The sequence below is a fragment of the Loxodonta africana genome, chromosome 11, assembly GCF_030014295.1.
Source record: "Loxodonta africana isolate mLoxAfr1 chromosome 11, mLoxAfr1.hap2, whole genome shotgun sequence".
Lineage (NCBI taxonomy): Eukaryota > Metazoa > Chordata > Mammalia > Proboscidea > Elephantidae > Loxodonta > Loxodonta africana.
The window spans coordinates 25948915-26021003 of record NC_087352.1 but is presented as its reverse complement, the minus strand read 5'-3'; the positions used below and the strand labels follow the sequence as shown (position 1 = coordinate 26021003).

Below are 72089 nucleotides of genomic sequence, written 5' to 3'. Positions count from 1 at the left end.
AACTTGGGCAATAGAAAAATTCTCCCTATAAATTTTTATGGCTTGGGAAGTATTCACTGAGTGAATTAGAGTCTATTATGTAGTACCTAAGGAGCCCTGGTGGTTCAGTGTTAAGTACTCAGTTGCTAACTGAAAGGTTGGCGTTTCAAACCCACCAGCCACTCTGCGGGAGAAAGATCTGACAGTCTACTTCCATAAAGATTACGGCCTTTTGGGAACATGATCTCAGCGGACATTTAGCTCAACCGGCATAACATAGTTTATAAAGACAATGTTCTACATCCTACTGTGGTGAGTAGCATCTGGGGTCTCAAAAGCTTATAAGCAGCCATCTAGGATACGTCTACTGGTCCCACCCCATCTGGGGCAAGGGAGAATGAAGAAAACCAAAAACAAAAGGGAAAGATTAGTCCAAAGGACTAATGGGCCACAACTATCACAGCCTCCACCAGACTGAGTCCAGCACAGCCAGATGGTGCCTGGGTACCACCACTGACTGCTCTGACAGGAATCACAATAGAGCGTCCTGGACAGAGCTGGAGAAAAATGTAGAACAAAATTCTAACTCACAAAAAAATACCAGACTTACTGGTCTGACAGAGGCTGGAAAAACCCTGAGAGTATGGCCCCCCAGCCCCCTTTTAACTTAGTACTGAAGTCACTCCTGAAGTTCACCCTTCAGCCAAAGATTAGACAAGCCCATAAAACAAACAATAATACGTACACATAGCTAAACCAGGTATACAAGACTAAATGGGAACACCAGTCCAGGGGCAAGGACGATAAGTCAGGACGGGACAGGAAAGCTGGACAAATGGAAATGGGAACCCAAGGTAGAGAAACGGAGAATGTTGACAAGTCAACCAATGTCACAAAACAATATGTGTATTAATTGTTTAATGAGAAACGTATTTGCACTATAAACCTTCATCTAAAGCACAATTAAAAAATACATATATATAAAAAAAGGATTACAGCCTTTGAAACCCTATGTGGTAGTTCCAGTCTGTCCTACAGGGTCACTATGAGTTGGAATCAATTCTATAGCAATGGGTTTTTTGAACAAAGTATTTATTGAGCCTCATGATGTCATGGGGATGGATGGACTTAATTACAATGAATTATAACGGATATAATTCTCCCTAATATTTCTTCCAAGGTGGTGCACCGGTTGAGCACATGGCAGCTTCACAGTTGGAACCCACCCAGCGGCTCCAAGGGAGAAAGACCTGGCGATCCACTCCTGTAAAGATTACAGCCTAGAAAACCCTATGGGGCAATTCTGCTTTGTCACATACGGTTGTTATGAGTTGGAATTGACTCAACAGGACCCAGCAACAATAACGGTATTTCTACCAGTGATCCCTAGGAAGACTTGTTCTGATAACAGGCAGAGAATGGCCACACTTAAATCTTACATCAACTTTCAGAGGTGACAATAATGATTTTTTAAATAATAATACCAAAATGATAAAACCAAAAAACCCACTGCTGTCGAGTAGATTCCAACTCATAACGACCCTATAGGACAGAGTAGAACTGCCCCCACAGAGTTTCCAAGGAGCGCCTGGCAGATTTGAACTGCCGACCTCTTGGTTAGCAACCATAGCACTTAACCACTACGCCACCAGGGTTTCCTAGATGATAATACTAATCCTTAAATAGAACTTCCTATGTGCCAGGAAGGAGCCCTGGTGGTGCAGTGGTTAAGCACTCAGCTGCTAACCAAAGGTTGGCAATTTGAATCCATCCAGAGGCTCCTCCGGAGAAAAGACCTGGCGATCTGCTCCTGTAAAGATTACAGCCTAGGAAACCTTATGGAGTAGTTCTACTCTGTCAATGGGGTCACGGTGAGTCAGAATTGACCGGACGACACCTAACAACAACATGTTCTAAGAACTTCACTGAATTACTTCTTTTGATATTCACAATGACAGCACAAAGGGTTAACACGCTCAGCTACTATCCAAAAGGTTGACAGCTCAAGTTCATGCAGAGGCAGCTCAGAAGAAAGACCTGAAAAATCAGCTGCTGAAAACCCTATGGAACACACAAAGTTCTACTCTGCACACAATGGGGTCAGAATCTACTCCGTGGCAACTAACAGTATTCCCTGTTCTAAGAAGTTTATGCAAATTAACTCATTTAATCTGCATAATAATCCTGTAGAGTAGGGTTTCTTATCATCAATCCTTCTTACAGATGAGGAAACTGAGGCTCAGCATGGTGCAATGGATAATATGGCCCTTCTAACCATAGTCTTTGTGACTCACACACAGTGATTGAGTGGGACTATTCAACCATTTCAAGACGTGGCATATGATCAGGAACCGATGGTACTGAAGCAAGAAGTCCAAGCTGCTCTGAAGGCACTGGCAAAAAACAAGGCTCCAGGAACTGATGGAATATGAAATAAGATGTTTCAACAAACAGATGCAGCGCTGGAAGTGCTCACTCTTCTATGCCAAGAAATATGGAAGACAGCTTCCTGGCCAACTGACTGGAAGAGATCCATATTTATGCCTATTCCCAAGAAAGGTGATCCAACCAAATGTGGAAATTATAGAACAATATCATTAATATCATATGCAAGCAAAATTTTGCTGAAGATCATTCAAAAACGGCTGCAGCAGTATATTGACAGGGAGCTGCCAGAAATTCAGGCTGGTTTCAGAAGAGGACGTGGAACCAGGGAGATCATTGTTGATGTCAGATGGATTCTGGCTGAAAGCAGAGAATACCAGAAGGATGTTTGCCTGTGTTTTATTGACTATGCAAAGGCATTCGACTGTGTGGATCATAACAAACTATGGATAACACTGTGAAGAATGGGAATTCCAGAACAGTTAATTGTGCTCGTGAGGAACCTTTACATAGATCAAGAGGCAGTTGTTCGGACAGAACAAGGGGATACTGCATGGTTTAAAGTCAGGAAAGGTGTGCATCAGGGTTGTATTCTTTCACCATACCTATTTAATCTGTATGCTGAACAAATAATACGAGAAGCTGGACTATGTGAAGAAGAATGGGGCATCAAGATTGGAGGAAGACTCATTAACCTGCGTTATGCAGATGACACAACCTTGCTTGCTGAAAGTGAACAGGACTTGAAGCACTTGCTAATGAAGATCAAAGACCACAGCCTTCAGTATGGATTACACTTCAACATAAAGAAAACAAAAATCCTCACAACTGGACCAATGAGCAACATCATGATAAACGGAGAAAAGACTGAAGTTGTCAAGGATTTCATTTTACTTGGATCCACAATCAACAGCCACGGAAGCAGCAGTCAAGAAATCAAAAGATGCATTGCATTGGGTAAATTTGCTGCAAAGGACCTCTTCAAAGTGTTGAAGAACAAAGATGTCACCTTGAAGACTAAGGTGCGCCTGACCCAAGCCATGGTATTTTCAATCGCATCATATGCATGTGAACGCTAGACAATGAATAAGGAAGACCGAAGAATTGATGCCTTTGAATTGTGGTGTTGGTGAAGAATACTGAATATACCATGGACTGCCAGAAGAACAAACAAATCTGTCCTGGAAGAAGTACAACCAGAATGCTCCTTAGAAGTAAGGATGGCAAGACTGCATCTTACATACTTTGGACATGTTGTCAGGAGGGATCAGTCTCTGGAGAAGGATATCATGCTTGGCAAAGTACGGGGTCAGGGGAAAAGAGGAAGAACCTCAATGAGGTGGATTGACACAGTGGCTGCAACAATGGGCTCAAGCATAACAACGATTGTAAGGATGGCGCAGGACAGGGCGGTGTTTCGTTCTGTTGTGCATAGAGTCACTATGAGTCGGAACCGACTGGACAGCACCTAACAACAACGACAACATGCAAATAAGGTACATGGAACCTGTGATGGTTGGTTTATGGGTCAACTTGGCTAGGTCATGAGTCCCAGTACTGTCTTTCATTTTGTGATCTGATATAATCATCTTAATTTTATGAGTTGTAAATCCTAACTTCTATATGTTAATGAGGCAGGATTAGTGTGGGGTGTATCTTGAGTCACAGCCTTGCAGGTGGGCATGACTCAAGTCTCACCTTTACTTAAGCCCTTCTCTGGGGTGTGGTCTGCAGCCAATGTATATATGAAGGCGCTCTGGTGGGGCTCTCTCTCACTCTGGATCTCGCCGCATCTGGTTGGTGATCCTCTAACCTCTGGTTCTTGGGACTTGAGCCAGAGACCTGCTCGCTCTCTGATCTGCCAATTCTGGGATTCCTCGGCCTCCACAGCCCCATGAGCCAGCAGCCTGTAATCTGACCTGATTCGCCAGCCTTGTGAGCCAGCAGCCTGTCATCTGATCTGCTGGGTTTGAGTTCATCAGCCCCTGCAGCTACATGGGTCAGGAGAAGCCTGTGCCTGATCCACAAATTTGGGACTTACCAGCCTCCACAACCGCTTGAGCCAGTTCCTTGATACAGTTTGTGAGTTGTGAGGCTTTGCAGCAAATTACAGAGCTCAAAGATGGGACTGGGACCACTGAGGCAAGGAGTAGTTAGTGTTACAGATGATGGAGTGATACAGCAGCTTGGAAAAGTTGGACATTTGGGATACCTTTTTTTTTTTTAACCTCCACCTAGCAGGAACCAGCTTTCTGCTGGTCCTTACAAAAGAAATTATTCATGTAACCAGGAAATTTAGACTGTGGTCCAAAGAAACACAGCTAGTTAGTGTCAGAGCTGGGATTTAAATCCAGGTAGCCTGGCTCCAGAATTCCTGCTCTCAACCAGTTCTATGAAAATCATCTTCTTATTATTGTTTTCTACATGGGGCAATTCCTCTTTTTTCTAGCATTCTCATTTTCTTCTTCCTTGTTTTGCCTTTTTTTTTTTTCATTTGTCTTCTTCTCCTCTACCCCTCCCTCTCCTCCTCCTCCTCTCTCCTCCATCCCCTTCTCTCATTACTTGTCCCCCTTCTTCCCACTCACCTGGTCCAACCCCTCTCAAAGTCCTCCTCCTCCCTCCTCTTCCCCTCAGTCCTCCCTTTCCACTGCTCTCCCCTCCAACCCTACACTCCTTCCTCTCCTCCTCCTGTCTTTTTCCCACTCCTCCCTTCTCCTAACTCGTCCCCGCCGCCCCCTCCCCTTCCCTCCCTTCTCCTTCCAACTCCCCTCTCTTCCTTACCCCTCCATCTTCTTTCCACCTCCTCCTTATTCCTGCCTCTCCCCCTCCCGTCTCCTCTTCTTTAAGCTCCCCTCCGTCCTCCTCTCTCTTCCCCAGACCCCCTCTGTCTCTTCCCACGCCTCCCTCCTCTTAGCCCCTCCCGCCTCCCCTCCCTTTCTTCCACCTCCCCTCTCGTCTCCACCCCTCCCTCTTCCTGCCTTCTCCCTTTCTCCTTCCCCCCTCCCAGCTTCTTTTCCCCCTCCCCTCTCTGCCCCGACCGGCTCAGTCTGGCCGCAGCAGAGGCGCCTGGGAGCGCGGCGTGAGCGGGCAGGTCGGAGGGGTGCGCGCAGGCGCGTACCACCTCTCACCCTTACAGACTGCGGCGTTAGCGCCGGTGCCCCGTGGCCCTCCGGTGAGTGGGCACCGCCTGCTGGGGAGGGGGCGGGGAGCATGTGGTGGGGACAGCTAGCGTTCCTCGATTTCCCCGCCGTGAGGTCTCCCCCCACGTTGGGTGGACTTGCTGGTCCGGTTTTCGTCGCGGGGGGAGGAAGGGAGGAGCCCACCCATCGCCAGATCGCGAGACCCCGGGAGGAACCCAGTAACCCAGCGGGGTCCGAAGCCCCGCGCTGTGCCTCAGTTTCCTCACCTGTAAAATGGGCTGCTGGACAGCACCTGGCTTGGCTGTAGCCTGCTGCCATTCCCAAAAACCCAAACCAGTTGTGGCGTGAACTCTGACTCATGGCGACCCCAAGTGTGTCATAGTAGAGCTGTGCTTCATAGGGTTTTAAAGGCTGTGACTTTTCAGGAACAGATCTCCAGGCGTTTCTTCCGAGGTGGCTCTTGGTGGCTTCAAACCGCCAACCTTTTGGTTAGTAGGCCAGTACTTAACGGTTTGCACCAGCCAGGGACTCTGGCCTGCTGTGCGGGCTCAGTCAGTTGAAGCTGCTCTTGTTCTTGCTGTTCAGGTAATAATACAGCAAGAACAGCGGCAGCCGCTAGCATTTGTGGAACACTTACTGTGTGTCAGGCATTGAGCTCAGTGCTTTGTCGCCATGTGTCTATCCACTCCTTGCCCCCATAAAGTGGGATCCTCCCCACAAGCAGGGTGAGCATCCCCTAGGCTTGTTAGAAGTGCAGATTCCCAGGCCGCACCCTAGAACAAGCCAGTCAGACTCTAGTGTTAGGACACAGGAGCCTGGGTCTCCACAAGTTCTCTAGGAATTCTGATGCCCTGAAGGTGGAGACCTCTTTAGAGTGTAAAGAAGCAAAGATGTCACCTTGAGGACTAAGGTGTGCCTGACCCAAGACATGGTATTTTCACTGTCCTCACATGTCTGCAAAACGGAACAATGAATAAGGAAGACCAAGAGAATTGATGCCTTTGAATTATGGTGTTGGCAAAGAATATTGAGTATACCATGGACTGCCAGAAGAGCTAACAAATCTGTCCTGGAAGTACAGCCAGAATGCTCCTTTGAAGCAAGGATGGCGAGACTTAATCTCACATACTTTGGACATGTTACTAGGAGGGACCAGTCCTGGAGATGGACATCATGCTTGGTAGAGGGTCAGCGAAAAAGAGGAAGACCCTCAACAAGATAGATTGACACAGTGGCTGCAACAATGGCCTTCAGCATAACAATGATTGTGAGGATGGTGCAGGACTGGGCAGTGTTTCATTCTGTTGTACACAGGGTTGCTGTGAGTTGAAACTGCCAGCACCTGACAATAACAACAACAAAGGTGGAGAACTGCTGTAGTATCTCATTGCTGTTGTTGTTAGCTTCTGTCAGGTCTGCCCCTGACTCGTAGCCACCCCATGCACAACAGAACAAAATGCTGCTGGATCCTGTGCCATTCCCATGATCAGCTGCAAATCAGAGCATTGTGACCAATAGAGTTTTCATTGGCTGATTATTGGAAGTAGATGGCCAGGCTTTTCTTCCTTGTCTGTCTTAGTCTGGAAACTTTGCTAAAACCTGTTCAGCATCACAGCAGCACACAACTCCCACTGACAGATGGTTAGTGGCTACACATCATGTACATTGGCCAGGAATCGAACCTGGATCTCCTGCCTGGAAGGAGAGACTTCTACCACTGAACAACTGCTACCTCTTATTATCTCATTAAACCTTTACAATAGCTTGACCAGGTAGGTACTATTATTTCCCACACTTTACAGATGAGGAAATGGAGGCACAAAAAGAAAAGGCCCCCATAGTGATGGGAGAGTTAGCACAATCCAATAACCACACTTTCGAAACCCTGAGCCGGGCACTGTTCTAAAGTCGTTATCTGATTTAATACTCACAGCAGCCCAATAAGGTGGAGGTTATTATGTCCTTAGAATCCCCGGGTGGTGCAAATGGTTAACATTCTTGGCTGCTCACTGAAAAGTTTATGTCCACCCAGAGGTGCCTCAAAAGAAAGGCCTTGGTGATTTGCTTTTGAAAAATGAGCCATTGAAAACCCTGTGGATTGCAGTTCTACCCTGCACTCTTGGGGTCGCCATGAGCTGGAGCTGACTCAACAGCAACTAGTATTTTTCTTTTAGGCCTGGGTCTGATACCCCCTGAGAGAAGTGCCCTCCCTCACCACTTCCCTGACCACCCTGGAGCGAAGTGAGTGTCTGCATAGTGTGACTTTGTGTGAGCCCATGTGGTGTGTCTTCTGTGGTCTTTGTGTTCCTGTGGATGAATCACACAGGGCAGGGGGAGGTCATGTTCACATTCTGTCTGCTGGTGTCTGTGTGTGTATGTACGTCTCAGTGGGTACCTGTGTGTTTGTGTCTATGTATCTGTGTGTGTGTTTCTACGTGTCTGTGTCTGTGTATGTCTCTGAGTGTATCACTGTCTATGTGTCTGTGTGTGTGTTTGTTTGTCTATGTCTGTTTGTCTGTGTATCCACGAGGCGGGTTGAGACCTGGGCTCTCACTGACCCTCTTTTTCTCTTCCCTTTAGCATCACAGTCCTCTGGGTTCCACAGGCCTGTCTGTCCAATCCCTGGTCACTGTGGGCAGTGGAGAGATGGCCACCCAGCTGCTGACTGATGAGACCCTGGTGAGTCACGTCGTCCCCTCACTCTCTTCCTTCTCCTCCTTGTGGGCAGCTTGGGCTGGTGGCTTCTGCCCTAGGCTGAACCCCTTCCCACTTGAGCCCCTCTCCTTGTCACCTTCTCCTGAAGGAGTTCAATGCAAAACTCCAAAATAAAAATGGGAAAGGTCTTTCGAAGGACGGCTCCAAACTCAGAAGTCCAAAGAAACTGTTGGTGAGTTTGACCCCATTTGCTTATTCTGCAGACATTTATTGAGTACCCCTGGGTGCCACTATGTCAGGGGCTCTGAGAAAGACACACCTGGCGCTCGGTGTCCTGAACTGGACATATGATTGGGGCGATGAACCACAAGTGAGTGAACAAATGTGTTATTACAGGCTGTGACAAGGGCTGTGATGGAAATAGAAATGGTGGTGGTGGTGGTGGTGGTGGTGGTGTTAGGGGCCGTCCAGTTGGTTCTGACTCATAGCGACCCTGTGCACAACAGAACGAAACACTGCCTGGTCCTGCGCCATCCTTACAATCGTTGTTATGCTTGAGCCCATTGTTGCAGCCACTGTGTCAATCCACCTCGTTGAGGTTCTTCCTCTTTTCCCCTGACCCCGTACTTTGCCAAGCATGATATCCTTCTCCAGAGACTGATCCCTCCTGACAACATGTCCAAAGTATGTAAGATGCAGTCTTGCCATCCTTACTTCTAAGGAGCATTCTGGTTGTACTTCTTCCAGGACAGATTTGTTTGTTCTTCTGGCAGTCCATGGTATATTCAATATTCTTCGCCAACACCACAATTCAAAGGCATCAATTCTTCGGTCTTCCTTATTCATTGTCCAGCGTTCACATGCATATGATGCGATTGAAAATACCATGGCTTGGGTCAGGCGCACCTTAGTCTTCAAGGTGACATCTTTGTTCTTCAATACTTTGAAGAGGTCCTTTGCAGCAGATTTACCCAATGCAATGCATCTTTTGATTTCTTGACTGCTGCTTCCATGGCTGTTGATTGTGGATCCAAGTAAAATGAAATCCTTGACAACTTCAGTCTTTTCTCCGTTTATCATGATGTTGCTCATTGGTCCAGTTGTGAGGATTTTTGTTTTCTTTATGTTGAGGTCCAATCCATACTGAAGGCTGTGGTCTTTGATCTTCATTAGCAAGTGCTTCAAGTCCTGTTCACTTTCAGCAAGCAAGGTTGTGTCATCTGCATAAGGCAGGTTGTTAATGAGTCTTCCTCCAATGTTGATGTCCCGTTCTTCTTCACATAGTCCAGCTTCTCGGATTATCTGCTCAGAATACAGATTGAATAGGTATAGTGAAAGAATACAACCCTGACGCACACCTTTCCTGACTTTAAACCATGCAGTATCCCCTTGTTCTGTCCGAACAACTGCCTCTTGATCTATGTAAAGGTTCCTTATGAGCACAGTTAAGTGTTCTGGAATTCCCATTCTTCATAATGTTATCCATAATTTGTTATGATCCACACAGTCGAATGCCTTTGCATAGTCAATAAAACACAGGTAAACATGCTTCTGGTATTCTCTGCTTTCAGCCAGGATCCATCTGACATCAGCAGTGATCTCCCTGGTTCCACGTCCTCTTCTGAAACCAGCCTGAATTTCTGGCAGCTCCCTGTCGATAATACTGCTGCAGCCGTTTTTGAATGATCTTCAGCAAAATTTTGCTTGCGTGTGATATTAATGATATTGTTCTATAATTTCCACATTTGATTGGATCACCTTTCTTGGGAATAGGCATAAATATGGATCTCTTCCAGTCAGTTGGCCAGGAAGCTGTCTTCCATATTTCTTGGCATAGAAGAGTGAGCACCTCCAGCGCTGCATCCATTTGTTGAAACATCTCAATTGATATTCCATCAATTCCTGGAGCTTTGTTTTTCGCCAATGCCTTCAGAGCAGCTTGGACTTCTTCCTTCAGTACCATCAGTCCCTGATCATATGCTACCTCTTGAAATGGTTGAACATCGACTAATTCTTTTTGGTGTAATGACTGTGTATTCCTTCCATCTTCTTTTGATGCTTCCTGCATCATTTAATATTCTCTCCATAGAATCCTTCACTACTGCAACTCGAGGCTTGTATTTTTTCTTCAGTTCTTTCAGCTTGAGAAATGCCAAGCGTGTTCTTCCCTTTCGGTTTTCCATTTCCAGCTCTTTGCACATGTCATTATAATACTTTACCTTGTTTTCTCGAGCCGCCCTTTGAAATCTTCTGTTCAGTTCTTTTACTTCCTCAATTCTTCTTTTGCTTTAGCTGCTTGACGTTTGAGAACAAGTTTCAGAGTCTACTCTGACATCCATCTTGGTCTTTTCTTTCCTTTCTGTCTTTTCAATGACTTCTTGCTTTCTTCATGGATGATGTCCTTGATGTCGTTCCACAACTCGTCTGGTCTTTGGTCACCAGTGTTCAGTGCATCAAATCTGTTCTTCAAATGATCTCTAAATTCAGGTGTGATATACTTAAGGTCATATTTTGGCTCTCATGGACTTGCTCTGATTTTCTTCAGTTTCAGCTTGAACTTGCATATGAGCAATTGGTGGTCTGTTCCACAGTCGGCCCCTGGCCTTGTTCTGACTGATGATATTGAGCTTTTCCATCATCTCTTTGCACAGATATAATCAGTTTGATTTCTGTATGTTCCATCTGGTGAGGTCCATGTGTATAGTCGCCATTTGTGTTGGTTTATGTCGAGGGCACTGGGGTTTTTTTTTACTGGGTATGTTGGTGAAAGAAGGTATTTGCAATGAAGAAGTCGTTGGTCTTGGAAAATTCGATCATTCGATCTCCAGGATTGTTTCTATCACCAAGGCCATATTTTCCAACTACTGATCCTTCTTCTTTGTTTCCAACTTTCTCATTAAAATCACCAGTAATTATCAATGCATCTTGATTGCATGTTCGATCAATTTCAGACTGCAGCAGCTGTTAAAAATCTTCTGTTTCTTCATCTTTGGTCCTAGTGGTTGGTGCCTATATTTGAATAATAGTCGTATTAACTGGTCTTCCTTGTAGGTGTATAGATATTATCCTACCACTGACAGCATTGTACTTTAGGATGGATCTTGAAATGTTCTTTTTGACAATGAATGCAACACCATTCCTCTTCAAGTTGTCATTCCCAGCATCGTAGACTATATGATTATCTGATGCAAAATGGCCAGTGCCAGTCCATTTCATAATTGGAGCCTGGAAGGTACGGAGTATGAATCCAGGAAAATTAGAAATCGTCAAAAATGAAATGGAACGCATAAACATTAATATCCTAGGCATTAGTGAACTGAAATGGACTGGTATTGGCCATTTTGAATCAGACAATCATATAGTCTACGATGCTGGGAATGACAGCTTGAAGAGGAATGGTGTTACATTCATCATCCAAAAGGAAATAGAGATGGAGAACGAGTATTCTGACAGTGGGAGCCCCTGGATAGTGCAACCACTTAACGCATTTAGCTGCTAACTGAAAGGTTGGGGGTTCAAGTCCACCCAGAGGAGCCTCAGGAGAAAGGCCTGGCAATCTGCTTCTGATAAATCAGCCACTGAAAACTCTGTGAAGCACAGCCCTACCCTTACACATGGTGGCACCATGAGTTGAGGTTCACTCAATGGCAACTAGTTTGGTTTTTGGAGTCCCTGGGTGGTCCAAACGGCTCCGCTATTAACTGAAAGGTTGGAGGTTCAAGTCCACCCAGAGACACTTGCAAGAAAGGTCTGGTAATCTACTTCCGAGAATTAGCCAGTGAAAACCCTATGGATCACAACAGAACATTGTCCTATCGATATAGTGCTGGAAGACGAGCTCTCAAGGCACTCAGAATACACAGTAGCCACAGCAATGGATTTGAGCATACCAACAATTGTGCAGATGGTGTAGGCCGGGCACAGTTTGTTATATTGTACATAGGTTGTCATTAGTTGGAGCCAATGGGACTTTAATTAATAACCATGACAAAGCTGAAGAGAGAGCCAGGGCTCAGATTATTCACAGCCTTGACGTGGTAGTGTAAGGAGCTGGAATTTCATTCCACCACAAGTGCAAGACAAGCCAGTGGTTAAATCTTTATTGGCTTACCACCACCAGGAGTGAGGGTAAGTGGCGAGATTCTGCTCAGGCACTGGGACCCCAAAGCCCATGTTCTCAGCTCCTGTACCTTTCCACACTAGGCAGACAGCTCTCACTTCTCGTCAATTTTAAAACGTTTACTTAAAATTGAAGGAAAAGGCATATATACCTAAAAGGGAAGGCAGGAACGCAAACAGAAACCTGTACACCCATGCTCACTGCAGCACTTTTCATGATAACCAAAAGTTAGAAACAATTTAGATGAATGGATATACAAAATGTGGTACATACATACAATCGAGTGTCGTTGTTGGGTGCTGTGGAGTGAATTCCAACTCATATGACCCCATGTGACAGAGTAGAACTGCCCCATAGAATTTTCTAGGCTATAATCTTTACGGGAGCATATCACCAGGTCTTTCTCCAACAGAACTGCTAGATGGGTTTGAACCGCTGACCTATCAGTTAGCAGCCAAGCGCTTAACCACTGCATCACCAGAGTATTACTCAGCCGTAAATAGAAATGAAGTCCTGATGCATGCTGCAACGTGGATGAACCTAGAAATGTTATGCCAAGCAAAATAAATCAGTTGCAAAAGGATAAATACTATATGGTATCTCTTATATGAAACTGGCAAATATATAGGAACCAAAGATTATTAATGGTTACCAGAGGTGGGAGGGAGGGGGACATGGGGAGTTTTTGCTTTGAGGGCATTGAGGTCATGTTAATGCCCTCAAATGATTGATTTGAAAAAGGTCAGCGAGATTGCACAACATGAAGAATGTAATCAACGTTACTGAATTGTACATGTGGAAATAGTTGAGATGGCATGTGTTTGGTTGTGTATATTTTCAACTACAATATGAAAAAAATCACATTTTTAATGCCAAAAAAGTTGGAAAGATAAATTTCAGGATAAAAAAAAAATGAGCATGTTTAGCTTTATTAAAAAAAAAAATTGGAGGAAGGGGCTCTTGGTGGGAGTCTTTTAACTCACAGACGTTTACTGAGAGGCAGTATAGTCTAAGCATCCCTAGTGGCACAGTGGTTAAGCACTCGGCTGCTAACTGAAAGGTTAGGAGTTCAAACTCACCCAGCAGTTCAAACCCACCCAGCAGCTATGCGGGAGAAAGACCTGACGATCTACTCCCGTAAAGATTACATCCTTATAGACCAAAAACTCTGTGGGGCAGTTCTGCTCTGTCACATAGGGCGCCTGAGTCAGCATTGACTTAAGGGCACTTAACAACCACAACAATACAGTCTAGCTTTTCAGAGCCTGGAGTGAGGAACCAGATGCCTGCATTCTGATCCCAGCACCACCACTTTCCAGTTGGGTGGTCCCAGGCAATTTAAGCAACCTCTCTGGGCCTCATCTGTATCCTAGGTCCTACCTCACAGTATCGTTGAGAAGATAAACGGCATGAACACAACTATATGTTGAGTCCTATGAGAACTCCTGAGGAGAGGAGCCCTGGTGCTGCAGTGGTTAAGCACTTGGCTGCTAACTGAAAAGTTGGCAGTTAAAACCCACCTAGTGGTGCCTCGAAAGGCAGGGCTGGTGATCTATTTCTGAAAGGTCACAGCCTTGAAAACCCTATGGAGCAGTTGTACTCTGACATACAAGGCGGCACTGTGAGTTGGAATTGACTCACCATCGACTAACAACAACAGCTATGTGCCTGGCACCTGTATTGATGCAGGAGACATTAACAGCCAGTTGCTATTGAGTCAGTTCCAACTCATGGAGACCCCATGTATGTCAGAGTAGAAATGTGCTCTGTAGGGTTTTCAGTGGCTGATTTTTCAGAAGCAGATCACCAGGCCTTTCTTCTGAGGTGCCTCTGGGTGGACTCAAACCTCCAACCTTTCAGTTAGCAGCAAAGTGCATTAACTGTTTACACTACCCAGAGACTCGACCCATTGAAGCCAGTGCCTTTTCTTCTCCTTCCCTGCACCTCTCAGCCTCATCCCTTCTTCAGGCATATGTGGGCCTGGGTGAGCAGGATCTCTTTGCTGTTGCAGGAGTTGGTGACCTTTAGAGATGTGGCTGTGGACTTCACCCAGGAAGAGTGGCAGCAGCTGGACCCCGCTCAGAGGGACCTGTACAAGGATGTGATGCTGGAGAACTTTCAAAACCTCAACTCATTGGGTAAGATGGAGGCTTCCATGTCACCCCCCATTACCCCAGGGAGCCTCCCCAGGTTGTAAAACATCAGGAGGTCTTGAATGAGTTCGGTACCGATTTCAGGAGCACCCTAAATTCCTGGGCCCACATCCAATGGGTTTCTCTTTTCTCTTCCCTGGAGAATGGCTTGTATTTTGTACAATGGGAGTGTTCAGCTCACCCAGGCAGTGCCATCCTTCCACATCCCGCGGTATGGCTTCCTTCCCGGTACCAACCCCCAGCCCTGAGTATTTTCCCCAAGGGAGCTTTTCCAAACAGATAGTTTCTCAATTGGATGTCCTTGCGTAAGCGCTGTAGGCTATTTTGAGAGCTCCACAGTATCAGGACTTCAGAGCCTTCTAGCCTGTCCCTCCACCATCCCTTGCACTTCTTCATATGGTATGATCCAAGATGGCGTGCATTACCTGGGCAACATTCCAGTGGATGTCCCATTGGCTGGAGCTGAGTCACATGAACACAGTGAGCCACAGGGCTGGCTGGGAAGTACAGTCTTTGTTCTGAGAGCCTGCATGACAGCTGCAACCCTGTAACTTTGAAAGAAGGGGACGCTACAAGCAGGATGGGGGTGTTGCTGGTCACAGCTACTACAGTGAGGAGGGCTTGCCCTGTACTCTTGTTTGTTGTTGGCTGCTATTGAGTCAGTTTCTACTCACGGTGACGCCATGTGTGTCAGAGTAAAGCTGTGCTCCATAGGGTTTTCTTGGCTGTGATCTTTATGGGAGCAGATCACCAGGCCTTTCTCCCACAGAGCTGCTGGCTAGGTTTGAACCCCCAACCTTTCGGCTAGTACTTGAGCACAAACCATTTGTTTCACCCAGTGACCTTCAGACATTGCCAAATGTCCCCTAGGGGACAAAAGCACCCCTATTGAGAACCACTGGTCTAGCACATAGTAAATGCCTCCTGTACGCTGTTGCCATCAAGTCGAATCCAACTCATAGCGACCCTATAGGACAGAGTAAAACTACCCAAGAGAATTTCCAAGGCTGTAATCCTTTTTTTTTTTTTTTGTATGGTGCTTTAGATGAAGGTTTATAGAGCAAATTAGTTTCTCTTTAAACAATTAATATTCATATTGTTTTGTGACATCGGTTGACATGTCAGTATTCTTCTCCCTTTTTCGACCTTGGGTTCCCCATTTCCATTTGTCCACTTTCCTGTCTCCTCCTGACTTCTCATCCTTGCCCCTGGGCTGGTGTGCCCATTTGGTCTCATATACCTGGTTGAGTTATGTGTATGTACTGTTGTTTGTTTTATGGGCCTGTCTAATCTTTGGCTGAAGGGTAAACCTCAGGAGTGACTTCACTACTGAGTTAAAAAGGTATCTGGGGGCCATACTCTCGGAGTTCCTCCAGTCTCTTGTCAGACCAGTAGGTCTGGTCTTTTTTGCGTGTGAGTTAGAATTTTGTTCTGCGCTTTTCTCCAGCCCTGTCCGGGACCCTCTGTTACGATCCCTGTCAGAGCAGTCAGTGGTGGTAGCCAGGCACCATCTAGTTGTGCTGGACTCATTCTGGTGGAGGCCGTGGTAGTTGTGGTTCATTAGTACTTTGGAGTAATCTTTCCCTTGTGTCTTTCATTTTCTTCATTCCCCTCCAAGGCTGTAATCTTTACAGGAGCAAGTCTTTTCTCCCGTGGTGCAACTGGTGGATTTGAACCGCCAGCCTTTTGGTTAGCAGCCAAGTGCTTAACCCCTGCTCCTCATAAGTTGGTATATATGTATGCTATGTATGTAATTTGTATACGTATTGGCAGTAATTATAATGGGTAATCATTGGCCTCCCATCATTTCCCAGGATGACTGACTTTCTTTCAGTCTGCCGCTCAGGTGCCCATTCACGGTCTCAGCCCCTAATAGATGCTCTTTTCCTCTCTGCAAACTTGTGTCCCAAGCAGCCTCCAAGCTTACAGCTCCTCTCTACTCTTTATTATTTTGTCCACTCTTTGCATGCCTTAAGGTTCCTGGGTGGTGCAAACAGTTCGCACTCAGCTACTGAAGACTCGCATCCAGACAGTTTGCACTATGGAAGGCTGGTGATTCAAACCCACCCAGTGGTGCTGCAGAATGGCCTGGTGATTTGCTCCTGTAAAGATTGTTGTTGTTCATTGCCATCAAGTGAATTCTGACTCACAGCATCCCCAGGGTAGAACTACTCCATAGGGTCTTCTAGGCTGTAATCTGAATGGAAGCAGATTACCAGGCCTTTCTTCCACAGTACTGCTGGGTGGGTTTGAACTGCCAATGTTTAGGTTAGGAGTCGAATGCAAACCATTTGTGCCATCTACAGACCTTCCGTAAAGTTTGTTGTTGTTCTTGTTTTGTGGTGTTGAGTGGATAGCCAAGAAAACCCTGTGGAGCGGTTCTACTGTGTAACACGTGGGGCTGCCATGAGTGGGAATCGACTCAATGATGCCTGGTTTGCTTTGGTTGGTTTAGGGAGCACGGGGTGGAGGGGCTTTTCTTTGGTTCCCCAGCCCCCAGCCCACCCACTGGAGCAGTTCTTTCTCCCCCAGCTCCAGAAGCAGGTGACACAGGAGATGTCTGTGCCTTCTGTTTGTTTCAGATTTGGAGTCCAGGCCTGAGAGTGGTGGTGCAGAGCGAGCTGTCCCCGCAGGGCTGTCCGTGTCTCTGGAGTTGGAAGAACTGGAGAGGGGCTATCTCTGGAGCTCTGCTTTGGGAGAAGCTGGGAGACCACACAACTCCTCAGAGAGTCTGCTGGGAGAGCCAGGGGCAGTTCTAGGGTACCCGAGACTTCTGGAAGGCAAGGGACCCTGGAAACGCAACCTGCAGGAACATAATCATTTTAATACAAATTCCGATTCAGAGGAACAGCCATGGGCCCCCGGAGGAGAGAAGGCCTCTGTGTGCAAAGAGCGTGGGGAGGCTTTCAGCCAGCGGGCCGACTTGGCCCAGCACCAGCACCAGCACATCCACACCACAGACAGGCCCTTCTCGTGCGCTGAGTGCGGCAAGTGCTTCCGGAGGAATGCCACCCTGGTCGTGCATCAGCGCATCCACACAGGCGAGAAGCCCTTCGCTTGCTGGGACTGTGGCAAGGCCTTCAGCCAGCGCACCAACCTCACGGTGCACCGGCGCACACACACAGGCGAGAAGCCCTACAAGTGCACCGAGTGCGGCAAGGCCTTTGTGCAGAACATGCAGCTCATTGGGCACCAGCGCACGCACACCGGGGAGCGGCCCTACAAGTGCGGCGACTGCGGCAAGGCGTTCACCCTCATCACCAACCTCATCGACCACCAGCGCATCCACAGTGGCGAGAAGCCCTTTGCCTGCGATGTGTGCGGCAAGCACTTCACAAAGCGCTCGTCGCTCCTCGGCCACCAGAAGGTCTACGCAGGCGAGAAGCCCCACAAGTGCAGGGTGTGTGGGAAGGCCTTCCGGAAGAAGTCAGACTTGGTCAACCACCACCGCATCCACACAGGCGAGCGGCCCTTCAAGTGCTACGAGTGCGGCAAGGCCTTCACGCAGAGCATGACACTGGTGGAGCACCAGAAGACACACACGGGCGAGAAGGCCTACCAGTGCCGCGAGTGTGGCAAGTTCTTCACCAAGTCCTCTGCCCTCATCCTGCACGAGCGCATCCACACTGGCGAGCGGCCCTTCAAGTGTGCCGAGTGCGGCAAGGCCTTCAACCAGAACATCCAGTTGGTGGTGCATCGGCGCAGCCACACAGGTGAGAAGCCGTTCCAGTGCACTGCCTGTGGGAAATCGTACAGCCAGAAGGGCTACCTCACCGTCCACCAGCGGACACACACTGGGGAGAAGCCCTTTGAGTGCAGTGAGTGCAAGAAGACCTTCAGCCAGAAGGCCCACCTGTCCATCCACCTGCGGATCCACACGGGGGAGAAGCCCTACAGCTGCAGTGAGTGTGGGAGAAGCTTCCGGAAAGTCTCATTCCTGTTCCAGCACCAGGCCATCCACAGTGATGAGAGGCCCTTCAAGTGCAGCATGTGTGGGAAGGCGTTTATCCGCAAGTCGACCCTCGTCCAGCACGGACGCATCCACACGGGGGAGAAGCCCTACCACTGTGGGCACTGTGGGAGGGCCTTCCGGCACCAGCCCACACTGACCGCCCACCGCAGGATCCACACTGGGGAGAAGCCCTATGAGTGCAAGGCATGTGGTAAAGCCTTCCGGCGCCTCGGGAACCTCACCTGCCACCAGAAGACACACACTGGCGAGACACCCCCAAGTGGGCCAGGTGAGAGGAGGCCTGCAGCCCAGATAGCTGATACCTGAGTGGCAGGTGACATGTCTGTGAGGAGTGAAACTTTGGCCTCGTGCTGCTTTGGAATGGACTTAGGGACATCCGAGACGCTGACAGGACTGTGTCCCTGTGGTGTGCCATGTCCTCAAGTTCTTAGTGAAGACCTTTTGGAGCAGAGCATAGACCAGACACTATTCTAATGGCGAGGTCAACAAGCATTAGTTACTTACAGAAGAAACAGAACAGGGTTGAGAACAGCACACATCATCAGCAGCCTAGGTTCCCTACAGTTAGGCTCCCATCCCAGATTGATGTTAGATCGCATTCAAGCACACCCCACTTTACATCTTGGGAGGGGAACACCTAAGTCCCTCTCTCCCAGGGTTAAATACTAACAACAGCCACGTCTACATGCCAAATAGCATGTACAGAGAACAGGTAGGAGAAAGGAACAGTGAAAGGTAAAAGGGGGTGTCCTAGTTACCTAGTGCTACTACAACAGAAGTATCACAAGCAGGTGGCTTTAACAAACAAATTTATTCTCTCAGCTTAGAAGGCAAGAAGTTCAAATCCAGGACACTGGATCTAGGGGAAGGACCTCTCTCTCTGTCCACTCTGGGGGAAGGGCCTGGTGGTCTTTTTTTCAGCTTGTTTCTTGGCTTGTTGGTGATCTTCATGTGACGTAGTATCTATCTTCCCCCATCTCTTCTTTCTTAATCTGCTCTTTTATATCTCAGAAGAGATTGATCTAAGATACACCCTACACAAATACTGACTCATTAACATAACAAAGAAAACCTATTCCCAAGTGGGATTATAACCACGGGTATAGGAGTTAGGATTTACAAGGTATATTTTGGGGGAACACAATTCAGTCCATAATGGGGTAATGAAAGCAGAAGGCCCCTGCAGGCAGTGGGCATTATTCATTGCCCCTGGTTAGGGTGAGTGACCATCTCCTGATCCACTGTTCTACACTTTACTGGTGTCAGGGAACAGCCCTTCCTCCTTTTCCCCACTGAGACAGCAGAGCTCTGGGTTTCTTCAGGGGCAGTCATCTCCCACTAAGACACATACAAGCAGTTTCTGGGTTACACATCTGACTTAGTACAACCCGTAGTTAGGAACCAACTCCTGTAAAGCCTGTTGTATAAAAAATTTGAGGTACGTACAATGGTTCTTAATAACAATTGGCACTACTTTGTGGTGCTTATAAAAACATTATTACTGTATTATGTTAGATGTTTTACTGTATCTGGGAGTGTTTTTTTAAATGTTTTTTATGCGTAGAAAGGTATACTAAATACATATTAAGACAAACATTTGACTGACGTCATATATACAAACCATACCTGTTCCAGCTTATGTACAAATTGGACTTAAAGACAGATTTAGGAACGGAACTCCTTCGTAATCTGGGGACTGCCTGTACTGTACTTTGTGTCCATTAGCAGCTAGGGGGACAGAGATTACAGTACACTGGGGCACTCAGCAGTCAGGATCCTGAGAATTCAGTGTAGGTGTGCGATCTGTTCAGGCACAAAGACCCTGAACAGGACCTGTGTCGAATGCCCTCCTGTCAGTGTCTTGAAATTCTTCATGATCTTTGGACAAGGGGCCTCACTTTTCATTTTGCACTAAACCTCCCCACCCCCCAAAAAACCCAAACCCATTGCCACCTAGTTGATTGCAACTCACAGTGACCTTGCAGGACCGAGTGGAACTGCGCCATTGGGTTTTCTAGACTGTAATCTTTATGGAAACAGATCACCAGGTCTTTCTCCCATGGAGCAGCTGGTGGGTTAAAACTGCCAAACTTTCATTTTGCAGAAGAGAGCTTTAACCACTGCACCACCAGGGTTCATTTGGCACTGGGCCTTGAAAGTTAAGTAGTAGTTCTAGCAGAAGAGATTAGATCAAACCAAACCTTTCACCTTCAAGTTGACTCTAGCTCAAGGTGCCCCTGCCTGTTAAGAGTAGTACTGTTCCATAGAGTTTTCTTGGCTGTAATCATTATGGAAGCAGATTGCCAGGGCTTTCTTTCACAGTTTGGTTGAGTGGGTTCAGACCACCAACTTTTAGATTAATAGTTGAGCACAAACCATTTGCCTCACCTAGGGATGGCAAACCACATCCTGAGGACCAAAGCTGGCTTTGTGGCCCGTTTTTGTACGACCTGCAAGCTAAGAACGGTGATTATGGTTTAAAAGGGTTGTTAGAGGAAAAAAATGTGCAACAGAGACCATATGTGGACTACAAAGCCTAAAATACTCTCTTTCCCTTTACAGGAGTCCTTGGGTGGTGCAAATGGTTAACATGCTTTATTGCTAACCAAAAGGTTGGAAGTTCAAGTCCACCCAGAGGCGTCTCAGAAGAAAGGCCAGGTGGTCTGCTTCTGAAAAATCAGCCATTGAAAACCCTGTGGAGCACGGTTCTATTCTGACACACATGGGGTTGCCTCAAGTCGGAGTCAGCTCAGTGGCAGCTGGTGGTGGTGGTGGCCATAGACCACAGTTACTTATGCAGAATTCCAGACTCATCTTTGCTCAAGCAGATCCTCTCTTGATCCTCATGATATTTTTGTGTGGTCCCCTCAAGGGTGGGCTCGTCTGTTCTCATTCCAGGTGGAGGGATTTGGACATGGGACATGTACTGCCCAGCTTGACCTGGCTGCCATACAGTTAAGCACCTGAATGCTCACTGAAAGGTCAGTGGTTTGAACCCACCCAGTGCCTCTATGGGAGAAAGACCTGGTGATCCACTTCTGTAAAGATTACAGCCTAGAAAACCCTATGAGGCAGTTCTACTTTGTCACATGGGACTGCTATGTGTCAAACTCAACATAGCTCCCAGCAATGATAGGCTGTATTTGTGCCTCATTTCGACCTCTGTTCCTCATTCTTTAGTTCCACCCCCCTCTGGCCACCAACATTCTGTGTCTGGCACTTTATTGAGAATTGAATAAATGTGATTTTATGTTAAATGGCTGCTTGTTTGCTGCATCGCCTGGGTGTCTTGTGCAAGGAAGCTGTGGTATGCACACACAGGTTTCTTTTGCAGCCCTAAGTGCATTACAGTGCTTGGCCTGCTCCTCTCACACTGCTCTGCTGCCACTTCTCTGCTCAGTGGACGCCAGCTTCTGCTTTCTCCCTGCTTCTGCTGCTTTTTATCCTGGTTCTGCCTTCTACTGGGTCCAGGGTTTCTGCTGGATTGGGGCTGATCTCTTCTGAAGAATTTCCAATCTCTTATTCCCTGGGAAGGAACCCCAGTGGCACAACGGTTAAGTGCTTAGCTGCTAACCAAAGGTCAGCAGTTTGAACCCTATGGGGCAGTTCTGTTCTGTCACATGGGGTCACTCTGAGTTGGAAATGACACGATGGCAACTTTTTTTAAAAAATTATACAGAGTCCCTGGGTGGCACCAGTGGTTAACCACTGTGCTGCAAACAAAAAGGATGGTAGGTCAAGTCCACCAGAGGCGCCTTGGAAGAAAGGCCTATGATCTACTTCTGTAAACATCAACTCATTGCTGTCGAGTGGATTCCGATTCATAGGAACCCTATAGGACAGAGTAGAACTGCCTCATAGGCTCCTAGCCTGAAATCTTTACAGGAACAGATTGCCAGGTCTTTTCACCCACGGAGTGGCTGTTGGGTTGGAACCTTTCTTTTAGCAGCCCAGTGCTTAACCACTGCACCACCAGGCCTTCTTTCTGTAAAGACTACAGCCAAGAAAACCCTATGGAGCAGTTCTCTAACACATGAGAGTGCCATGAGTCAGAATTGACGCGATGGAGCCCAACAACAACAACATCCCCTAGATCTCCACCTAGAGGCAGGGATTGGGTGGAAGGGGATGTTCTTCAGCATGGAGCTTCCGTGTCCTCAGGGGACATGCTTGCCCCTCCCCCAGGAGCAGAATGTTCATACATTCAACCCAGGAAGCTTCAGTTAGCCTCCATCTTCCCAGGCTTTTATTGGCCACCCACAGGCTGGCCTCCTGTGGGGAAAAGACCTGGTGATCTATTTCTTTAAAGATTACCACCTAGAATACCCTGTGAGGTAGTCCTCCTCTCACTTGGAGTCGCCATGGGTAGGAACAGACTCGATGGCACCTAACAACAGCCACACATTCAGTATGCCCGGGATCATAGAGAAATCTGCAATTTCAGAGAATCGTTCGCTCACCTTGTGTAGTTGCCTAACTTCCAGAGAAGGAATTGCCTCATGTTCATCCTGTGGATGAGGGAGGGGTCCTTCCCTAGGGCTACAGTGATGGTTGAGCATGTGACAGCTGACACTGGACAGATGAGATCGACAATAGTTTATTAAGAATGTATACTCATAGCTCAAGGAGTCCCGGGGAGGGGGGTGGGGGACAAACAGTTAAGTGTTCAACTAGTAACTGAAAGGTTGGCCATTCGAACCCACCCAGAGGTGCCTTGGAAGCAAGGCCTGGCAATCTGCTTCTGAAAGGTCACAGCCTATGGAGCAGTTCTATTTTGCACACCTGGGGTTGCCATAAGTCAGAATCCACTCGACAGCAACTAACAACTCATAGCCCAGGGAGGAGGGCACCATACGCCACACGGATTGTACTCTGGAGCAGAGTAAACCAGCAGGGACTGTGACAGGCAGGCTTGGTAGTAATAAGAGGATGAGATTGGCTTGTTTGAATAAATTTACAGGCTGCATGGAGTTGAATCCTGCTACTCAGGAAGCCTACTACTCAGGGATAGGAAACCCTGGTGGTATAGTGGTTAAGAGCGACGGCTGCTAACCAAAAAGGTCAGCAGTTCAAATCCACCAGGCGCTCCTTGGAAACCCTATGGGGCAATTCTGCTCTGTCCTATAGGGTTGCTATGAGTCAGAATCAACTCAATGGCAGGGGGTTTGGTTTTGGTTGTTACTCCGGGAGAACGGTTGCTGGGTGGCACAAATGGCTTGTGCTCAACTACTAGCCAAAAGGATGGCAGTTCGAATGCACCCAGGGGCGCTACTGAAGGAAGACCTGGTGGGTGATGTGCTTCTGTAAAGATCACAGCCAAGAAAACCCTATGGAGTAGTTCTACTCTGTAACACATGGGGGGTGGGGGCGGATTGCCATGAGTCAGAATCAACTTGATGGCAAATAACAATACTTAGGGATAAAGATCCCTGGGTGGGTTTGTGTTCAACTACTAGCTGAAAGGTTAGTGGGTCAAACTCACCCAGCAGCACCACAGACGGGTTGGCGATCTGCTTCTATAAAGATTGTTATTGGTATGTGCCATCAACTTGATTTCGATTCACTGCGACCCCACATGACAGAGCAGAACTGCCCCATAGGGTTTTTTAGTCCGTAATCTTTACCGGAGCAGATCGCCAGGTCTTTCTCCTGTGGAACCCCTGGGGGGTTCGAACCTCCAACCTTTTGATTAGCAGCCAAGTGTTTAACCATTTGTGACACTAGGGCTCCTTGCTCCTATGATAGGGACTACTTACTACCCCCCTCCATCTATTCTACCCTTCTTCCCCCTCCTCTCCACCCAAGTTGTAACAGAGAACATGACCCCCCAGCTACAGACTTTATTTCCCAGACTCCCTTGCCGCTAAGTGTGGCCCCATGGCTACGTTTGAGCCAATGGCACATAAAAGATCATGTATGCAGCTTCTGAATCAAAAACTGCAACCTAAGGTCATCACGTTTCTTTCCCTTTAAGATGGAATTTCTAGGAGGTGCTGGCAAGTCAGCGTCAACCATATGGACAAGATCAATACCTATGGGAGGGTGGAGCAACTAGAGAGAGGGAGACAACAAAGAAATGCAGAGAGAGAGAGAAAAGGAGAAAAGAGAAACCCAGAGAGGGAGAGAAGGAAGAACAGAAACCCATAGAGGAAGAAGAGAAACCCCGTGAAAGGGAGAAAGGGAGAACAGAAACTCAGAGGGCAAGCAGGCAAGAGAATGGAGAAATGCAGAGAGGGAGACAGAAACAAAATAAGAAAAAGAGAAACTCAGGAGGAGAAGGGAGAACAGAAACCGAGAAAGACTTTGTTCTTTAAGTCTCTGTTGTTGGCTCCACTTGTTATGGCAGCTTGACCTTCCCCTGACTGATCCATCAATCAACTCTGGAGTCTCATTGTTCCCATTTTTAAAGTAAGGAAACTGCAGCACAGAGGCGTTAAGTAAGACTACTCAGGCTTACACAACCGGGGCTCCAAATTCTCTTCCTCTTCACTCACCTTCTGTCCAGCCATTTTCAACAACTTTGACAAGGTCGTCTGCCCTCCCAAATTCCCCCAGATACCGTTGGTGACTGTTGCTAGTTTTGTCATTGTTTTCCAGCAGGAATACGAGGGTGCGGATAAGGCATACTAGCCATGCAGGTACAAGCTGATGTGAGTTTGAGCTTCTTGACCATTCTGGTCACTCTCTGGTCCTACTCCCAGGGAGCCATCACCCCCTCCAACCTGACCCTTGACTGAGGATCCAAGCTTTCCTGCCCCCATCTCTTAGAATGACTAAGGGTCCTCCTGGTAACCATGACGATGAGAGGACTTCCCAAAGAAAATGGTATCTGTGACGAGACCTCACTTTCATGAAGAAAACCAAAGCAGCCATTGACTATAAACCATGTTAAACCTCTTTGGAATGACGGGGGTGGATGTTGGGGTCACCTTCCCTGTATCATAATTCCCCCTATATTGTGATTTGAGTGGGATTAATTTCACCCCCAGATCATGGGTGGGTAGTGGGTTCAGGCCAATCTTGGCTATCAATCTCATGCCCTTTGCAACCACTACTATTTTAGGCATGAGAACAAGATCCAGACCAAAGCCAATCAGTACATGATATTTCTCTGGCCACAGTTCACAGGTGAGTCCAACAGAATGAAGCTTAGGGATTGTTTTCAATGACTAGGACAAGTCTCTCTCCTGGATGTAACTTAGAAAACACACAGTCAGGAGCTGCTGGAAACCACTATAATACCACAAGAGAAGCTAGCTCGGGGAAGAAGCCAGGGAATCACAGAGAACAAGGGCTATGGCTCTGAGGACGAGTGCTTTGATCAAACCTACCCTGATGCCCACCCAACAGATAGACAAAGAACTGTCATTTTACATGCCTGAGTGGCTGTTTTTACTACACAAAATGTGCTTACTGATACAGATGATAAAAAATGAATTATTTATTCTTCGTGTACACCAGTGTCAGGAAGTGTGGAACATTCTGAAACAGCAAGACAGATTAACAACAAGTAGCATCAAATGTAAGGAGCCCTGGTTGCACAATGGTTAAGCACTCAACTTCGGATCAGAAGGTTAGCGGTTCTAACCCACCCAGCAGCTTTGCAGGAGAAAAGACCTGGTGATCTGCTCCCCTAAATATTACGGCATAGGAAACTCTATGGGGTAGTTATACTCTGTCACGTGGCGTCACTATGAGTTGGTATCAGCTCAATGGCACCTAACAACAGCATCAAATGTTAAAATAGTGGCATAAAAGTCCCCAGAGGAAGTAGACTTTGGGGAAAAACTACACGTGTAAACAGAGCGGCAGGCAACCTCTTCTTCAAGTCAGCTTTGGGGAGCTAACTTTAAATGACCTTCGAGTTACTCTAACTATAAAAATAACTAAAAAACAGACAGCAGGATCCGTACTTGATGTGTATACTCATTCAATCCATTACCAAAACCAGTTGCCGTCGATTCCGATGCATGGTGGCCCCACGTGTGCAGAGCAGAATGGTGCAACATAGGGTTTTGAAGGCCGTGACCTTTTGGAAACAGATTACCAGGCCTTTCTTCTGAGGCACCTCTGGGTGGGGTCAAACTGCCAAACTTTAGGTGAGTAGACAAGCACTTAACTGTTTGCGCCACCCAGGGACTCTTCATTAAATCCAATACATACTTAAACCTCAATATCAAACCTGTTGGTATTTGTTTTCCCTCCTCTGCCCCACAATCCTTGAAAAGGAGTTTGACGGGACAATAAGTATCAGTTTCTCTCACACCTACAGCCTACTTCAGTGACTTCTTGTTGTGTGCCATCAAGCTGAGTCTGACTCAGTGACAGATCAGAGCTGCCCTGTAGGGTTTCCTAGACTGTAATCTTTATGGAAGCAGATCACCAGGTGTTTTCTCCCACAGAGCTGATGGGTGAGTTCAACCACTGACCTTTCAGCAGCCAAGCACTTAACTACTGCGCCACCTGGGCTCCTCTTTATGACATGGTCTCCCTTAATTAAAAGTTTTATTTAAAAAAAATTAACAGCACTATAAGAAACTTTGGCATTTGAGGCAGTTATTGTTATTTGCTAACTCCAAAAAATATTTTTTTCCACACAAGACTCAAACACTTGCAGCGCCTGGTAGCTTGGTAGCCTCCACAGTGTGTTGTAGGAGCATGTAAGGGGGCTGAGAGGTGGGGAGGACTGAAGCCCCTCTAGCTCTTAACCCATCAAGGAAATTCACAGATGGTGACAAATGGGACATCTGGACTCTAGGGTGCAGATGATAAAGGGAAAAATGTCCCAGTGTTCATGTGTTGAGCGCATTCCCCTTTCCTTTTACTACAGAGGGAACTGAGACTCGAAAACACGAAGTGATTTGTCCAAGCTCATATAACAATTTATTCAGAGAGCTGGATTTGGAACTCAGATACCCTAAGTTCCTATTGTGAAACTCCTGTTACCACCTTCCAAAACCAAACTCATTGCTGTCAAGTCGATTCTGACTCATGGTGACCCCATGTACTACAGAGTAGAACTGCACTCCATAGGGTTTTCTTGATTGTAATCTTTATGGAGGCAGATTGCCAGGTATTTCTTCCATGGGGCCACTGGGTGGGTTCGAACTGCCAACCTTTAGGTTGTTAATTGCCACTGAGTCAATTCCAACTCATAGTTGAGCAAACAGTTAAGCACTTGACTATTAGCGAAAAGGTTGGCAGTAAGAACCCACCCACAGGCACCTTGGAAGAAAGGTCTGGTGATCTGCTTCCAAAAGGTCACAGCCTTGAAAACCCTATGGAGCAGTTCTACTCTGCACACGTAAAGTCACAATGAGTTAGGCTAATAGTCAAGAACAAACTGCTTGCTCCATCCATTACCACCTACCAACCCAACCGAGTGCCGTCGAGTTGATTCTGACTCATAACGACCCTAGAGGACAGCGTAGAACTGCTCCATGGAGTTTCCAAGGAGTGGCTGGCGGATTCAAACTGCTGACCCTTTGGTTAGCAGCCATAGCACTTAACCACTACGCCACCAGGGTTTCCTTACCACCTACAGTTAACCTTAAAATGTTCCTAAATATGCCAGACCTCCAGGGGTTTGCTCTACTGTGGATCTTCTGACTCTCTGTAAGAAAAGGAGCATCATGGACTGAAGGACTTTCCCACATTCATAAGACTCCATTGGGGTGTGACTTCTCAAATACTGAGTTACCTGTGTGCACCAATGGAAGGACTTCTCACACTAATGATATTAATTTGAGAACCCTAGGTCCCTGGGTGGCACAAGTGGTTTGTGCTCGGCTGCTAACCTAATGGTTGCTGGTTCAAACCCACTTAGCAGTGCCATAGAAGAAGGGCCTGGTGATCTATTTCTATTAAGATCACAACCACTGAAAACTCTATGGAGCAGTCCTACTCTGACAAAATCTTGAATCAAAATCAACTTGATGGCAGCTAACAACAGAGTAAATTCTGAAGCTCCATGAAGCAAAACCCCAGGCAGAAATGCTCCCCACACTTCTCCTAGGTGTGAATCCTCAGATGCCGAGTAAGGTTTGTGTTCCGGCTGAAGGTTTTCCCACATTCACTGCACTTATAAGGTTTCTCTCCTGTGTGAATTCTCTGGTGGACCGTAAGTGAAGAGTTCTTGATGAAGGACCGCCCACACTCATTGCACTTGTAGGGCTTCTCTCCGGTGTGGATCCTCTGGTGTTCAATGAGGTATGCACTCTGGCTGAAGGATTTCCCACACTCGTTGCACTTGTAGGGTTTCTCTCCGGTGTGGACGATCTGATGCACGATGAGAGATGAGCGTCCCGTGAAGTGCTTCTTGCAAATGTAGCACTCGTAGGGTTTCTCTCCTGTGTGAATTCTCTGATGCTGAGTGAGAGATGAGTTCTTGCTGAATGCTTTCCCACACTCATTACATTCAAAGGGTTTCACCCCAATATGAAACCTTTGGTGCTGGATGAGGTATGAACTCTGGCTGAAGGCTTTCCCACACTCGTTGCACACATAGGGTTTCTCTCCAGTATGGTTTCTCTGATGGAGAGTGAGGGATGAGCTCTTATTGAAGGCTTTCCCACATTCCTTACACTCATAGGGTTTCTCTCCAGTGTGAGTCCTCTGATGTTCAGTCAGGTGCATGTTTTGGCTGAAGGCCCGCCCACACTCACTACACACATAGGGTTTCTCCCCAGTATGTGTCCTCTGGTGTACAATGAGGTGCATGTTCTGGCTGAAGGCTTTCCCACAGTCCCCACACGTGTAGGGTTTCTCTCCCGTGTGGATTCTCTCATGCTGAGTGAGGGATGAGGTCTTCCGGAAGGCTTTGCCACACACGTTGCATACATACGGCTTCTCTCCAGTGTGAGTCCTCTGATGCACAATGAGGTTCATCCTCTGGCTGAAGGCTTTCCCACAGTCGTTACATTCGTAGGGCTTCTCTCCAGTGTGAACTCTCTGATGAATGGTGAGGGATGAGCGTTCAATGAAGTGCTTTCCACAGATGTCACACTCAAAGGGTTTCTCTCCCGTATGAATCCGTTGGTGCTTTACCAGGGATGAGCTTCGGCTGAAAGCCTTGCCACACACACTACAGTCATAGGATTTCTTCTCTACATAGAGTTTAGAGGGTTTATTTAAGTCTGAGTTACTTGAGAAGTGCTTTCCATGCATTACAAAAGCATGGCTCCCTTTTTCTGTTGGATCTTCCAACCTTGGCAGAATGAGGGTCGAGTTTGGGTTAAAAAATGCCTTAAATTCATTACATTCAGGGTGTAACTGCTCAGTGAGCTTGTTCTCTTGAGAAATTTCCAATGGCTCCAAACAGGTTTCTGCACTTCCCTGCTGTCTCTCCAGCCATTCACCCTGTTTCCATGCTCCTTCTAAGGTAGAACACCAGCCACCATTCCTTGTAGGTACCTCTGTGACCACCCCAAAGGATGGTTTGTCCTCTGAAATGTCCTCCTTTGGATCTGACTCTTTCATTTCAGGTCTAGTCTCCCAGTCTGGAAAGAAGCAACAAAGAGAAAAGCAGAAGATGTAAATATATCTAGGTAAAAATCTGTTGAGTAAGGGACTTGTGAAGTGGGAACGGAGAGATGAAACCAAAGATACGATAAGCAAGGCACAGATACAGTTGGCAAATAACAACCTCTCAACTGGAAAAGGAGGAAGGAGTGAACCCATGAAATGAAGATAAATGTTGGTTTACGGAGGCAGAATCAACATACGAGGTGAGCAAAGAGAACAAGAAATATTCCTTCAGGAAAGGGATGAAAAAGGCAGCCAGCAGACAGGAGGTAGAAAAAAGACACCTAAAGAGAAACAACAGGAGGTAAGCAGAGATTAGAGAGTCCACACTGGAAGATTCTCACAAACTTGTTACTGTTGTTAGCTGCCATCGAGTCAGACCTCAACTCATAGAGTCCCCATGCACAACAGAAAAAATGGCACCAGAATGATCAGTTGCAGATCAGACTGTTGTGATCCATAATTTTCATTGGTTGATTTTTAGAAGTAGATTACCAGGCCTTTCTTCCTAGTCTTAGTCTGGAAGCTCCACTGTCCATTTAACTGTTTATAATCTACCTCCCCCAGTGGGAGGTGAAATCCATGAGAGCAAGGACCTTGCCCACTCCCAGCTCCTACAACAGTTCCTGGCACAAAAGGCACAGAGAAACATTTACTGAGCATTTACGACGCACTCAGCACAATGCTAAGCAGTTTGCACAGATCTTCTCATGCAGTCGTCACAACCATACATGAGTTAGGGACAGTCATGTTGTTATGTGATGTTGAGTCAATTTTTTGCTCACAGTGACACCATGTAACAGAGTAGAGCTGCCCCATAGGGTTTTCTAGGCTGTGATCTTTATGGGAATAGATTGCCAGGTCTTTCTCCCACAGAGCCACTGGATGGGTCTGAACCGCCAACCTTTCAGAAGACAGGCCTGGTGATCTACTTCCGAAAGGTCACAGCCTTGAAAACCTCCATGGAGCAGTTCTACCTGGCACACATATAGAGTCTCCATGAGTGGCATCAACTTGATGGCAACTAACAACAAAAACATACACAGAAGCAAGCAAGCAGATGCAGGGGAAAGACAGACACTATCTGAACAGAATAGAGGCAGACGAGTCTACAAGCCCAGGAATGCCAAGGATCGCTGGCTACTAGAAGTTGAAATGGACAAGAAGACCTCTCCTTACAGCCAGTGCCCTGAATTTGGACTTCTAGCCTCCTGAACTGTGAAAAATAAACTTCTGTTTATTAAAGCTACCCACTTGTGGTATTTCTGTTAACAGCAGCAGTAGGAGACTAAGACAGAGCCAACAAGGTCTGACATATGGTCTGGGCTGTAAACTGGTAAGTGGGTGCAGAGACAGGAGGGGACGAAAGGTCTAGGTTGTGACTATCAGTGGGAGTCTTTTAGAGCAAATATTAACTCTAGAGGTAAGGAGAGCTGGAGGCAGGATGCCAAGGAAATATGTGTTTAAGGGGCAAGGAGAAAGGGTACAGTATCCCTGTCTTAGTTACCTAGTGCTGCTGTAACAGAAATAACAAATTAGGTGGTTTTAAAGAACAGAAATGTTCAGGAGGCTACAAGTCCGAATTCAGGTCACCTGTTCTAGGGGACAGGGAGCCCTGGTGGCACAAGAATTAAGTGTTTGGCTGCTAACCAAAAGGTCAGTGGTTTAAACCCACCAGCCGCTCTGCAGAAGAAAAGACCTAGTGATCTCCTCCAGTAAAGATTACAGCCTACAAAACCCTATGGGGAAGTTCTGCTCTGTCATATAAGGTCGCTATGAGTAGGAATCAAATTGACAGCACACAGCAAACTCTAAGGGCGAAGGCTCTCTCATCGGCTCTGAGGGAAAATGTCTTTCAGTTTCTGCATACCTGGCGTTCCTTGATTCTTTGGCGAGCCCCATGTGGCATGTACCACCCGCTGTGTTTGTGCTTCCTTGCTTCTGTTCTAATCTGCTCTTCTTATATCTCAAAAGTGTGTAGGCTTACAATACACCCTACATTAATAGAACAAAGAAAACCCTACTCCCAAACAAGATTACATCCAGAGACATAGGGGTTAGGACACCAACATACATATTGGGGGGACACAATTCAATCCAAAACACTCCCATTCATGGATTATGAAAAAGCAAATACACAGCTCTTAAACATGAAAATCTGTGAAAACCACAGCTCAATGTTGGCCAAATTCAAACTACCCTGCCACACCCATCGTATCAGCAAAGAGCAAATGTTTGATAGCACACTTGGTTGATGACACTGCCTAGAAAGGGCATTCTTGCTCACAGTCAAGGGAAATGTTAAACGGCCAACTTCTGTGGAGGGCATTTTGGGAAGCACTATTAACATGCAAAATGCTACTCATTCCTTTTGATCCAAATGTAGGTGTATATTTTTTTCACTGTACCAGATTTCTTGTCCCTTCATAGCTTCTTTTTCCATTTCGTATATTTCTATATAACTGGGTTTATATTTCTATAATTGTTTCTTATTACAAAGTAATTCACACTTGTTATAAACACATGGAGTCATCATGAGTTGGAATTGACTCAACAGCAACTGGTTTGGTTGTTTTATAAAAATATCAAACAAAAAAAAAACATAAAATGGAAGTCTCCTATGATTACACTTATCAGAGTTAACAGTTTGGTTTATATATTTAGGACTTTTTTCCCCATATGCATGTTGTTGTTGGATTCCGACTCATAGCAACCCCATGTGACAAGAGTACAATTTGCCCCATAGGATTTTCTGGGCTGTAATCTTTATGGGAGCAGATCACCAGGTCTTTCTCCTGAAGAGCTGATGGGTGGGTCTGAATCATTGACCTTTAGTTAGCAGGTGAGCGCTTAACTATTGTGCCACCAGGGCTCCTCCTCATATGTGTACCTTTCAAAAAATATACTACACACACATATTTTTCCCCCCCAAAATGGGGCTTCTGGCCAAGATTGAGTATCAGAAACAAGATTTTCCTCCAGCCTAAAACAACAGGAAAAAATAAAAAGGATAATAATACATAAAACAACAATTTTCAAGACACCGAGCATGCGGCAATGAAGATCAGTGACCCCTGAGAGATGGGAATCAAATGAACCAAGCCCTACGATTGTCCCAGCTCACTGCCTGGAACATTCCCAGGCTATGGCACAGGGAAGGGAAACAGGTGAAGCTTGCAGACTGAGTTTTAGGAGATGGAGCTAGAGTCTGCAGGGCAGAGTACTGAAGAGGAGAGAGCTACACAGAGAGAATGTTTTGGAGATTTGTGAAGGTCTCCCAACAGTGCATGTATATAAGGAAACTACACAGGTTGAAGGAGCCCTGCTAACCAAAACGTTGGCAGTTCAAACCCATCCAGCAGCTCCATGAAAGAAAGACTTAGTGATCTGCTTCTGTAAAGACTGCAGCCAAGAAAACCCTATAGGGCAGTTCTATTCCGTCATATGGGGTTGCTATGAGTCAGAATGGCTCGATGGCACCCAACACCACCACCTTAGATTGGGGAAAACTACCCTAAAGGATTTGAGAACAGTGCCCAGAACTCATACAGGGGTGGGAATGGTGCCTCTTTCCATTGGCCAGACCAGAAAACCTCATAATTCATGGAGCACTGGGTAAAATATTAGGAAGGGTCTTACCTCAATTGTGCAGAGTAATTAGTGCTAGACTATGTACAAGTCATAAAAGCAAAATCTGAAAGGTTCCAACTACTTGGTAATGGTGTCAAGATGGACAAATACATAGACAGAACAGAATAGAGTCCAGAATTACCATGCGTTGTTGAGTTGACTCCAATTCATGGTGACCTTATGTGTGTCAGGGTAGAACTGTTCCAAAGGGCTTTCAGTAGCTAATTTTTTTGAAATAGATGACCAGGCCTTTCTTCCAAGGTGCCTCTGGATGGATTCAAACTGCCAGCCGTTACGGTTGGCCACCCCATACTTAACAGTTTACACGTATAATAAAAAAAAAAAAATTTTTTTTTTTTTTTTAAATAGGGACAACTAATTTTTGACAAAGGCTCAAGGGCGTTTCAGTGGAGAAAGAACAGTCTTTTCAACAAATCGCATTGGAAAACTGGATATCCATATGCAAAAAAAAAAAAAATGAACTTCAATACTTCCCATCACGTACAAAAATTAATTCTAAAGAGATCATAGAACCTGATGCCAATTCGATTCATAGCAACCCTATAGGACAGAGTAGAAATGCCCCATAGGGTTTCCTAGGCTGTAATATTTATGGAAACAGACTGCCACGTCTTTCTCCCACAGAGCGGCTGGTGGGTTTGAACCCCTTACCTTTCAGTTAGCAGCAGAGCGCTTAACCACTGTGCCACCAAGGCTCCTCAGAGATCATAGAAGAAGATGTAAAACCTAAAACTATACAACTGAAAGAAGAAAACAGAGGAGAAAATCTTTGTGGCCTTGAGATAGGCAAAGATTTCTTAGATATGACATCAAAAGCATGACTGATAGAAGGAAAAAAACGGATAATTGGACCTTATCAAATTAAAAACTTCTGCTCTTCAACAAGTAGTACTAGGGCAACTGGATATCCACATACAAGAGCGTGAAGTTGGACCCTTCCCTTATGCCATTCACAAAAATTAACTCAAAATTTATCATAGAACTAAATGAAGAGCTAAAACTATAAAACTCTTAAACATAGGAGCATGTCATCGTGACCTTGGGTTGGGCAATAGTTTCTTCAATATGACACCAAAAACACAAGCAACAACAAAAAAAGATAAATTGGACTACATCAAAATTAAAAAAAACTCTTGTGTTCAAATGATACCATCAAGAAAGTGAAAAGACAACTCAGACTGAGAGAAAAGTTCTCCAAAGCATCTATATAACAAAGGACTTGTATCAAGAATATACAAAGAACTCTCAAAACTCAATAATGAGGAAACAAACAACCTAACTTAAAAAAAAAAAAAACAAGAAAAGCCATGCAAAAGATATGAACGTATATTTCACCAAGGAGAATACACAGATGGCAAAAAAGCACATGAAAAGATTCTCAATATCAAATTAAAACCACAATATGATACTACTACACATCTACCAAACCAAAAACCAAACCCATTTCCGCTGAGTCGATTTTGACTCACAGCAACCCTTTAAGATGGAGTAGAACTATTCCATAGGGTTTCCAAGGCTGTAATCTTTATAGAAGCAGATTGCCGCAACTTTCTCCAGTGGTGCAGGTGGTGGGCTCAAACCATTGGCCTTTCCAGTTAACAACTAAGTGCTTTAACCACTGTGCCACCAGGGTTCCTTACAAACCTACAAGGATAGCTAAAATGAAAAAGACAGCAACCAAGTCTTGGTAAGCATGTGGGGCAACTGGAACTCTCATGCTGGTGGGAATGTAAAATGGTACAACCTTTAGGTTAAACATACACCTACCATAGGATGAGCCATCACACTCCTAGGTATTTACTCAGGCAAAAAGAAAGCATATATTCAAAGATTTGTACACAAATGTTCATAGCAGCTTTATTTGTAATAGTCCAGAATTGGAAACAACCCAAATGTTCATGAACGAGTGAATGGATAAACAAGTAGAAAATGAAGGACTGATACACACAACAACATGTGTGAATCTCCAAATAATTACACTGAGTGAAAGAAGTCAGACTAAAAAGAGTACACACTGTATGATTCAACTTAAACAAAATTCTAGAATAAACAAATGAATCTACAGTGACATAAAGCAGACCAGTGGTTGCCTGGGGATGAGGTGTGGCTGCAAGGAGGAGGGAACAGAAGAATTATAAAGCGGCACAAGGAGACTCTTGGGGAGAAATGAATGTGTTCATTATCTTAATGGGGTGATGATTTCACACGTGAATACGTATGTTGAAACTTATCAAATTGTATACTTTTAACATGTGCTGAATTGTATGTATTGTGTGTCAGCTGTTGTTGTTGGCTACTGTGAAGTCCGCCCCCAACTCATGGCGACCTCCTGTAAGAGAGTAGAGCTGCCCCATGGGGTTTTCCAGACTGTAATCTTTACAGAAGCAAATCATCAGGCCTGTCTTCTGAAGCACCTCTGGGTGGGTTTGAACCACCAACCTTGGCATGTAGTTGAGTGCTTAACTCTTTATGCCACCCAGGAACTCCCTCTATTAGTGAGGCTAAAAATCTTTTATAAAGCATAACCTTGTGTAGTTCTACATCTATGAACTGCCAACTCAAATATTTGGTCCATTTTTTAAATCACCCATTTAGTCTTTTTATTATTGATTTTTAGGAACTCTTTCTATAATTTTAACCCTTTGACTGTTATACATGTGGCAAATATGACTTCCCATTTTGTCATCTATCAACTTTATTTTTAGCTTAGTGTAGTTTAGACTTTCTACGTAGTCAAATCTGTCAATCTCTCTTTTTTTCTTTTCTTACTTATTTGTGGTCCTCGAGTCATGGGCCGATGGTGGGTAACTCAGCAAAGCTGCCCCCTTACCCAACGAGACCAGGTTCCTGTAGTTCTCCAACATCACATCCCTGTACAGATTCTTCTGAGCAGGCTTCAGCTGCTGCCACTCCTCCAGGGTGAAGTCCACAGTCACGTCCCTGAAGGTCACTGATTCCTGGAAGAGGAAACCCACAACCACTCACCGCAGGACCCTCCTTACAGAGATCTGGAGAGATGACCAGGAAAGCCAAGAGGATTTAGGCAAGGTGGACAAGACACATCTACAAGCAATTTCTACAAGGAGCAGGGTCCTGAAAGGGCCACTCATAGTTTCCAGTGTCTATTACATTTGGCTGGTACTCTGACAAAGAAATAAGACAAATATGAGCCCATTTAGGAAAGAGAGTCACAGATTGAGAAACAAAGGAAAAGAAATCAAAGGCAAATAATTGTAACATAGTGAATCCACAAGCTCATTAGGAGGCTGGAAAAGGTAGAATTCTGAATGGAATCCAGCAGATCAGCAAACTTTCTTGAATCCCTAATAAGTGCCAGGCAGTGTGCTGAGATAGAGACATGAAGGGGTCAAGGACTAGTCCTCAGCTACTGTGAAGAACAGTATGGCAGTTTCTTAAAAAGCTGGACAAAGAACTACCGTATGGCCAAGAAATACCAATCCTACCCAGAAGTAAAGGCAGGAACACTAGCAGAAACCTGTACACCAACATTCACTGCAGCACTTTTCACAATACCCAAAAAGTGGGAACAGCTGAGATAGCCATCAATGGAGGAATGGATAAACAAAATGTGGTATATACATACAACGGAATAATACTCAGCTACAAAGAAAACTGAAGTCCTGATGCATGCTACAACATGGATGAACCTTGAAAACATTATCCTGAGCGAGATAAGTCAGCTGCGAAAGGCCAAATACTGATATGAGCTCACTTCTATGAAATAAGCAAAGATACAGAAACCAGGGGTGGGAAGGAGAAGGAAGGGGGAGTTTTTGCTCAGTTGGCATTGAGGTTATGTTAATGGTGGTAAAATGATTTGGAAAAGGATAGTGAGAATAGTGACACAACTTGAGGAATGTAATCAATGTCACTGAATTGTACATGTAGGAACTGTTCAATTGGTGGTTTTGTTGCATATATTTTCGCCACAATTAAAAAAGAAAAAAGGGACTAGTCCCTGCTAGGCAAACTGAAACACACGAAAATGACCTGCAGTTTGGTAAATACTATCATAAAGGTATAAACAGAATTCTCTAAGCACCTGAGCAACACCAGCTTTGCACTGGGGGCATCCAGGAAGATGCTGGGAAGGTGACTTTGAGTAGAGTCTGAGAGGAGAGTTAATGGTTGAGTTCTGGGGGAGGGGCATTCTTTGTCGGGGTAGAGGCTGGATCAAGATCCAAGTTTTGAAAGGCAGCCTAGACTGTTGGGAAGTAGTGAGCGGTTCATGTGGTAAAAGCATGTCTGCCCAGTAGATGCCATAAACCCTGTGGAATAAATGAATGTGGGGGGCATAGTAGATGATGATGGTGAAGATGATGTCAATAACAATAGTAACAGTTGTTGCTGTTGTTGGGTTCTGTTCAGTCGATTTCAACTCACAGTGACCCCATGTGACAGAGTAGAACTCCCCTATAGGGCTTCCTAGGTGATACTTTCCACCTTCGGGTGGATCACCTTTCTTGGGAATAGGCATAAATATGGATATCTTCCAGTCAGTTGGCCAGGTAGCTGTTTTCCATATTTCTTGGCACAGACGTTTCCAGCACGTATCCATTTGTTGAAACATCTCAATTGATATTCCGTCAATCCCTGGAGCCTTGATTTTTGCCAATGCCTTCCATGCAGCTTGGACTTTTTCCTTCAGTACCATCGGTTCCTGATCATCTGCTACCTCTTGAAGCAGCTGGGCGTCGACCAATTCTTTATGGTTATAATGGCTCTGTATATTCCTTCCATCTTCTTTTGATGCTTCCTGCGTCATTTAATATTTTTCCTATGGAATCCTTCACTATTGCAACTCAAAGTTGAATTTTTTCTTCACTTCTTTCAGCTTAAGAAATGCTGAGCATGTTCTTTCCTTTTGGTTTTCTAGCTCTTTGCACATGTCATTATAACACTTTACTTTTTTTTTTTTGTCTTCTCTAGCCACCAGTAAATAGGAGCACAGACTGGTACAATGTGTATGGAGTACTAGTTAGCAAATCTGTCAAAACTAAAATTCAAGTATCTTTTGAACCAACAATTTCATTTCTAGAATATTCTAATTCAGGTGCATTAATACACATACAAAAAGATATATTTATAAGGGTATTTATTTATAAAGATATTGATTATGGCATTGATTGAAGAAGCAAAAAAAGAGAAAGAAAAAACTAAAAACAACCCAATGTCCCTCAGTAGGGGATTGGATAAATAATCCACCATAATGGGATACATAAAGCCATAAAAAAGAATGAGGCAGCTCTTTAAATGCTGGTGTAGAATGACATCCTGAATATACTACTACATGAGAAAAGCAAAGTGCAGAACAGTGTGTCTAGTTTGTCAACACTTCCATAAAAGAGAAAAATAAGGATATTTATATACATGTGCATGGAAGCTGCAGTGAGGAAATCAAAGGACATATTGCATTGGAAAAATCTGCTGCAAAAGACCTCTTTAAAGTATTAAAAAGCAAAGATGTCACTTTGATGACTAAGGTGCACCTGACCCAAGCCATGGTCTTTTCAATGGCCTCGTATGTATGTGAAAGCTGGACAATGAAAGACAGAAGAATTGATGCATTCGAATTGTGGTGTTGGTACAGAATGTTGAATATACTGTGGACTGTAAATCAGAATAAACAAATCAGTCTTAGAGGAAATGCAACCAGAATATTCCTTAGAAACGAGAATGGAGAGACTTCAGATCGCTCACTTTGGACATGTCATCAGGAACATCCAATAACTAGAAAAGGAAATCATGTTTGGTAAAGCAAAGAGTCAGGAAAAACAAGGAAAATCCTCAATAGGATGGACTGACACAACGGCCAGAACAATGGACTCAAATATACCAATGATCATGAAGATAGTGTAGGATGGGGCAACATTTCATTCTGTTGTACATAAGGTCACCATGAGTTGGAGCCAACCAGAACAACTAACAACAACAACATATATATGTGCTTATATAGGCACAAACTCTTTGGAAGCATATTCAAGAAATTGGCAAGAATACACTACTGGTGGGAATATAAAATGGTGCAGCCACTTTGGAAAACAGTCTGGCTGTTCCTCAAAAGCTTAAACAAAGAGTTATCATATGACCCAGCAATTCTACCCCTAGGTATCTATTGAAGAAAAATGAAAACACACATCTACACAAAACCCTGTACACAAATGTTCACAGCAACATTATTCATAATAGCCCAAGAGTTGAAACAAAACAAAGGTACTTCAACTGATGAATGGATACACAAAACAGTGTAGATGAACCTTGAAAACATTGTGCTGAGTGAAAAAAGCTAGTCACAAAAGACCACATATTGTATGAATGCATTTATATGAAATGTCCTGAACAGACAAATTCACAGAAACAAAAAGTAGATTAGCGGTTCCTTAGGGCTGGGTATTGATGAGAAATGGGTGACTGCTAATGGGTACAGAGTTTCTTACTTAGGTGATGAAATCATTTAAAAATTAATGGTGATGATGGGTGCACAGCTCTGGGCATGGCACGTAGTTAGTGCTCAATAAGTACTTGTGAATGAGCAAATTAATCTTTTACACCTGGGGCCAGTAAACAACAGCCCACAGGCCAAGTGTGCCCCACCACTCGATTTTGTAAATAAAGTTTATTGGAGCAGTTACACACATTTGCCTATTGTCTATTGCTGTTTTCCTGCTACAGCCACAGAGTTGAGTTGTTGTGACAAACAACTTATAGCCCACAAAGCCTAAAATATTTACTATCTGGTCCTTTAAAAGACCTGGTGGTACAGTGGTTAAGAGCTCAGGCTGCTAACCAAAAGGTCAGTAGTTTGAATCCACCACACGCTCCTTGGAGACCCTATGGGGCAGTTCTGCTCTGGCCTATAGGGTTACTATGAGTCAGAATCGACTTGACAGCAACAGTTTGGTTTTTTTGGTTTGGTCCTTTAAAAAGGAAGTTGGTCGATACCCCATTCTATGCCACAGCTGAAATGAGACTCATAAGACAATCTGTATGCATTTGGAAACAATGCAAATAAAAGTTATTATCTTTGAGCATTTCAACCTAATCAATTTCCTGGGCACCAATCGAATCTCTTGTTTCTTATTAAAAAAAAAAAAATTTTTTTTTTCTTATAAGCTGTGGATTAATAATGCAGAACTCTTTGCCTTATATCAAATATTGGCACAGGCTTTCTCCCATTCCAACGCAGATTTCACAAATCATGACAAAAATAATGAACACGATTAATGTTCACTAAAGGATCCCTGGTGGCACAATGGTTAACTGTTAACTAAAGGGTTGGCGGTTTGAACCCACCCTGTGGCTCCATGGGAGGAAGACCTAACAATCTGCTTCCATACAGATTACAGTCTAGGAGACCCTATGGGGCGGTTTGACTATCACATGAGGTCACTATGAGTCGGAATTGACTCAATGACACCCAACAACGTTCACTAAGCATGTACTACATGCCAACCATTGTTCTAAGCCCTTTACAAATATCATCTCATTTAATTCTCAAAAAGCTCTACGCAGTAGCCACTATTATGACACCCCCCCCTTAGAGATTGGGGAAAACTGTGACACAGAAAATTTACACAACTTGCCCAAGATCACACAGATGGAGTGGTGGGGTTTTTAAACCTAGTCAAGTCCAACTGTCAGCCCCAACATTAGATGACCCCATTCACATATAATACTGATCTAGTCAATATTATAAGGAGCCATGGTGGCACAGTTAAGCACTTGGCTGCTAACCAAAAGTTTGGTAATTCGAACCCACCCAGCTGCTTTGCAGGAGAAAGACCTGACAATCTGCTCCCGTAAAAATTACAGCCAAGAAAACTCTATGGGGCAGTTCTACTCTCTACATGGGGTTGCCATGAGTTGGAATAGATGGTGGTGCAGTAGTTAAGAGCTCAGCTGCTAACAAAAGGTCGGCAGCTCGAATCCACCAGCTGCTCCTTGGAAACCCTATAAGGCAGTTCTACGATGGTCTATAGTGTCGTTATGAGTTGGAATCGACTCGATGACAATGGGTTTGAACAGCAGCAACAATCACAGTCACTATTATAACGAAGGAGTATTTTTGTTTGGACTGGATGCTGATAAGAATGGTGTAACTTACACCTGTGAACAAGACAAAAAAAAAAAAAAAAGCCCCAAACCCATTACCGCTAAGTCAATTTTGATTCATAGCGACCCTATAGGACAGAGTATAACTGCCCCATAGGGTTTCCAGGGCTGTAATTTTTATGGAAGCAGACTGCCATATCTTTCTCCATAGAGCAGCTGGTGGGTTTGAACTGCTGACCTTTCAGCTGGCAGCCTAGCGCCTTACCAGAGCTTAACTACTGTGCCAACAGTGCTCCTTGTAAACAAGATAAGTGCATAAATGTTGCAGAGTGTCATGGCTAACGTCTTCTCTTTCAAATATATTGTGAATGACCCTGAACATACTGCCAGGGAAAATGCTTGACCATCAACCCCTTTCCTTAAAGTTCACATCTTTCATGTGTGTGAGCCCAGGCTCATGAAGGAGACTGCGTCCTGAAATCACCCAATGGGGCAACTCCCACTAACAGGAAAGGGAGGCTGTGTGTGCTACACATAAGACATAGATTCCTTGGGCTCAGTCCAGCTGGCCAAAATTTCCTATTTTGCCCTATGGGGGTTTTAAAAATCTTTACCTTGTTACCTACACGGAAAAAAAAAATCCAGATATTTCACCTATGATTCCCAGGCTATGCTGACAGCAGGGCCAGAACCCAAGTGGCCTGGCCTCCCCAGGCCCAGCAGCCCAGGCCAGTAGCTCAAGGGACATGGAAAGTGCTGAAACTCTCTGAGTTCTTTGTGTGCGCATGTCCAAGGCCACTCATTCTAGTACTTCATGTATGTTGGTTTCCAGTGTCATGACATAAACAATTTCACCACAAGGAAAACGTCACCAAAATCAAAAGAGCTGAAATCAGAGAGGCTCCACTTTTTGATCTGAATGTTGTTGTTGTTAACTGCCATGGAGTCTACCCCGACTCATGGTGACCCCACGTGCAACGGAAAGAAACTCTGCCCGGTCCAGCACCATCTCCATGATCAGTTGGGGATCTGGCCGTTGTGATCCATAGGGTTTTCATAGGCTGATTTTTGGAAGCAGATCACCAAGCCCTTCTTCTTGGCCCATCTTAGTCTGGAAGTTCTGCTGACAGTTGACACCTATTCAGCATCGTAGTAATATGAAAGCCTCTACTGACAGATGGGCAGTGGCTGTGCATGAGATGGAATGGCTGGAAGTCGAACCTAGGTCTCCCACATGGAAGGTGAGAAGTCTACCACTGAACCACCATTGCCATCATGATCTGAATATAGTTACACCAAAAACAAAACAAAAAGCAAAACAGGACGGAGGAGGCCAAGATGGCTGACTAGGTAGACGCTACCGCGGATCCCTCTTGCAAGAAAGACTCGGAAAAACAAGTGAATCGATAACATACATGACAATCTACGAACCCTGACCAACAAACACAGATTTGAAGAGTTGACCTGAGTGACAGAGACCGTGAACGAACAACTACGGGGAAGCAGCGATTGTTTTCGGAGCCTGAAGCCAGTGTCCCAGTCAGGTAACCTTGGCGCCGGGCTTTGGACTGGGCACAGGGGAGTTGAGCACAACATCCTGTGACGGCACAAACACGGGGCGCAGTCCTACCCCCCTGAACTGACCTCAGGAGGGGGCCCAGCCGGTCAGCGCAGGCGGCGCAGCGACACGGCTGGCAGCAGGAGAAGTCGCCAGGAGGCAGCGACTGGTTTTGGAGCCAGGAGTGCAGCGTCCCAGCCAGGGAACCTTGGCGCAGGGCTTTGGACTGGGCGCAGGCGAGCTAAGCACCACATCCTGTGACGGGAGAAACACGGGGCGCAGCTCTACCCCACTGAACTGACCTCGGGAGGGGGCCTAACCGGTCCGCGTGGGTGGCGCAGCGACGCGGCTGGCGGGAGGAGAAGTCCCCGGAAGGCAGTGACTGGTTTTGGAGCCGGGGGTGCAGTGTCCTAGGTGGGGAACCTTGGTGCCGGGCTTTGGACTGGGTGCAGGGGAGCTGAGCACCACACCCTGTGACGATGCAAACACAGGGCGCAGCCCCAGCCCCCTGAACTGACCTGGAGGGGGCCCAGCCGGTCAGCATGGACGGCGCGGCGACGCAGCTGGCGGGAGGAGAAGTCACCGGGAGGCAGCGACTAGATTTGGAGCTGGGAGTACAGCGTCCCAGCCGGGGAACCTTGGCACGGGGCTTTGGACTGGCAGCGGGGGAACTGACCGCAGCTTCTCAGACAGCTCAAGCACGGGATGCAGACCTGACCCTCGGGGGCAATCTCTACCCAGCCAGCGCACATAGGCAACGTGCCCCTCGGGAATCTCAGATAAAACAGTCATCCCAAGCAAGATAAGTAACTTTGTCTATATTCTGGGGTGCTATTCTCTCCCGTTTTTCTAAACCCCCCCTTCCCAGGCTGCTTCATTAACATTGGAATTTCCTGAGCCAGAGGGAGAACTGCTCCACGGTTTTTCTTTTCCTTTTTTTTTTTGGTCTTTTCCTAACCCATTCTTCTGGCCTGAGAGAAGCAACCACAAAAAACCCAGGGACCAAAAATCCTTCTCTAATTTGGACTAAAAACACAGAACCAGGTCCAGCCAAGCATATGTGATCCACAGTCTCGGGCTTTCATCCCTACAGGGAATAAGGTGGCTATTATAATGCAAAGGCATTTCTGATAAGGATCTGACTGCATTTGTTTTAGCGGATTTACTGGAAAGACAAGTTTCCCAGGTCTGATATATCTGCGTATTCAACAGAGCCCTCACTGACCCACAACAGGGAACTCAGGGCTGAAGCTCCCCCCAGACCACCTAGCCTCCTGCCTTAGGGGTCTAAGGAGGGTGACACCTACCAATCAGTAGAGGTACTTGCATTGGGGGCCTAAGGTACAGCTGCAGAGCCCTCCCACCAAGGTGCTATAGGAAGAGAGACACATCTACCTCACTGACACTTGGGGGAAGCCCATCAGCATCCTGCCTCCCCCCCCCACCGGAGTGTGAACCCCAGCTGCTACTAGAATCTGGTGCACACAACTATCACCACTACTTCTCAAGGTGGATAGGTGACAGTGTGCATCACACACTTGATGACCCAAAATCAGATTCTACTCAAGAATAGTGAATGGACTCAGGCCTATATATCTGGTAACAGCCCAAACCAGCTGGTAATAGGTCATAAGTAAGCCAAGGGCTACAACAATCAAGACAGCACAATCTAGTAGCCCATCCACGTATACTGAAAGAAAACAAAACAAGATAAGACTCAGTGAGCAAACATAGAATAAATCACTACAATATCTTAGTGATGGCTCGGAGACAGCAGTCGATATCAAACCACATAAAGAAGCAGACCATGACTACTACTACAACCCCCCAAACAAAAGAATCAAAATCTTTCCCAAATGAAGATACAATCCTGGAATTATCAGATACAGAATATAAAAAACTAATTTACAGAATGCTTCAAGACATCAGGGATGACCTCAGGATTGAAATAAGGCAATCTGCAGAAAAAGCCAAGGAACACACTGATAAAACAGTTGAAGAACTTAAAAAGATTATTCAAGAACATAGTGGAAAAATTAATAAGCTGCAAGAATCCATAGAGAGACAGCATTCAGAAATCCAAAAGATTAACAATAAAATTACAGAATTAGACAACGCAATAGAAGTCAGAGGAGCAGACTCGAGCAATTAGAATGCAGAATGGGAAATCTGGAGGACCAGGGAATTAACACCAACATAGCTGAAAAAAAATCAGATAAAAGAATTTTTAAAAATGAAGAAACCCTAAGAATCATGTGGGACTCTATCAAGAAGGATAACTTGCGTGTGATTGGAATCCCAGAACAGGAACTGAAAATACAGACAGAATAGTTGAAGATCTGCTGACAGGAAACTTCCCTGACATCATGAAAGACGAAGGGATATCTATCCAAGATGCTCATCGAACCCCATTTAAGATTGATCCAAAAAGAAAAACACCAAGACATATTATCATCGAACTTGCCAAAATCAAAGATAAAGATAAAATTTTAAAAGCAGCCAGGGAGAAAAGAAAGGTTTCCTACAAGAGAGAATCAATAAGTTCAGACTACTGAGCAGAAACCATGCAGGCAAGAAGGCAATGGGATGACATATACAGAGCACTGAAGGAGAAAAACTGCCAGCCAAGGATCATATATCCAGCAAAACTCTCTCTCAAATATGAAGGCGAAATTAAGATATTTACAGATAAACGCAAGTTTAGAGAATTTGCAAAAACCAAACCAAAGCTACAAGAAATACTAAAGGAAATTGTTTGGGTAGAAAACCAATAATATCAGATACCATCACAACACAAGGTCACAGAACAGAACATCCTGATATCAACTCAAATAGGGAAATCACAAAAACAAATGAAGATTAATTAAAAAAAAAAATGCCCAAAACAGGGAATCATTGAAGTCAATATGTAAAAGATCACAATAATCAAAAAGAGGGACTAAATACAGGTGGCATAGAACTGCCATACGGAGAGGGATACAAGGCGATATAGAACAATACAAGTTAGGTTTTTACTTAGAAAAATCGGTGTAAATGTTAAGGTAACCACAAAGAGGTATAACAACTCCATAACTCAAAATAAAAACCAAGAAAAACGTAAAGACTCAGCAAACATAAAGTCAAATACTATGAAAATGAGGAACACACAAATTACAAAGAAAACGTCTCAGCACAAAAAAGTAAGTGGAAAAATGAAATTGTCAACAACACACATAAAAAGGCATCAAAATGACAGCACTAAACGCATACTTATCTATAATTACACTGAATGTAAATGGACTAAATGCACCAATAAAGAGACAGAGAGTCTCAGACTGGATAAAGAAACACGATCCGTCTATATGCTGCCTACAAGCGACACACCTTAGACTTAGAGACACAAACAAACTTAAACTCAAAGGATGGAAAAAAATATATCAAGCAAACAATAAGCAAAAAAGAGCAGGAGTAGCAATATTAATTTCTGACAAAATAGACTTTAAAGTTAAATCCACCACAAAGGATAAAGAAGGACACTACATAATGATTAAAGGGACAATGGACCAGGAGGATATAACCATATTAAATATTTATGCACCCAATGACAGGGCTGCAAGATACATAAATCAAATTTTAACAGAATTGAAAAGTGAGATAGACACCTCCACAATTACAGTAGGAGACTTCAACACACCACTTTCGGAGAAGGACAGGACATCCAGTAAGAAGCTCAATAGAGACACGGAAGACCTACTTACAACAATCAACCAACTTGACCTCATTGACTTATACAGAACTCTCCACCCAACTGCTGCAAAGTATACTTTTTTTTCTAGCGCACATGGAACATTCTCTAGAATAGACCACATATTAGGTCATAAAACAAACCTTTGCAGAGTCCAAAACATCGAAATATTACAAAGCATCTTCTCAGACCACAAGGTGATAAAACTAGAAATCAATAACAGAAAAACTAGGGAAAAGAAATCAAATACTTGGAAAATGAACAATACCCTCCTGAAAAAAGACTGGGTTATAGAAGACATCAAGGAGGGAATAAGGAAATTCATAGAATGCAACGAAAACGAAAATACTTCCTATCAAAACCTCTGGGACACAGAAAAAGCAGTGCTCAGAGGCCAATTTATATCGATAAATGCACACATACAAAAAGAAGAAAGAGCCAAAATCAGAGAACTGTCCCTACAACTTGAACAAATAGAAAGTGAGCAACAAAAGAATCCATCAGGCACCAGAAGAAATCAAATAATAAAAATTAGAGCTGAACTAAATGAATTAGAGAACAGAAGAACAATTGAAAGAATTAACAAAGCCAAAAGCTGGTTCTTTGAAAAAATTAACAAAATTGATAAACCATTGGCCAGACTGACTAAAGAAATACAGGAAAGGAAACAAATAACCCGAATAAGAAACGAGATGGGCCACATCACAACAGACCTAACTGAAATTAAAAGAATCATATCAGATTATTATGAAAAATTGTACTCTAACAAATTTGCAAACCTAGAAGAAATGGATGAATTCCTAGAAAAACACTACCTACCTAATCTAACACAATCAGAAGTAGAACAACTAAATAGACCCATAACAAAAAAAGAGATTGAAACGGTAATCAAAAAACTCCCAACAAAAAAAAGCCCTGGCCCAGATGGCTTTACTGCAGAGTTCTACCAAACTTTCAGAGAAGAGTTAACACCACTACTACTAAAGGTATTTCAAAGCATAGAAAATGACGGAATACTACCTAACTCATTCTATGAAGCCACCATTTCCCTAATATCAAAACCAGGAAAAGACATCACAAAAAAAGAAAATTACAGACCTATATCCCTCATGAACATAGATGCAAAACTCCTCAACAAAATTCTAGCCAATAGAATTCAACAACATATCAAAAAATTAATCCACCACGACCAAGTGGGATTTATACCAGGTATGCAAGGCTGGTTTAATGTTAGAAAAACCATTAATGTAATCCACCATATACATAAAACAAAAGACAAAAACCACATGATCTTATCAATTGATGCAGAAAAGGCATTTGACAAAGTCCAACACCCATTTATGATAAAAACTCTTACCAAAATAGGAATTGAAGGAAAATTCCTCAAGATAATAAAGGGCATCTATGCAAAGCCAACAGCCAATATCACTCTAAATGGAGAGAACCTGAAAGCATTTCCCTTGAGAACGGGAACCAGACAAGGATGCCCCTTATCACCGCTCTTATTCAACATTGTGCTAGAGGTCCTAGCCAGAGCAATTAGGTTAGACAAAGAAATAAAGGGCATCCGGATTGGCAAGGAGGAAGTAAAACTATCTCTATTTGCAGATGACATGATCTTATACACAGAAAACCCTAAGGAATCCTCCAGAAAACTACTGAAACTAATAGAAGAGTTTGGCAGAGTCTCAGGTTATAAGATAAACATACAAAAATCGCTTGGATTCCTCTACATCAACAAAAAGAACATCGAAGAGGAAATCACCAAATCAATACCATTCACAGTAGCCCCCAAGAAGATAAAATACTTAGGAATGAATCTTACCAAAGATGTAAAAGACCTATACAAAGAAAAATACAAAGTACTACTACAAGAAACTACAAAGGACCTACTTAAGTGGAAAAACATACCTTGCTCATGGATAGGAAGACTTAACATAGTAAAAATGTCTATTCTACCAAAAGCCATCTATACATACAATGCACTTCCGATCCAAATTCCAATGACATTTTTTAATGTGATGGAGAAACAAATCACCAACTTCATATGGAAGGGAAAGAAGCCTCGGATAAGTAAAGCATTACTGAAAAAGAAGAAGAAAGTGGGAGGCCTCACTCTACCTGATTTCAGAACCTATTATACAGCCACAGTAGTCAAAACAGCCTGGTACTGGTACAACAACAGGCACATAGACCAATGGAACAGAATTGAGAACCCAGATATAAATCCATCCACATATGAGCAGCTGATATTTGACAAAGGCCCAGTGTCAGTTAATTGGGGAAAAGATAGTCTTTTTAACAAATGGTACTGGCATAACTGGATATCCAATTGCAAAAAAATGAAACAGGACCCATACCTCACACCATGCACAAAAACTAACTCCAAGTGGATCAAAGACCTAAACATAAAGACTAAAATGATAAAGATCATGGAAGAAAAAATAGGGACGACCTTAGGAGCCCTAATACATGGCATAAACAGAACGCATTACCAAAAACGACAAAGAGAAACCAGATAACTGGGAGCTCCTAAAAATCAAACACCTATGCTCATCTAAAGACTTCACCAAAAGAGTAGAAAGACCACCTACAGACTGGGAAAGAATTTTCAGCTATGACATCTCCAACCAGCGCCTGATCTCTAAAATCTATATGATTCTGTCAAAACTCAACCACAAAAAGACAAACAACCCAATCAAGAAGTGGGCGAAGGATATGAACACGCACTTCACTAAAGAGGATATTCAGGCAGCTAACAGATACATGAGAAAATGCTCTCGATCATTAGCCATTAGAGAAATGCAAATTAAAACTACGATGAGATTCCATCTCACTCCAACAAGGCTGGCATTAATCCAAAAAACACAAAATAATAAATGTTGGAGAGGCTGCAGAGAGATTGGAACTCTTATACACTGCTGGTGGGAATATAAAATGGTACAGCCACTTTGGAAATCTATCTGGCGTTATCTTAAACAGTTAGAAATAGAACTACCATACAACCCAGAAATCCCACTCCTCGGAATATACCCTCGAGAAACAAGAGCCTTCACACAAACAGATATATGCACACCCATGTTTATTGCAGCTCTGTTTACAATAGCAAAAAGCTGGAAGCAACCAAGGTGTCCATCAACGGATGAATGGTTAAATAAATTGTGGTATATTCACACAATGGAATACTACGCATCGATAAGGAACAGTGATGAATCTGTGAAACATTTCATAACATGGAGGAACCTGGAAGGCATTATGCTGAGCGAAATTAGTCAGAGGCAAAAGGGCAAATATTGTATAAGACCACTATTACAAGATCTTGAGAAACAGTATAAACTGAGAAGAACACATACTTTTGTGGTTACGAGGCAGGGGGAGGGAGGGTGGGAAAGGGTTTTTTACTGATTAGTTAGTAGATAAGAACTGCTTTAGGTGAAGGGAAGGACAATACTCAATACATGGAAGGTCAGCTCAACTGGACTGGACCAAAAGGAAAGAAGTTTCTGGGATAAACTGAATGCTTCAAAGGTCAGTGGAGCAAGGGCGGGGGTTTGGGGACCATGGTTTAAGGGGACTTCTAAGTCAATTGGCAAAATAATTCTATCATGAAAACATTCTGCATCCCACTTTGAAATGTGGCGTCTGGGGTCTTAAATGCTAACAAGCGGCCATCTAAGATGCATCAATTGGTCTCAACCCACCTGGAGCAAAGGAGAATGAAGAACACCAAGGTCACATGATAACTAAGAGCCCAAGAGACAGAAAGGGCCACATGAACCAGAGACCTACATCATCCTGAGACCAGAAGAACTAGTTGGTGCCCAGCCACAACCGATGACTGCCCTGACAGGGAGCACAACAGAGAATTCCTGAGGGAGCAGGAGATCAGTGGGATGCAGACCCCAAATTCTCATAAAAAGACCATACTTAATGGTCTGACTGAGACTAGAGGAATCCCAGTGGTCATGGTCCCCAAACCTTGTGTTGGCACAGGACAGGAACCATTCCCAAAGACAACTCATCAGACATGGAAGGGACTGGACAGTGGGTAGGAGAGAGATGCTGATGAAGCGTGAGCTATTTGTATCAGGTGGACACTTGAGACTGTGTTGGCATCTCCTGTCTGGAAGGGGGATGGGAGGATAGAGAGAGTTGGAACCTGGCAAAATTGTCACAAAAGGAGAGACTGGAAGGGCTGTCACATTAGGGGGAGAGCAAGTGGGAGTACGGAGTAAGGCGTATATAAACTTATATGTGACAGTTTGACTTGATTTGTAAACGTTCACTTGAAGCCCAATAAAAAAAAAAAGCAAAACAACCAAAAATATCCTGAAATAAAAACAATTGACAAAACCTTCTAAATAATATAGGTAAAAATCGAGACAACGATCACAGACAAGTTAAAAATGAAGATATACGGTGCAGCTGCTTTGGAAAAGTTTGGCAGTTCCTCAAGTGGTTAAACATAAAACTACCACAAAAAACCAAAAACCAAACCCATTGCCCTCAAGTCGATTATGACTCACAGCGACCCTACAGGACAGAGTAGAACTGCCCCATAGGGTTTCCAAGGCTGTAATCTTTATGGAAGGAGCCCTGGTGGCACAGTGGTTAAGTGCTCAGCTGCTAACCGAAAGGTCAGCAATTCAGACCCACCAGCTGCTCCATGGGAGAAAGATGTGGCAGCCTACTTCCATAAACATTGAAACCAAAACCAAACCCACTGTCATCGAGTCATTTCCTACTCATATCAACAGAGCAGAACTACTCCCTAGGGTTTCCAAGGCTGTAATTTGTGTATGACTCCATGTATATGAAATGTCCAGAACAGACAAATCTACAGAGACAAAAAGTTAGTGGTTGCCAGGGGCTGGGGGCAGGAGGGAATGGGGAGGGACTGCTTTATGGGCCTAGGGCTCCATTCCCAGGTAACAACGAACATGTTCTGAAATTGACTGTGGTGATGGCTGCACAATTTATGAATATATTAGGAAACAGTGAATTGTATACTTTATGGTGTGAGAAATGTATCTCAATAAAGCTGGAAAGAGAAAAGAAGTCCCCGTGCATGCCACAACATGGATGTGGATGAGCCTTGAAAACATCATGCTGAGCGAATAAGTTAGCTGCAAAGGGCCAAATATTGTATGATCTCGTTTACATGGAATAAGTTAATGTATAGGAAACAAAGATTAGTGGTTACCAGGGGTGGGAGGGAGGGGGAAAGGGGGAGTTTTTGCTTAGAGGGCATTGAGTTTATGTTGATGGTGGTGGAATGATTTGGAAAAGGATATCAAGAACGGGTGCACAACTTGAAGAATGTAATCAATGTTACTGAATTGTACACACAGAAATTATGGAGATGGCGTATGATTTGTTATGTACATTTTCACCACAATAAAAAAAAAGATGATAAATGGATAAAAAGGAAGAAAATATAGGTGATATCTGACCTCTGGATGGAGAAACCACTTCACAGCATAAAGGCAATGGAAGACACCGCAGAGAGAGAGACCAGCAGATTTGATTTAAAAATATTAAAGGTTCTTGTACTTAAAAAAATATATATAAATAAATAAATTCAGAAACAAAAAGCAAACTGGGGAAAAATATTTGCCACGAATCTTTCCATATACACACATATACACTTCTCTAAAATCTTTAAGCATACTCAGATTCCTGTAAACTGGTAAAGTGTAAGATAATCTGCCCACTTACAGAAATGGTTAACAGACATTTTCTAAAAACTGGGACTCACTAATAACATGAACAGTGCTACTCAGAAGGAGACCATGAGACGCCCTTTGTCACCTGTCCCACATGCAAGATTTGAAAAGGCAGAATAAATACCGAACTCTGGTCAGCATAAGCTAGCATAAGCCCTCTCATGCACATTGGTAGGAATACGTACTGCCGTAACCACTTTGGAAACTAATATGAAGACTTATGAAATTGGAAAGTTATATGAAGGTATATGAAAATATCAAAAATGTTTTGTTTCTCAAAAACATCCAAGCCAGTGTTCCTTGTTAAGCAATCACTCCTGAAGAAATCAATAATAATATACAAGGAAAGATTTATGTCAACTTGTCCTTGTGACATTATTTATAGCAACAAATAACCGGAAACAGTCTAAGCATCCAACAGTAAGGGAACCATCAAGTAAACCAGGGTACAGCCACTTGATAACATTTTGAGCAGCCACCAAAATGGATGTTATGAAGGAGTTTTCAGTGGTGTACAGCAATGTTTGGTGTCTTAGTTGTCTAGTGCTGCTATAACAGAAATACGACAAGTGGGTGGCTTTAACAAACATATTTTCTCAGTTTAGGAGGCCCAGAAGTGCGAATTTAGGGTGCTGGCTCTCGGGGAAGGTTTTCTGTCTGCACTGGCTCTGGGGGAAGGTCTTTGTCTCTTCAGCTTCTATTCCTTGGCTCCTTGCTGATCTTCATATGGCATGGCCTCTAACATCCCCCATCTCTGCTTTCTCGCTTGCTTATTTAATCTCTTTTATATCTCAAAAGAGGTTGACTTAAGACATACCCTACACTAATACTGCCTCATTAACATAACAAAGAAAACCCGTTCCCAAAGGGGATTATAACCACAGGTATAGGTCGGATTTACAACACATCATTTTGGGGGACACAATTCAATCCATAACACTTAGAATGAAAAGCTTTGAAGAAAAAGCAGATATTCAAAATTGCTAAGCTGGTGTGATTCTTATTTTTTAGAATATTCATCAAAGGAGGCAAAGACACTCAAATATTCAAGAGTGGTTGTCTTCTCAGGAAAGACCAGGGGTGAATTTTATTCTTGTAGAAATATCTTTCTAGATTTTTCAAGTTTTTTGTAATGATCATGCATTTTCTTACCTATCAGGAATTTCCTTTTACATTATTTTCCGCGCTGAAAAATGATTTTAAGAAATCAAACTCACCAATCTTGGATGAACATTTACATACACTGATTATGCAGCCAAAACAAGTGACGTTTGTCAAGTTTTCAAGGGCAGGAGAAAGTCCCTACTGTGTAATATTAATGATAAAACTCAAGATTCAAATGGCAGAGGCAAACTCGGTCAATTTTTTAGAATTCTATATAAATATATATATAAAGTATATGTAAATGCATATAAAAGTAAATGGAAACACAAACTCTGTATATGGTTATCTTTGAGTAGAGACTATAAACCAAAAACAAAAAAGAAAGAAACCAGTTGCTGTTTAGTCAATTCCCTGAGTGATACAGTTAATGTTCTCGGCTACAATTGAAAGGTTGAAGGTTTGAGTCCACCCAGAGGCACCTTGGAAGAAAGGCCTGGTGATCTATTTCTGAAAAATCAGCCACTGAAAACCCAGTGGAGCACAGTTCACCTCTGACACACATGCGGGTGCCATAAGTCAGAACATCCTCGACAGCAACTGGTTTTTAGAGAGACTACAGGTGAGTTTTATTGTCTTACCTCTAGTTTGCTGGATGTTCCTAGTTTTCTATAATGAGTACTTTATATATTATTTTTATTATGAAGTATTTCTGGCATAAAAGTAAGTTTAGAGAGATATACAACAAACAGCCATATACCCATCACCCAGCTTAAGACGTTGTGTGCTGTCAAGGTGATTCCAACTCACAACCCTACGTGACAGAGCAAAACTGCCACAGAGGGTTTCCTAGGCTGTAATCTTTACGAGGGCAGACTGCCAGGTCTTTTCTCCTGCAGAGACGCTGGCTGGGTTCGAACCTTTTGGTTAGCAGCTGAACGCTTAACTATTTAAGGGCTATTTACTGCTGTCTGCCCATTTCTAAAGATCACATCGGCATCGTACTCCCCAAGTCCTTCTGCACCGGCCTTTTTTACTCTTGGTGTCACATGTCTAAACCATCATTTTCTGGGTGGTGACCTGCATCCCCTGAGAGCTCTGAGGGCATGACTGGTCATGCCTGAGCTGCTCTGTCCTTCACAGTTGAGCTCATAGCCAGTATCAGGGTGGTCAAAGGGTGAGGACAGAAAACAAAGCCCCTGGAGGGCGCTAGGGTGGGCAGAAGCCCCTAACGCTCTGCCTTCCAGCCCAGGCCAGAGAGGAGGCATGGGGACGACATGACTCACCAGGGCCTCATCCGTCAGCAGCTGGGTGGCCATCCCTCGGCTGCCCACGGTGATTGGAGGATGGGTGGACAGGCTTGCGGGGCCGAGACAACTGGGGATGGGGGCGACAGAGGGAGGGACAGTGAGAGACCAGGCCTTTCAGATAGCACAGACACACACATACATATTAACAGCAAATACTTATGGTGATTATTACACGCCAAGACTTGACAAATGTACCTCATGTAATCCTCCTAACAACCCTAGGAGGAGCCCTGATGGCACAATGATTAAGTGCTCAGCTAACTGTAAGGTTGGCGGTTCAAACCCACCCAGCAGCTTCGTGGGAGACAAAGACCTGGCAACCTGCTCCCATAAAGATTACAGCCTAGGAAACCCTATGGATGCAGTTCTACTCTGTCAAACATGGTCACTATGAGTAGTAATTGACTGGACGGCAACGGCTTTTGTTTTGGTTTTGAGGGTGGTGCAGTTAACACACTCAACTGCTAACCGAAAGGCTAGAGGTTCAAATCCACCCAGAGGCACCTTAGAAGAAAGGCCTGGTGATCTACTTCTGAAAAATCAGCTATTGAAAACCCTATGGAATGCAGTTCTATTCTGACACGTGTAGGGTAGCCATGAGTACTAGTCAACTCATTGGCAACTCATTATGGGAGGCAGGAGAGGAAAATAGCTTCCCTTGGCCCCCCATCCTGTCCTCCACACACTTCCTGCCCTCCTAGGCCAACATTCCCTCCAGAACCTTCTCTGAGCCAGATGTAGCTCTGAGGAAAGACTGATCTGGGGAGAGGTGCTGGGCGTAGCTGGGGGTTCTAGGAGGTCCCCAGGCTTACAGAGGTGGGGGAAAGAAGGAAGGCAGCTCTGCCAGGCCTACCAGCCCAGGTGTACTGAGTCACACACATTGTGGACGGGGCATACCCAGACGCACCCACATACTTAGACCCACTTAAAAGTCCTGCACAAACACCCAAAACAGAAACACAGACATACAGAGACAGGCAAAGATACGGACAGAGGTGAGTCTCTGGAGAGACACACCCACACCCAGAGGCTACCCAGACACACCTACACACAAACGTGCACTGGCAGATAACACACATTTAGACAGACAAAAAGACAGCCCAAGTCATAGTCCAAGGCCAGCACACGCAGCCACGCATACACAGACTTGCTCTCCTCCCGGGACCATGACTGTCAATAACAGCTTCGTCTCTCCACTCCGCTCCCTAAGCCTGAACACCTTCTCCTTAGGTCAACGCACCCTTCACCTTAGGACCGCAAACCTTCCTTACTCAGCCTGCAAGCCCTCTCTCCAGGGGTGCACACCTGCGCCCAACCAGCACGCCCCCTCCCCTCTTCCCTGCCCGCGCGCCCCTCACCCCGTCCCCGCACACCCCCTCTCCCCACTCCCCGGCCTTACACGCCCCCGTCTCCCCTCTCCCGGACCCCACACGCCCCCTCTCCCCTCTCCCCGGCCCGTCACGTCTCCTCCCCTCACTCCGGCCCCGCACGCCACCACTGCCCTCACCCCGGCCCCACACGCCCCCTCTCTCTTCACCCATGTCCCGCACGTCCCCTCCCCTCACCCCAGTCCCGCACGCCCCCTCCTCCTACCGCGGCCCCGCACGCCCCTCTCGGGGACCACACGCCGTCTCCCCGGCCCGCCCCCGCCCAAGCAAAGGCCAGGTCTGGCACTGATCAAGAGCGGGGAAGGGGAGACGTCCCTCCTCTCCTCGCCCCAACCCCGCGCGCAGACTCACCCCGGCCGCTCTGTCAGGACAATGACCGGCGCCGGATAGGCCCGCCCGGCCGCAGTGCGCCTGCGCGGACAGAGCCGGACTACAGCTCCCAGAAGCCCGCGCGCCGCCTCCTCCCTCAGGCCCCTCCCGCCGAACGGAGACCAAAGCGAGGCCCGCCGCGTGTCAATAGCCCTGTGGTCTCCGAGGCAACGCAGCCAAGGGGGCGGGATGTGTGTAGGAAGAAAACTGAGGAGGAAGAATCGGCGGGGAGGAGTGGGGAGGGAGGATGACTGGGGAGGAAGGCAGAGAAGGAAGAGTGGGAAAAAGAATGTAGAGGAGAGACGGGAGGGAGGAGGGTCGCGAGAGGGAGGAAGAAGAAGAAGGGAATGTGCGGCGGGGAGAGAGAACGAGGGGAGGAGGAGAGGGATGAGGAAGGAGGAAACTGGGGAGGAGGGACGGAGAATGAGGGGTGGGGAGAAGGATGTGGCGGGGGGAGTGTCAGGAGACCGAAGGATGGGAAGAGAAGAGGGTTGGGGTGGGATTGAGAGAAGCAGGTAGAAGAGATGGGAGGAGACAGAAGAAGGGAGGCGAAAATGAACGAGGGAAGAGGAGAAGGAAGGATGGGGAAGGAGGGACTGGGAGAGATTAAGGGTAGGAGTGAGAAGAGAATGAGCGAGGAGGGACACACAGAAGGGTGCTGAGAGGGGAGGAAGGATAGGGAAAAGAGAAAGAATGGGAAGGGCAGGAGGGCTGGGGCGGAAGGATGGGGAGGGAGGGAAAAGAAGAGGGGAGGGAGGAGAAGCAGGGAAGGAGGAGGGAGAAAACAGATAAAGGAGAAAGAGGAGGGATGGGAAGGGAAGAGAGATGAGAAAAAGGATAAGGAGTAGAAAGGGTTGGGAGAAGGGAGGAAGGAAAAAGAATGAAGAAGGGAAGGAGGGGTGGGAGAGGGGAAGAACAGGTTGGAAGAGGGATGATGTGAAAAGAACTAGAGAGGATGGGAAAGGAGGAGGGTATAGGTGGGAAGAGAAAAGAAAGAAGAGGGTTAAGGAAGAAAGAGGAACGGGGAGGAGGAGCAGGAAAGAATTGCTAAGGGGAAAGAAAGAGGAAAACAAAAAAGGAATGGAAGAAGGGACTGTTCAGGGAGGATACCACCTGGTTAAGGGCCTGATGAGTCCTTTGTTCTGTGTGTGCGTGTGTATCACGTGGCACCTGGCCAACCCCACCACTATATCTCTTCCTGGTAGGGAGAGAACAGGGTCTTTCACTTGCAGCATGAGAGGGATGTGTGCTGCCCAGAATCAGGTATCCCTGTGGGGCCTGACCTGATGGTCATGGGGGACCTATGCCCACTATTGAAGCTGATCTTACTCTGCTTCTCTTCCTTGAAAGTAAACACTGTTCCATCCAGTGCCTATGTGTGAATCCTACCTTTCTTGGAGGCCTCTGACCCTGCTTGACAATTACCACCTCAAAAAGAAAGCCCACACCCTTTAGTCCTAACTCTCCAACCAAATATATATCAGATCAAGAAGCCCTGGTGGTGCAGCAGTTAAGCGCTCAGCTGCTAACCAAAAGGTCAGCGGTTTGATCCCACCAGTGGTACCACAGATGTGGCAGTCTGCTTCCATAATGATATACAGCCTTGGAAACCCTATGGGGCAGTTCTACTCTGTCCTTTAGGGTTCCTATGAGTTGGAATCAACAGCAATGGGTTTGGTTTTTTGGTTTACATATGATATGTCATCTGAAAATCTATGTCCCTCGGTGGTGCAAAGGCACTCCACTACTAACCTAAAGGTTGGTGGTTTGAACCCACCTAGTGGCAGCACCATGGAAGAAAGCCCTGGCATTCTGCTTCTGTAAAGATTACAGCCAAGAAAACCATACGGAGCTCAGCTCTGTGGCACACAGAATTGCCATGAGTAGGGATGACTCCATGGCAATGGGTTTGGTTTTCTTGGTTCATCTGAAAATAGAGATAGTTATTTTTTTTTCCAATCTGGATGACTTTTTCTTTTCCTTTTCTTTCCCTGATTGCTCTGGCTAGAGCCTCCAGTACAGTGTTGAACAGAAGTGGCCACAGCAGGCATCCTTGTCTTGTTCCTGATCTTAGGGGGCAAACACTCGGTATTTCACCATTAAGTATGCTAGCTGTGGTTTTTTTGTAGATACCCTTTAACAAGTTGAGAAGTTCTCTTCTATTCCTAGTTTCTTCAGTGTTCTTATCATGAAACAGTGTTTGATACTCTTAAATGTTCTTGTGATGTCTTCGTCTGGGTTGGTATCAGAATAATATATAGCTTTAAATTTTACATTTAGATCTGTGTTCCATTTTGAGTTAATTTTTGTGTGACAGTACAGATCAAAGTTCACTTTTTCTGAAAATCTAATTGTTCCAGCATCATTTATTATATTCTTTTTTCCACTTCATTGTCTTTGCACTATTATCAAAATCAATTGTCCATATATTTGTAGGTTTATTTCTGGACTGTATTCTGTTCCATTGGTCTCTCTGTACTCCAGTACCACACTATTTTATTACTATATCTTTAAAATACTTCTTGAAGTCAAATCATGTTAGCCCTCCAACTTTCCTCTTCTTTTACAAAGCTGTTTTGTCTATTTTGGGAGTTGTAAATTTCCATTTATATTTTAGAATCCGCTTGCCAATTTTTATCAAAAAAAGCCTGATGGGATTTTTATTAGAGTTTCATTGAATCTCATATTAGTCTCCCATTACTACATTGCAAATTACAAGAAACTTAGTGGCTTAAAACAAACCAAATTTATTATCTCAGTTTCTGTGGTTCAGGAATCCAGGGACAGTTTACCTGGGTCCTCTGCTCAGGGTCTCACCAGGTTGAAGTTACGCTGTTGGCTGGGGCTGTGATCTGACTGGAGTCTTCCAAGCCCTCTGGTTGCAATTGTAGGACTGAGATCTCCACTTTCGTGCTGGCTGTCAACTGGGGGCTGTTCTCAGCTCCTACAAGTTGCCTGCTGTTACCTCCCATGTGGCTGTCTTTACAACATGGCAGTTGGCTCCGACAAGGCCAACAGGAGAGTGTTGCACTCATGCTTTGAATCTCTACCTTCAGAAACGGCCCTTTTAAGAGCTCACCTGCTCAGGTGAGGTCCCCTCTCCCAGGATAATCTCCCTTTGGTAAACACAAAATCAACTGGTTAGGTACCTTAATCACATCTGCAAAATATCTTACATCATATAATGTAAAATTGTCATCATGGGAGTGATATTGCATCATATTCACAAGTCCTGCTCACACTCAAGGGAATTATATAGGGCGTGTACACCAGGAAGCAGAAATCCTGGAAGGAAAGGCATCTTGGAACTCGGCTTACCACGAATCTATACATCACTTTAGGAGAATTAATATATTAACAATATTGAGTCCTCCAGCCTATGGACTGGGTATACCTCCCCATTTATACAGATTTTCCTTAATTTCTCTCAACAATATTTTATAGTTTCAGTGTACAGTGTACTGGAAACAACTGATGTGTCTATCAATTAGTGAACAGATAAACAACAGTAGTATATCCATACAATGGAATACTACTCAGCAGTTGAAAGGAATGCCCTATTAATACATGCTAAACTCGACGGCACTGGGTTTACTGGGTAAACTAAAGGGGAAGCTCAAGAAGACAAAGTATTTTAATGACATATGCAAAGACCTGGAATTAGAAAACCAAAAGGGAAGACCATGTTCAGCATTTCTCAAGCTGAAAGAACTAAAGAAAAAATTCAAGCCTTGAGTTACAATAGTGAAGGATTCTATGGGCAAAATACTGAACAACGCAGGAAGCTCCAAAAGAAGATGGAAGGAATACACACAGTCACTGTTCCAAAAAGAATTGGTCGACGGTCAGTCATTTCAGGAGGCAGCATATGATCAAGAACCGATGATACTGAAGGAAGAAGTCCAAGCTGCACTGAAGACACTGGTGGAAAAACAAGGCTCCAGTAATTAAAGGAATACCAACTGAGATGATTCAATAAACAGATGCAGGTCTGGAAGTGCTCACTTGTCTATGCCAAGAAATTTGGAAGACAGCTACCTGGCCAACCGACTGGAAGAGATCAATATGCCTATTCCAAAGACAGGTGATCAGACAGAATGCAGAAATTATAGAACAATATCATTAATATCACACACAAGTAAAATTTTGCTGAAGATCATTCAAAAGTGGTTGCAGCAGTACATGGAGAGGGAACTGCCAGAAATTCAAGCCAGATTCAGAAGAGGATATGGAACCAGGGATATCATTGCTGATGTCAGATAGATCTCGGGTGAAAGCAGAGAATACCAGAAAGATGTTTACCTGTGTTTTATTGGCTATGCAAAGGCATTTGACTGTGTGGATCATAACAAATTATGGATAACATTGCAAAGAACGGGAATTGCAGAATACTTAATTGTGCTCATGAAGAATCTGTACATAGACCAAGAGGCAGTCATTTGAACAGAACACGGGGATACTGCCTGGTTTAAAGTCAGGAAAGGTGTGCGACAGGTTTGAATCCTTTCACTATACTCATTCAGTCTGTATGTTGAGCAAATAATCTGAGAAGCTGGACTCTATTAAGAAGAACAAAGCATCAGGATTGGAGGAAGACTCATTAACAACCTGACTTATGGATGACACAACCTTGCTTGCTGAAAGTGAAAAGGACTTGAAGCACTTAATAATGAAGATCAAAGATTACAGACTTCAATATGGATTACACCTCAACATAAAGAAAAGAAAAATCCTCACAACTGGACCAATAAGCAACATCATGATAAATGGAGAAAAGATTGATATTGTCAAGGATTTCATTTATTTGGCTCCATAATCAACACCCATAGAAGCAGCAGTCAACAATAAAGCAGTGTTTTGTTTTGTTTTGTTTATTACATTGGGCAATGTGCTCCAAAAGACCTCTTTAAAGTGTTAAAAAGCAAAGATGTCACTTTAAGGACTAAGATGAGCCTGGCCCAAGACATGGTGTTTTCAATCACCTCATATGCATATGAAAGCTGGGAAATGAATAAGGAAGACTGAAGAAGAATTGATGCCTTTGAATTATGGTGTTGGCAAAGAATATTGAATATACCATGGACTGCCAGAAGAACGAAAAAATCTGTTGTGGAAGAAGTACAGCCAGAATGCTCCTTAGAAGCGACGGTGGTGAGATATCATCTCACATACTTTGGACATGTTATCAGGAGGGACCAATCCCTGAAGAAGGAATAATGCTTGGTAAAGTAGTTTTCAGGTGCCGTTGTGTCAGTTCCAACTCATAGTTACCCTATGTACAACAGAACAAAACACTGCCCAGTCCTGCAACATTCTCACAAACGTTATGCTTGAGACCACTGTTGCAGCCACTGTGTCAATCCATATGGTTGAGGTTCTTTCTCTTTTTTGCTGAGCCTTGTTTTTTGCCAATGCTTTCAGTGCACCTTGGACTTCTTCCTTCAGTACCATCGGTTCTTGATCATATGCTACCTCCTGAAATGGATGAATGTCAACCAATTCTTTCTACTACAGTAACTTTGTGTATTCCTTCCATCTTTTTTTTTTTTTAACTTTTACTAAGCTTCAAGTGAACGTTTACAAATCCAGTCTGTCACATATAAGTTTACATACATCTTACTCCGTACTCCCACTTGCTCTCCCCCTCTTGAGTCAGCCCTTTCAGTCTCTCCTTTCGTGACAATTTTGCCAGCTTCCCTCTCTCTCTATCCTCCCATCCCCCCTCCAGACAAGAGATGCCAACACAATCTCAAGTGTCCACCTGATATAATTAGCTCACTCTTCATCAGCCTCTCTCTCCCACCCACTGACCAGTCCCTTTCATGTCTGATGAGTTGTCGTCGGGGATGGTTCCTGTCCTGTGCCAAAAGAAGGTCGGGGGACCATGGCCGCCGGGATTCCTCTAGTCTCAGTCAGACCATTAAGTATGGTCTTTTTATGAGAATTTGGGGTCTGCATCCCACTGATCTCCTGCTCCCTCAGGAGTTCTCTGTTGTGCTCCCTGTCAGGGCAGTCATCGATTGTGGCCGGGCACCCACTACTTCTTCTGGTCTCAGGATGATGTAGGTCTCTGGTTCATGTGGCCCTTTCTGTCTCTTGGGCTCTTAGTTGTCGTGTGACCTTGGTGTTCTTCATTCTCCTTTGCTCCAGGTGGGTTGAGACCAATTGATGCATCTTAGATGGCCGCTTGTTAGCATTTAAGACCCCAGACGCCACATTTCAAAGTGGGATGCAGAATGTTTTCATAATAGAATTATTTTGCCAATTGACTTAGAAGTCCCCTTAAACCATGGTCCCCAGACCCCCACCCTTGCTCCGCTGACTTTTGAAGCATTCATTTTATCCCGGAAACTTCTTTGCTTTTGTTCCAGTCCAATTGAGCTGACCTTCCATGTATTGAGTATTGTCCTTCCCTTCACCTAAAGCAATTCTTATCTACTGATTAATCAATAAAAAAACCCTCTCCCTCCCTCCCTCCCTCCCCACTTCGTAACCACAAAAGTATGTGTTCTTCTCAGTTTTTACTATTTCTCAAGATCTTATAATAGTGGTCTTATACAATATTTGTCCTTTTGCCTCTGACTAATTTCGCTCAGCATAATGCCTTCCAGGTTCCTCCATGTTATGAAATGTTTCAGAGATTCGTCACTGTTCTTTATCGATGCGTAGTATTCCATTGTGTGAATATACCACAATTTATTTATCCATTCATCCGTTGATGGACACCTTGGTTGCTTCCAGCTTTTTGCTATTGTAAACAGAGCTGCAATAAACATGGGTGTGCATATATCTGTTTGTGTGAAGGCTCTTGTTTCTCTAGGGTATATTCCGAGGAGTGGGATTTCTGGGTTGTATGGTAGTTCTATTTCTAACTGTTTAAGATAACGCCAGATAGATTTCCAAAGTGGTTGTACCAGTTTACATTCCCACCAGCAGTGTGTAAGAGTTTCAATCTCTCCGCAGCCTCTCCAACATTTATTATTTTGTGTTTTTTGGATTAATGCCAGCCTTGTTGGTGTGAGATGGAATCTCATCGTAGTTTTAATTTGCATTTCTCTAATGGCTAATGATTGAGAGCATTTTCTCATGTATCTGTTGGCTGCCTGAATATCTTCTTTAGTGAAATGTGTGTTCATATCCTTTGCCCACTTCTTGATTGGGTTGTTTGTCTTTTTGTGGTTGAGTTTTGACAGAATCATGTAAATTTTAGAGATCAGGCGCTGGTCGGGGATGTCATAGCTGAAAAATTCTTTCCCAGTCTGTAGGTGGTCTTTTTACTCTTTTGGTGAAGTCTTTAGATGAGCATAGGTGTTTGATTTTTAGGAGCTCCCAGTTATCGGGTTTCTCTTCATCATTTTTGGTAATGTTTTGTATTCTGTTTATACCTTGTATTAGGGCTCCTAGGGTTGTCCCAATTTTTTCTTCCATGATCTTTATCGTTTTAGTCTTTATGTTTAGGTCTTTGATCCACTTGGAGTTAGTTTTTGTGCATGGTGTGAGGTATGGGTCCTGTTTCATTTTTTTGCAAATGGATATCCAGTTATGCCAGCACCATTTGTTAAAAAGACTATCTTTTCCCCAATTAACTGACACTGGGCCTTTGTCAAATATCAGCTGCTCATATGTGGATGGATTTATATCTGGGTTCTCAATTCTGTTCCATTGGTCTATGTGCCTGTTGTTGTACCAGTACCAGGCTGTTTTGACTACAGTGGCTGTATAATAGCTTCTGAAATCAGGTAGAGTGAGGCCTCCCACTTTCTTCTTCTTTTTCAGTAATGCTTTGCTTATCCGGGGCTTCTTTCCCTTCCATATGAAATTGGTGATTTGTTTCTCTATCCCCTTAAAATATGACATTGGAATTTGGATCGGAAGTGCGTTATATGTATAGATGGCTTTTGGTAGAATAGACATTTTTACTATGTTAAGTCTTCCTATCCATGAGCAAGGTATGTTTTTCCACGTATGTAGGTCCTTTTTAGTTTCTTGCACTAGTACTTTGTAGTTTTCTTTGTATAGGTCTTTTACATCTTTGGTAAGATTTATTCCTAAGTATTTTACCTTCTTGGAGCTACTGTGAATGGTATTGATTTGGTTATTTCCTCTTCGGTGTTCTTTGTGATTTTTGTATGTTTATTTTATAACCTGAGACTCTGCCAAACTCTTCTATTAGTTTTAGTAGTTTTCTGGAGGATTCCTTAGGGTTTTCTGTGTATAAGATCATGTCATCTGCAAATAGTGATAACTTTACTTCCTCCTTGCCAATCCGGATACCTTTTATTTCTTTATCTAGCCTAATTGCCCTGGCTAGGACTTCAAGCACGATGTTGAATAAGAGCGGTGATAAAGGGCATCCTTGTCTGGTTCCCGTTCTCAAGGGAAATGCTTTCAGGTTCTCTCCATTTAGAGTGATATTGGCTGTTGGCTTTGCATAGATGCCCTTTATTATGTTGAGGAATTTTCCTTCAATTCCTATTTTGCTGAGAGTTTTTATCATAAATGGGTGTTGGACTTTGTCAAATGCCTTTTCTGCATCAATTGATAAGATCATGTGGTTTTTGTCTTTTGTTTTATTTCTGTGATGGATTACATTAATGGTTTTTCTAATATTAAACCAGCCTTGCACAGCCTTGCATACCTGGTATAAATCCCACTTGATCATGGTGAATTATTTTTTTGATGTGTTGTTGGATTCTATTGGCTAGAATTTTGTTGAGGATTTTTGCATCAATGTTCATGAGGGATATAGGTCTATAATTTTCTTTTTTTGTAATGTCTTTACCTGGTTTTGGTATCAGGGAGATGGTGGCTTCATAGAATGAGTTGGGTAGTATTCCGTCATTTTCTATGCTTTGAAATACCTTCAGTAGTAGTGGTGTTAACTCTTCTCTGAAAGTTTGGTAGAACTCTGCAGTGAAGCCGTCCGGGCCAGGGCTTTTTTTTGTTGGGAGTTTTTTGATTACCGTTTCAATCTCTTTTTTTGTTATGGGTCTATTTAGTTGTTCTACTTCTGAATGTGTTAGTTTAGGTAGGTAGTGTTTTTCTAGGAATTCATCCATTTCTTCTAGGTTTGCAAATTTGTTAGAGTACAATTTTTCATAATAATCTGAAATGATTCTTTTAATTTCATTTGGTTCTGTTGTGATGTGGTCCTTCTCATTTCTTATTCAGGTTATTTGTTTCCTTTCCTGTATTTCTTTAGTCAGTCTAGCCAATGGTTTATCAATTTTGTTAATTTTTTCAAAGAACCAGCTTTTGGCTTTGTTAATTCTTTCAATTGTTTTTCTGTTCTCTAATTCATTTAGTTCAGCTCTCATTTTTATTATTTGTTTTCTTCTGGTGCCCGATGGATTCTTTTGTTGCTCACTTTCTATTTGTTCAAGTTGTAAGGACAGTTCTCTGCTTTTGGCTCTTTCTTCTTTTTGTATGTGTGCATTTATCGATATAAATTGGCCTCTGAGCACTGCTTTTGCTGTGTCCCAGAGGTTTTGATAGGAAGTATTTTCATTCTCATTGCATTCTATGAATTTCCTTATTCCCTCCTTGATGTCTTCTATAACCCAGTCTTTTTTCAGGAGGGTATTGTTTATTTTCCAAGTATTTGATTTCTTTTCCCTAGTTTTTCTGTTATTGATTTCTAGTTTTATCGCCTTGTGGTCTGAGAAGATGCTTTGTAATATTTCGATGTTTTGGACTCCGCAAAGGTTTGTTTTATGACCTAATATGTGGTCTGTTCTAGAGAATGTTCCATGTGCGCTAGAAAAAAAAGTATACTTTGCAGCAGTTGGGTGGAGAGTTCTGTATAAGTCAATGAGGTCAAGTTGGTTGATTGTTGTCCTTCTCCGAAAGTGGTGTGTTGAAGTCTCCTACTGTAATTGTGGAGGTGTCTATCTCACTTTTCAATTCTGTTAAAATTTGATTTATGTATCTTGCAGCCCTGTCATTGGGTGCATAAATATTTGATATGGTTATGTCTTCCTGATCAATTGTCCCTTTTATCATTATATAGTGTCCTTCTTTATCCTTTGTGGTGGATTTAAGTCTAAAGTCTATTTTGTCAGAAATTAATATTGCTACTCCTCTTCTTTTTTGCTTATTGTTTGCTTGATATATTTTTTTCCATCCTTTGAGTTTTAGTTTGTTTGTGTCTCTAAGTCTGAGGTGTGTCTCTTGTAGGCAGCATATAGACGGATTGTGTTTCTTTATCCAGTCCATGACTCTCTGTCTCTTTATTGGTGCATTTTGTCCATTTACATTCAGCGTAATTATAGATAAATAAGTTTTTAGTGCTGTCATTTTGATGCCTTTTTATGTGTGTTGTTGACAATTTCATTTTTCCACATACTTTTTTGTGCCGAAACGTTTTTCTTAGTAAATTGTGAGATCCTCATTTTCGTAGTGTTTGACTTTATGTTAGTTGAGTCGTTACGTTTTTCTTGGCTTTTATCTTGAGTTATGGAGTTGTTATACCTTTTTGTGGTTACCTTATTATTTACCCCTATTTTTCTAAGTAAAAACCTAACTTGTATTGTTCTATATCGCCTTCTATCACTCTCCATATGGCAGTTCAATGCCTCCTGTATTTAGTCCCTCTTTTTGATTATTGTGATCTTTTACCTATTGACTTCCATGATTCCCTGTTATGTGTATTTTTTTTTTAATTAATCTTAATTTGTTTTTGTGATTTCCCTATTTGAGTTGCTATCAGGACGTTCTGTTTTGTGACCTTGTGTTGTGCTGGTATCTGATATTATTGGTTTTCTGACCAAACAATATCCTTTAGTATTTCTTGTAGCTTTGGTTTGGTTTTTGCAAACTCTCTAAACTTGTGTTTATCTGTAAATATCTTAATTTCGCCTTTATATTTGAGAGAGAGTTTTGCTGGATATACGATCCTTGGCTGGCAGTTTTTCTCCTTCAGTGCTCTGTATATGTCGTCCCATTGCCTTCTTGCCTGCATGGTTTCTGCTGAGTAGTCTGAACTTATTCTTATTGATTCTCCCTTGAAGGAGACCTTTCTTTTCTCCCTGGCTGCTTTTAAAATTTTCTCTTTATCTTTGGTTTTGGCAAGTTTGATGATAATATGTCTTGGAGTTTTTCTTTTTGGATCAATCTTAAATGGGGTTTGATGAGCATCTTGGATAGATATCTTTTCGTCTTTCATGATGTCAGGGAAGTTTTGTGTCAGGAGTTCTTCAACTATTTTCTCTGTGTTTTCTGTCCCCCCTCCCTGTTCTGGAACTCCAATCACCCGCAAGTTATCCTTCTTGATAGAGTCCCACATGATTCTTAGGGTTTCTTCATTTTTTTTAATTCTTTTATCTGATTTTTTTCCAGCTATGTTGGTGTTGATTCCCTGGTCCTCCAGATGTCCCAGTCTGCATTCTAATTGCTCGAGTCTGCTCCTCTGACTTCCTATTGCGTTGTCTAATTCTGTAATTTTATTGTTAATCTTTTGGATTTCTGAATGCTGTCTCTCTATGGATGCTTGCAACTTATTAATTTTTCCACTATGTTCTTGAGTAATCTTTTTGAGTTCTTCAACAGTTTTATCAGTGTGTTCCTTGGCTTTTTCTGCAGTTTGCCTTATTTCGTTGCTGATGTCTTGAAGCATTCTGTAAATTAGGTTTTTATATTCCGTATCTGATAATTCCAGGATTGTATCTTCATTTGGGAAAGATTTGGATTCTTTTGTTTGGGGGATTGGAGAAGCTGTCATGGTCTGCTTCTTTATGTGGTTTGATATGGACTGCTGTCTCCGAGACATCACTGGGAAACTAGTTTTTCCAGAAAATCTGCTAAAATAAAATGCAGTCAGATCCCTATCAGAGTTCTCCCTCTGGCTCAGGCAATTTGGATGTTAACGAAGCCGCCTGGGGAGGGTGGGGGAGGGATCAGAGAGATAGGAGAGTAGCACCTCAGAATATAGCCAGAGTTGCTTGTCTTGCTTGGAATGACTATTATATCTGAGATTCCCGTGGGGCGCGTCGTCTATGTGTGCTGGCTGTGTGGAGATTGCCCCCAGGGGGTCTGGCCCGCTGAAGTCACGGTCAGATCCTCTGCTGCCAGCCCCACGCCCAACGTCGAGGTTCCCCTGCTGGGACGGTGCACTCTCGACTCCAAAATCAGTCGCTGCCTCCCAGCGACTTCTCATCCCTCCAGCCGCGTCGCCGTGCCGCCACCGTGAACCGGCTGGGCCCCCTCCCGGGGTCATTTCAGGTGAGTGGAGCAGCTCCCCGTGCTTGTGCCGTGACCGCGTGTCCTGGCTGGGACGCTGCTCTCCCCGCTCCAAGACCAGTTGCTGCCTCCCGGGGACTTCTCCCACTGGCTGCGTCGCCACGCCGCCTGCGTGAACTGGCTGGGCCCCCTCCCAGAGTGAGTTCGGGGGCTAGGGCTGGGCCCCTTGTTTGTGCCGTCTGCTCCCCTAGGCTCTGCCCTAAGTCGGGCGCCAAAGGTTACCTGATAGGTACGCTGGCTCCAGGCTCTGAAAACAATCGCTGCTTCCCCATATTTGTTCGTTCTCCGTCTCTAAATCTGTGTTTGTTGTTCAGGGTTCGTAGATTGTTATGTATGTGATCGATTCACTTGTTTTTCCGAGTCTTTGTTGCAAGAGGGATCCGAGGTAGCGTCTACCTAGTCCGCCATCTTGGCCCCCCCTTCCATCTTCTTTTAATGTTTCTGCATCATTTAATACTTTGCCCGTAGAATCCTTCATTATTGCAACTCGAGGTTTGAATTTTTTCTTCAGTTCTTTCAGCTTGAGAAATGCTGAGCATGGTCTTCTCTTTTGGTTTTCTAACTTCAGCTCTTTGCACATGTCATTAAAATACTTCAATTTGTCTTCTCGAGTTGCCCTTTGAAATCTTCTGTTCAGCTCTCCTACTTCATCATCTTCAATTTGCTTTAGCTACTCAGTGTTCAATAACAACTTTCAGAGTCTCTTTTGACATCCATTTTGGTCTTTTCTTTTTAATGACCTCTTCCTTTCTTCATGTATGATGTCCTTGATGTCATTTTACAACTTGATTGGTCTTCGGTCATTAGTGTTCAATGTGTCAAATCTATTCTTGAGATGATCTCTAAATTCAGGTGCGATATACTCAAGGTAGTACTTTGGCTCTCGTTAACTTGTTCTAATTTTCTTCCGCTTCAACTTGAACTTGCATATGAGCAATTGATGGTCTGCTCCGCAGTCTGTCCTGGCCTTGTTCTGACTGAGGATATTGAGCTTTTCCATTGCGTCTTTCTGTAGATGTAGTCAGTTTGATTCCTGTGTATTCCATCTGGCGAGGTCCACATGTATAGTCACCATTTATGTTGGTGAAAAAAGGTATTTTCAATGAAGAAGTCACTGGTCTTGCAAAATTCTATCCTGTGATCTCCAGTATCATTTCTATCACCAAGGCCACATTTTCCAACTACTGATCCTTCTTCTTTGTTTCCAACTTTCATATTCCAAACACCAGTAATTATCAATGCATCCTGATTGCATGTTTGATCAATTTCAGACTGCAGAAGTTGGTAAAAATCTTCAATTTCTTCATCTTTGGTCCTAGTGGTTGGTGTGTAAATCTGCATAATAGTTATATTAACTGGTCTTCCTTGTAAGCATATGGACATTATTTTGTCACTGACAGTGTTGTACTTCAGGATAGACCTTGAAATATTCTTTCTGATGATGAATGCAACACCATTCCTCTTCAAGTTCTCATTCCCAGCATATGATTGTCTGATTCAGAATGGCCAATACCAGTCCATTTCAGCTCACTAATGCCATTTTATTTTTGACAACTTCTAATTTTCCTAGATTGATACTTTGTACATTCCACGCTGTGATTATTGATGGATGTTTGCAGCTGTTTCTTCTCATTTTGAGTCGTGCCACATCAGCACACAAAGGCCCCAAAAGCTTGATTCCATCCACATCATTTAGGTTGACTATGTTGAGGAGGCAGCTCTTCCTCAGTCGTCTTATGAGTGCTTCCAACCTGAGAGGCTCATCTTCGGGCACCATATCAGACAATGTTATGTTGCTATTCATAAGGTTTTCATTGGCTAACTCCTTTCAGAAGTAGACTGCCAGGTCCTTCTTCCTGGTTTGTCTTAATCTGGAAGCTCAACAGAAATGTGTCTGCAATGGGTAACTCTGCTGGTATTTGAATACCAGTGGCATAGCTTCCAGCAACACAGCAACACACAAGTAGAGGGTCAGCAAAAAAGAGGAAGACCCTCAACGAGATGGATTGACACGGTGGCTGCAACAATGGGCTCAAGCATAACAAGGATCATGAGGATGGCTCAGGACTGGGCTGTTTCCTTCTGTTGTACATAGCATCCGTGTGAGTTGGAACTGACTTGACAGCACCTAACAACAACAACAAAACATGGATGAATCTCAGAATAATTATTCTGAATGAAAGGAGCCATTTTTTTTTCTAAAGTACATACTGAATGATTCTATTTATATAAAACTCTAGAAGATACAAACTAATAGATAGTAACAGACAATGGTTTTTGGAAGGGGGGAGGAGTAGAGAGGAATGCAAGACAAAGGTTATAAAGGGTCAGATAGAAATGTTTATTATCTTGACTGTGGTGATTTCACAAGTATATACATGTATCAAAGAAGCCCTGGTGGTACAATGGTTAAGCGCTCAGCTGCTAACTGAAAGGTCGGCGGTTTGAACCCACCCAGTGGCTCCACGGAAGAAAGACCTGGCAATCTGCTCCTGTAAAGATTGCAGCCTAGAAATCCTATGAGGAAGTTCTACTCTGTCACATGGGGTTATTGTAAGTCAAAATCAACTCAGTGGCACCCAAAAACAACAACATATATGTATCAAAACTGATTATACATATTAAATACATGCAGTTTATTATGTATTTTAATAAAGATGTTTTAAAAAGTACACACACACAAAGATCTGCCCACTGGGAGTCTTCAGTATAACCTTGAAGGCAACACCCGAGTGACTCTTTTAAGTACGGTCAAGTCAGTTTCAACTCATGGCATCCTCGTGTGACTGAGTAGAACTGCCCCATAGGGTTTCCTAGGCTGTAATCTTTATGGGAACATATGGCCAGATCTTTTCTCCTGTGGAGCTGCTGGTGGGTTCAAACTGCCGGCCTTTCAGTTAGCAGCCAAATGCTTAACTGTTGTGCCACCAGAGCTCCTTGAATGCAACTCTAATGTCTTGTTAATCCACTTCTAGCTCATGCCAATCAGTATATACAGCAAGCACATTGTAAAGCAGGATGGAG

General features: G+C 44.1%; 2 protein-coding genes across 2 annotated transcripts in view; one reads left to right on the top strand and one right to left on the bottom strand.

Moving 5' to 3' along the window:
* Nucleotides 1-18711, top strand: part of LOC135232688 (zinc finger protein 883-like) — a 19320-nt gene extending 609 nt beyond the window's left edge. Inside the window, exons 2-6 of the mRNA XM_064293197.1 lie at nt 5372-5536; nt 8085-8183; nt 8308-8391; nt 14291-14417; nt 17015-18711. Coding sequence (XP_064149267.1) covers nt 5372-5536; nt 8085-8183; nt 8308-8391; nt 14291-14417; nt 17015-18711 — 2172 coding nt within the window. The remainder of the gene's footprint in view (nt 1-5371; nt 5537-8084; nt 8184-8307; nt 8392-14290; nt 14418-17014) is intronic.
* Nucleotides 18712-20525: 1814 nt separating this feature from the next.
* Nucleotides 20526-56863, bottom strand: ZNF71 (zinc finger protein 71). Its single transcript, XM_023543612.2, has 4 exons — nt 56811-56863; nt 55048-55138; nt 36410-36536; nt 20526-29903 (listed from the first exon to the last, which is right to left on the bottom strand). Exons 2-4 carry the CDS (start codon nt 55078-55080, stop codon nt 28417-28419), a joined length of 1647 nt encoding a protein of 548 aa, XP_023399380.1. The 5' UTR covers nt 55081-55138; nt 56811-56863; the 3' UTR covers nt 20526-28416.
* Between the last annotated feature and the right edge of the window lie 15226 nt (nt 56864-72089).

Excerpts from the sequence above, each read along its gene's own strand:
- ZNF71 (XM_023543612.2), bottom strand. The coding sequence starts at position 55,080 with ATGGCCACCCAGCTGCTGACGGATGAGGCCCTG. Across the intron at positions 36,537-55,047 it reads TGCTGACGGATGAGGCCCTG|GAATCAGTGACCTTCAGGGA; the intron begins GTGAGTCATGTC and ends TTCCTCTTCCAG. Across the intron at positions 29,904-36,409 it reads CAGGAACCTGGTCTCGTTGG|ACTGGGAGACTAGACCTGAA; the intron begins GTAAGGGGGCAG and ends GCTTCTTTCCAG.